The sequence below is a fragment of the Diorhabda sublineata genome, chromosome 1 (assembly GCF_026230105.1).
Source record: "Diorhabda sublineata isolate icDioSubl1.1 chromosome 1, icDioSubl1.1, whole genome shotgun sequence".
In the NCBI taxonomy this organism is placed as follows: Eukaryota; Metazoa; Arthropoda; class Insecta; order Coleoptera; family Chrysomelidae; genus Diorhabda; species Diorhabda sublineata.
In genome coordinates, this window is record NC_079474.1 from 3,762,940 (window position 1) to 3,835,028 (window position 72,089).

Consider the following 72,089-nt stretch of genomic DNA (forward strand, 5'->3'; position numbering starts at 1 on the left):
AACATTATTTTACATTTAATAATTTTGCTTAACACAAACATGACTATATATGGAGGATTGGGTGGAACTTTCATCCCTAATAAGACAGATAACACAAGTATTGCTCTACTCCACCCCACTGCCACAAGTTTTCATCGAGTAGCCATCGATCAGCGAAAGCGCGGCGCCAGTCGATTATAAGATGCAGAACGGCGAAGGTTACGCAGCCAAACACGATTTCCCGCGCTTGTAGACGATTTCTCGTGGTTGTAAAGACGATTTCCCTTATAAACCAGTTTCCATTGAAAGAATTCTACATCAACAAATCTTTTTCCATGTACCCGAAAATGAAAACTGTTCTATTTTAATTTTCGAAACCTATTTACATTTTCTGTAGTAAATACAGGGCCGCATTAAGCTAGTGGCTTGGGGGGGCTATAGCCCCATCATCTGGAAATCTGTATTTTTTGATGAGTTGATACCACAAATCTAACGTATTGATATTATTTTGTGAATTTTTCCTGGTTTTCGAATTCCTTAAGGGGACCCCGTCATTATTTTAGCCCCGGGCCTTATAAATCTTAATCCGGCCCTGAGTAAATATCGTTTCTGAGCTTTTTTTATTGTAAAGGTGAATTTGGTGGGGGTGTCTCATATATTGGGAACTAATATGTAGATTTGGGAAAAAATCTTCCTACTTGAGAATTTATATAAAAAAATATTCAATTGAATAATAAATATCATTTATTCAAATATTGATACCAATTTGCCATAACAATAATCACAATATAATAACGTAATATAGACTTTTTTTACCATATTATACACTATATATATACAACTGAATTTTTTTAATAATTTTACAATAAATCAGTCATTTGATAAACGATAGTTTTTTATTTTATTATAAACGAGGCAAAAAAAAATCAACAACATTTCATAGATTACAATTGAGTATTTCGTATACGGTATGTTTGAAAAAATTGTCAACGTATGGAAAAAATTCTTATTATCAATATGAAATGTAAAAAAAAATCGATTAGAAAGTTATAGTTGCCTATTCATCCCGTACAACTTTTATTTTATTAAAATTTTTCTATATTGCCAAAAATCATCATATTTTTCGACATCACTCGTATACGAATCGAAAAATACTGATTACACGTTCAGGATAATAATAGATCACGTTAGTTTAGCGTTTTTGAGGTCGCAAAATCCATTTATCCAAAGTCGCGGACGTCGGAAATCAGTACTTCCGGTTATAGAAATAATTTGATTGCTAATTTCCGGATTATGGTTTTATGAATTGAACTAAAAGTTTGATTTTAAAGCTCAGTTGAACAGGAGAATGATTTACAATAAGAAAAAATTAAAAAATAATTTTTGTTCACGTTTTTATTGATCCAACTTTTATCATAACACCATTTTCAGGTAAGATGATGCTCACTTTAGCTTAGGTAAGTTTACTTAAGCTTCGATTAGGTTATGTTCACTTCAACTTAGGTTAGGTTAACTTTAGCTTCGAATATATTATGTTTACTCAAGTTTCGATTAGGTCAGGTTTGTTTAGTTTAAGTTTACAGTAATTTCTATTAGATTATGTTTGCTTTAGCTTCGATTAGGTTAGGTTTACTCCAACTTCGAATGTTATCTTAATTGTCTGATACGATACGTTTTACAACAAATTCAATTATTAATACAACCGGATGTACTAATTTTCGACATACGGGAACTCGATAAATGGATTGTACAATCTCGAAAACGCCAAATTAGCGTTTTTTATTATGATTCGAAATCTAGTAGATACGGAATTATTTCCAAAAATAGTTTCTCATATGTAATCGACTTTTTCAAACATACAGAATTCCCACATTTCAAAAATTGAAAAAAATTTTGACAATCGAGTTGTCATATAATTATGACATTTCCTAAACGTCATATAATTCACATAGAAATGTCAAAGAAACAATCGTAAAACGACGATAAAATATAAAGCGTCAACAATACAATCCGAGATTTTTAATAAAATTCATATTTTTAACGAGGTTAGGTTAATCTTCTTTTTTTATTTTAACTCTCCTTTACCTGTACAAATGTGTAGTTCTCGAATATTCTAGAATAGTTTTGTGTCCGTACTATTTATAAACGTAGAAGAGAAGTTGACAGATAAAAGTATGGAAAACGTCAAAATTTAAGCTGAAAGTTTAGAAATCCTCGTTTTCTATTGATAAATAATTAAAAATTATTAGCAAATGTCAAAAATATCAAGATTTACCTCAGCTTTGATAAGGTTAGGTTTAGTTTAGTTTAATTTGGGTCAAGTTTACTTTAGCTTCGATTATGTTAGGTTAGATTACGTTGTAAACAGTCCTAGGTACACAATATATCAACATGTCGAAGTATTAGCGGGGTAAATTCACGGCCTTTACGCCCTAGCTCATCTAATCTAACCTATATCGCTTCGATTAGGTTATATTCACTTTGGCATTAGGTTCGGTTTAACTTAGCTTCGATTGGGTTAAGTTTGCTTTAGCTTCTATTAGATTAAGTTTGCTTTAGCTTCGATTAGGTTAGATTACGCGGTAAACAGTCCGGGGTACACAATAGATCAGTAGTTCAAGCGAGTTAAATTCACGGCCTTTACGCCCTAGCTTATCTAAACTAACCTAATATAGCTTCGGTTAGGTTGTGTTCACTTTGACTCGGTTAGATTTGTGTTACCTAAGCTTCGATTAGGTTAAGTTTACTTTAGCTCCGGTTAGGTTATGTTTACTTCAGTTGAGATTAGGTTTATTTTATCTTCAACTCATTAAAAATTATCGTCAGATATCAAAAATATTGATAAAATCTGTCAACGTTCCCGGATACTTTTCGATCCAATGGAATTTTCTTGAATATTCTACAATTTTTCTACGAGAATATTTGATAAAATCGGAGTAGATGTAAACGTCAAAATTTTTGAAACCTCGGTGCGTTATTTTTTTTTTTCGATACCACATTTTCTCGTTTCCACTTCTTTTTTATTAACCGTTTAAAACGGTAGTAATCTGTCACTTGTCGTTTTGTCATTTGTCAAAATATTCGAGATTGTCTCGAGTGTTTAATGCTTGGAAATTAAAACTAATTTCTCTTACTGATTACATGTCAATAACCGAACGGAAAAGAATATTGAAATTTCAAGTTATACCGTTAACGATATTCACCTGGGACTTCCCTTAAACACATATAATTGATTCATGCTTGGAAATTTAACAAATAATCTTTGAGTTGATTGGGTAAATTGAGTTTGTTGATGTAAAGCCCCGGTTTTCTGTCCAAACAATTGTGTATTTTCACCCTACAGATCTGTTTGAGGGTACGTGGTCTTTTATACAGATCCCTTATGATGGCGGTTAGAGGTTCGGTCGTTTTACCTGGAACTAAACTCAATTGTTGAGTGTGAAGTATCTGGAAAAGAAAAAAAAATCGAAATAATTCTATTCGGATGGAATTTCGAGAATTTTATTTACCTTGAGGCACTCGAATAGAGGCTTGTGCTGCATTACACAATAGAATAACCAAATGATTTTGGAAAAACTGAGATGTGGATCGGTGATTAAATTTTCTTTGCGAGATATCAACATTATGTAATAATACAGAATGTAATTTTTCGTTTTCCATACGCTTTGAGCGTGTAGAGGGTGACTTTTTATAGCTTCCGACATACTCAAACTCAGATCTGGGTTAGCCCCAAATTGTATAAGCGTAAGGGTGAGATCGTATCTAAAAAAAAAATATCGCATAAGTTATTATACGGGATTTTTAATACAAATATCAAGTTTCTAAAACAAAATTGGGAGGGAAAACAAAGATGATTTAGGAAGATCGAGCTTTTAACAATTTCCCCTTGAAATTCTGAAAACTGATCAAATTTATGATTAAATTCCGCTATCTAGTATCAGAGTACATTTCATAGATCATTAATATCGTACAGCGTTGTCTAATTGTCGGTATAATCTGAGAATATAGGGAAATTTATATAGAGGGTTAATTGGAACCAGTCGCCTCTACTGTTAAGTGACTTTATCTAAAATTTTCAAGATGTAATGTCGATGGTTTGCCTGGTGGAAAAAGGAACATCGATAACGTTCGATTTAAATAGCACAAAGTTGTCAAAATTGACGTTTATAATTCTCATTTGTACATTTTCTTCTTTATTTGTCTTATGAGGTGTCTGAGCTACTTTCTGTCCCTATAAAAGGACATTTTCTGGAAGTTTAGAGCCGATATTTCTTCTGGTACGATAAGGAATATTCGAATCAAGTCTGGAACGTTACATTATCAATATAGATAGTAAAATGTTGTCAAAATTGACAGTTTTAATCAATCATGTCTCCTCAATTGTTATTTTTCTTATCTATTGTCTTATGAGACATCCTGACGCCATAATTGAGGAACATCTAGAATGTTTGAATCAAGTCACTTTATCAATATAAATAACAAAAAGTTGTCAAATTTGACAGTTTTTATGATTTTGGTCTCTTTGTGTGGACATTTTCTTTTCTAGGTTCGTGTGAGGCATTTCATCCAGTTTTAAAGTTGTCAAAAATGACATTTTTAATAACTTCAATCTCCTTATTCAGACATTTTCTTCTATATTTTTTAAAATTGTCAAAATTGACATATTTAATAACTTCAGTATCCTCATTTAGACATTTTCTTCTCTATTTGTCTCATGAGGTATTAAAGTCACCCTATAAAGGAAGATTTTCTAGAAGTTTACAGGGACAATACCTCATCTGGAACAATGAGGAACATCTAGAACGTTCGAATCAAGTCTGGAACGTTACTTATATATATATAAATAACAAAAAGTTGTCAAAATTGACAGTTTCAATCACTTCAGTCTCTTTATATGGAAATTTTCTTCTCTAGTTTTATGTTGGGCATTCCAGCCAGTTTTAAAGTTGTCAAACTTGAAGGACATCATAAAGTTAATCTTATCTTATTTCGACATTTTTTATTACTGATCCTAGTATTATCCTTGTTAAAAGAAGTTGATTAGAAAATTCGAAATTTCCACTGAATAAGAAACATCTAGAACGTTTAAAACCGATCTCAAACGTTCCTAAACAAACATAAACACCGCAAAGTTGTCAAAATTGACATATTCATTTATTCCTGCGTTCATATCGGTACTAGCATATCTAGAATGTTATTTTCAAGTCTGGAACTTGTCAAACGAACAATCAATCCCATACTTACACGTAATGTATATCCATACAATCTCTAACATTCAAAACCATATCCATACAACTCTGCAGGATGTGTTCCTTGGTCCTACTGACTCTGACGTTCGGATCTAAATTATGATTTAACAAAAGTATCAACAAATTTTTGATAAATTCGAAATTTCCCCGTTTCTGTATATTGCAATTTATTGTTATGTTTTCGGATACGGTGAAAACTAAAACATGTAGAGGTGTCAGATTAGCCCTGTAGCTACAATTCGAATTGGCACCGTGTTTCAGTAAAATCTTTATACAATTCAAATAACAAACCTAAAAATAAATTATATAACAAATTTATTATCAAATAAATGGATAACTCACTTTCATATTATGCGTAAAGTGATGTAAAGGATCTTTATTTATAAGTGGTACTAAACAAACCATTAAAGGTACCGAACCGTCTCTACCTACCATATTTGGATCGCCTGAAAATAATTAATAATTATTCAATTATAAAATAAATTTTTAACGGTGAATTTTACCTTCTTCGTTGAGTAACATATTGAGCAATTCATAACAGACGTCCCAATCTCTTACGTGTCTTAATACGCAAGCCACTGCGGAATTTCCAGAGTGATTTATTGACTGTCTAGCACCGTTTTGGATGAGGTACCTAACTAGATGTAGTATATCCCATTTGTTCCATTTATCATAACCATATTGGGCTTCTTCTAATGCATATCTATAAAAAAATTTTATTTAATTCGTTGCAAGACATTGGTACATTTGAACTATTTTATTCTGTTAAATAATAAATATAAGATATAGTTTGTTGTGTAGTTCTTCTTCTAAGGCAAATCTATAACAAATTGTTTGTTTAAATGGATACAAGACATTGGTACATTTGAACTACTTCATAAGGTAAAATAATTAATAGAAGAAATAGTTTATAGTGTATTGTTTGTGAATGAACATATCATCCAATTCAATTATTTGATCACAAAGAATGAATTAGTATGAAATTTATGAGCTAGTTTGGTATTTAAGTGAAATTATTAGTTAGCATAATTGTATATGAAATTAGAACTACTACTATCAAAAATTTGATATATAAAAACAATAAAATAACAAAACTTGGAGAAACAATGCATCCAAAGCCACAAAATACTCTGATTAGAGTGTTCCTGATTGATGGGGACTATTTTTGTTTCACTGAATTTTTCCTGCCTCGGTTGACACTATTTCTGCTTTGATTGGATTGTTGCAGCTTGTTTGGGACTATTTTTGTTTCACTGAAGTATATCTGCTTTGATCGAGATTATTTTTGCTTTAACTGGAATAGTTCCAGCATCAATTTCTGTCTTAAATGAAACTATTGCAGCTTTACTGGGACTGTTTTTGTTTCTTCGGAATGTTCCTGTCTTGATTGAAACTATTGCAGCTTTATTAGAACTATTTTTGTCCCATTATAGTGTTCCTGCTTTGATTGAGACCAATTATGTCCTAAATCAACCTGTTTTAGCTTTATTCAAACTGTTATTCCATTGAAATATTCCTGCTTTGATTGAGACTATTTTTACTTGAATGAAACTTTTGCAGCTTTATTGGGACTGATTTTATTTCACTGAAGTATTCCTGCTTCGATTTTGACCATTTCTGATTCAATTGGAACTGTTTCAGCTTCTTTGGAACTGTTGCAGCTTGATTGAGACTGTTTTTGTCCCATTAGAATGTTCCTGCTTTGATTGAGAACATTTCTGCTTTATTTGAACCTCTTCTAATTCGATTTGGACTGTTCTGGGTTTAATTGGAGTATTTCTGCTTTGAGACCATTTCTTTGATTGAAACTATTTTTGCTTTAATGAAACTTCTGCAGCTTTATTGGGACTGTTTTTATGTCGTTGGAGTATTCCTGCTTTGATTTAGACCATTTCTGATTTAATTGGAACTGTTTCAACTTCATTGGGGCAGTCCTTGTCTCATTGGAGTCTTCCTGCTTCGATTGAAACTGTTACAGCTTAATTAGGACTGGTTGTCTAATCGACATTGTTTCTTCTTTGATTGAGACTGCTCTTATATCGACAGATATTCTTCTCCAGTACTACTGTTGTCTTTTGATTATTTAGTCGAGACGAACTTAAAATTAATTGTTCACATTTTTCAACAACTAATTAGCTTACCTTACTATAAGAGCATGTAAAGGAGTATTTCCAAGACTGTCAGGTGTATTGATTAATTCTTTGCACCCGTGGTCGAGCAATAACCTGATGGTCGCTATCGTATCTTCGGCTGATTTATGAGCCACTAGTAATACTACGTGAAGGAGAGTCATCTGTTGGGTACAGGTACGAACTGTTGTATCAGCACCGTGATCTACGAAAATAAATTATTTACATCACTCCTTGAGTTTCTATCCACATAAATTGTGATCTAAACAGAAACGTGTAATATTTATAAATGGAACATACTATATATGTATAATAAAAATCATTTCGCAAGGAAAAATTAATGCTCACCGATTAAGAGTTCAAGAAATTTACTATCATGTAAAACTGCATAATGGATAGGATAATATTCATCCTTCAAAACGTGTATTTCATCAGAACGTTCCTTTATCAGATATTCCGTACATTTCCAAGCGCCCCTTTCACAAGCAGAATGCAACAAAGGTTTCCTGGCACGAAAAATTCCATTCTGAAAACATTTCGTAATTATATACATGAAACTATTAAGTTTTTTGTGTACCCACCCATGGATCTTCTCCCCTTTGGGATAATAAAGTTAGAATGTTAACTTGATCACCATCTAGTGCGTAATAAATAGCAGATTGTAGCTTGCTAACGGGTGCTCTTTCCCTACTGTCTCTTTCAATGCAAGCTTCTTCATGTTGAACAGCGGAAGCTAGAAAAATTTATCAAACGTCGAGCCAATTTTAATCATTATACATGCTCACTCACAATATTTTCCCCTTTCTTCGCAATTACTACTATGAGGACCCGGCCAACACATTCGCATTTCAACATCTGACTTTGCACCGTGTTTTAACAGTAGCTCGACACATTCGTCGTGTCTACAAAAAGATATATGGAATATTTAGTCATAAACAGCTCGCCAGACTTACCCCTTTAAACAGGCTATATGAAGAGGTAAGCTACAAGGGAACCTATTGACGTCTGCAGCGCTATGTCTGGCTAGTAGCCATCTAACAAGTTCTACGTTGTTAGCACCAACGCACTTTTGTAACAAATTATAACCAGTCTCATCGTGAATTGCTAATATATTTTCATTCTACAATTAAATATATCCGAATGTGAGCTTTAACATTAAATTTGCTAAATTGGGTTAAGAATACTAGGATTCTCACAGGAAAGTTTTGATGTAGTCAGCATTTATGTTTTTTGGGACATTGAACAAGAATTGTGGGCAATAATTTGGCCCGAAACATTGTTTTTTGAACACTTTCTTACCAAATTTTGACACTATTTCTAGTTTTTGATCTACATCTTACTACAGAAACGTTTTTTCGACAAGCCCATTCTATAAAAAATTAAAGTAGATAGAATTGGAATTTATATTTTGTTTCTGTACAATTGAACTTTGATTTGAGAGCCCTCACCACAAACTCTCACCTTGCCGTGTAACATGTAAACAAGAAGGACTGAACGGTCAATAAACCATGTGAAGGCAACTTTCAAAATCAAAAAATAGCTACAAACAGTTACAGCTGTACAACACAGTTTTAGTGGGTATCACCAGGTGCAGAAATGGCTGGGGGTTGAGTAAAATGCCGAAGATTGAGATTGAAAATGAGTTTCAAATTGCCTGCAACTCAACTCTACAAGCTTCTGCACCTCCTGAACTACTGTATATAGTGTCATGCAGATGCGTACAGACCTGCACAAAAGCATGTAGCTGCAAAAAATCAAGTCTCAAAAGTCAAGCAAGGACCATTCGAGGTCACAGTTCCAGACGAACTTCTTCACCAGTTGTTGAGACCATCTAAAAGTTTGGTCCAAGAAGATAATGGTAGGTAACATTTCTTTCCTCAAAAATGAACCTCACACACTTGGAACATAAATGTAAAAGATAATCCATACATCAACTAAAAAAATTAATAGTATAGATAAACATAGGGAAAAGGATGAGTCGGTACTTGTAAAAACAAAGGTATGGACAAAAGTATCTTCAACAGTAAACAAGTGCAAATTACTACTCACTTGAGCTATCAATAATTCCATAAAATTACTCGGTATACTCGTTTCAGAAAAGTTTTTTGGAAAATTTTAGTGGCAAAATGGTTAGTCTTTAAAAAAAAACGTTTCAAGAAAGAAATGTAGGAAATTTTGTCTACTTTAATTCTGTACAGGGAAGGCTTATCGAAAAAAAGCTTTCTCTCTGACATATTGGCCAAAACGTGAGTCAAACTTGGTACAACGAATCCAAGCTAATCTTAATGGGACATAAAATAGACTTTTGATTATTTACCCTTGGTATTTGTTGTAGTAATCCCTCTAGTCTTTGTACTCCGATTTTAGGATTAGCTCTCAAAGCATCGAAAATCGTCTGCACTTTCTGCCTTGTAGAATCAGTAACTTTATGTCCGTGCCCATTGGTTAATAGAGCACTACCAGATTGGAACACCTGACTTACTTGTCCACCCATTTTTTTAAAATGAGTACATTTCTGAATTTGTAAACATTAATCACATCTACCTTATTTTAATATTTCAATCCGAATCTCAGGTGCCTCGTATAGGTATAATAGTTTGAATAATTAGGAAACATCTTGTTTCAGCATTGGAAGTGTAGGTGTTATGACAATTATCGAAACATTTATAATACAGCACTAATTATACATTACAAGCGTTATAGAGAATATTCACTTAGTTTTAAACAATAATTAGTAATATTTATTAATTCAACTCTGTTTTTATTTGCGCACAATGAGAATAAATCAATACGCGGTTCTGAACTCTGCTATTTGACGTTTTAAACAATCTCATATGTTTGATGTAAATGCAGTTAGGCAACACGTATTACATAATCGATTACGTCTTTAAAATTGAAAATAATTTATTTTATTGTTGAAATACAATGATAAAAGTTTTATTAACACAAATAAGGGTTTCACGATACATCGGGAGTAATTAATTAAATATTCGATATAGATTCTAAACGTCAAATTCATGTTATAGTTGCGACATCTAGTTTTTTACTTAGAATTAAGTATACATTAATAACATAGTAATCTATGTTATCGATCTCTTTTACAATGTACGTAACTCAGAAAAATATGAAATTTTCTTTCCTCTAGTCATCAATAGATGTCGTTTATGTTGGGAATATATTAAAAACAATTATTCAATAGTATCATCCACCTAAAACAATATATCTGATTCTGATTGCATATTTTTGTAAAAAATTTGTATTTTAAAATAAAAAAAAGATTGATCACTAAATTACAAATTCGTTTGAGCTTAGTTGTAATACACCTAGATGTCAGTACGGATAAAAAATTTATTTTTTTTATGATTCTAATTATTATATTATTATTCATCATGGCATATTTTATCAATTAATTGATATTTTGATATAACCTTCAATATGTATTTCTACAACATGCTCAAACACCTGTTCGATAGGTGCCTATTTATTTCAAACACCGTTGCCAAGTGTATGTTTATAAAATACTTGTTATTAGAAGAAAGGACAACGATTCATTAAATATTGTATATCTCATTAAGGAAATTAATATTTTCAACATATTACTATAAATTAGATTATGTGAAATTAATAAAAGAAAACAAACTAGATTCAGGTGAAAGTGTCAAACATCTAACGTATATTGTGAAAAAAAACCTTGAAACTTAAATATTATGTGTCATATGTAGTTAGCAGGAATGTTTGAGTTTCCGATGTTGCCAAATTGTATTAAAATAAATATCTTTAAGCATTTAGAACATTGAAATGTCTATAATTCTAATAAAGAGTAAGTAATGGATATACTGTGTGTAATAATATTACTTGTAAATAATTAAACACACAGAAAATAATAAATGTTGATGTCAATATTGTATTTCGATTCTTGTTAGTATTTGTAACATATGAATTAAGTCGAATACCGGCAACAGTGTTTAGATTTACCTGTCCCACCTGTGAAATGAATTGACACTGGGCAAAACACGAAAATAGTGTGTCTTGTGACCTGTAGTGCGATGAAAACATAAAAAAATCACTCAAGTTAATAGGTAAATAAGAAATGTTGGAATATATTTGATTCTATTTTTAAACATACTCGAAAATGAGTGACCCAGAAACTTCGAAACCGTCCGATACAGTAACCTCATCAACACAGCCGTCTCCGCAAAACTCCACGAATAACAAAAGTTGGGTAAAATTCGATGAAGAACAGGGAAACGATAATAATCGAGAACCCGATACTCCTGCTGTAATAAATACTGAAAGTGTACAAGTGAATATAGAAAGAAGTCTCAGTAGGTCTGCTGAAGGTAATAACGTACCAGTAGCTGATCCTAAACCATTTAGAAATGTGGAGTTATCAGTTACTAACGTGGAACCAGTCCGACAAGGATTTTGTAAGTTTTTAAAATTTTTAAATTCATTTCGCGTTTTCATTTCTCTTTTTGAGCGTGGCTAATAGTCCAACTAACGATATCGTAGTGAATTAACTTCAATAAAGTTAGTATTGTTTTTATTAAAATCAAATAATCATTCTCGTGTTGCAAAATAGTAAACAACTTTGGTAAACGTTCAAAACTCTATTTTTGATAAATAAAAGGTCGAAAAATGACTTTTTTTGGGGGGAATTTAAGATAAAAACGAGATCTAAGTTTAAAAATCAAAATTTCAACACTTTTTGGTTGATAAAAATCATATAATGAATCGTATTATTACTTCTATTAACAAGAAACAATAATTAAGCCTTTTTGTAATTGAGGCAACGTCACAAAGAAAGTATGAAACACGAAGAAATGGAATCCTAACCTAAAAAATTACAATAATTGTAAAGAAATGTTTAAATTATGATATTCAATAGTTTTTTTTTCAAATTGTTCGTTTTTGTATGTCTTTTCGAAAACAGTTATGGTTTTTGAATTTTTTATTGACCAAAAACCAAAAAAATATAGAAATTTGGGTTTGAGAACTTATTTTTATTTTAAATGCACCCAAAAATAAACAAAATAGAAAATATTAATTTTTCCATTCTTTTAGAAAATATACATAATAAGATAATCGTCACAATTTTCCATAAAAGACATAATTAACCTACAAATTAGGCGTTGCGTCCATTTTGCCTGACCCTGTATACGTTATTCGCGTAGTAACGTCCTTCAACAAAAAAATAAAAAGTTAAATGCATCAAATTTCCTTTCTGTGGAATAATAAAAAATATTTTGATGATTCATATAAGTAATTACGTGTAATTGTAGATGTGTGTATCAAATTGTATTATTCATTTTTTATTTATGCAATAAATATTTGTAAATAAATATTTTCACGTCGTTTAAAAAGTTTATGTTTTTTTATGGTGAATTATAAGAAAAATATATTAATAGTTTCCTTATGCGGTAAAAACGCATTCTGTATTACCGACAGAGTACTTATGAATTAAAAATTCACGATGCGAAATTGCGAGGAGGAGACACGTGTGGGCTTTTAACTACAACAGAGCCGGACTTAACAACTTTTTGTGTATAATTGTAAATTACTACTACAAATGTACACTACCGGTAAACAGTTTTTACCCATGATACATTTTAACAAATTTCTCTTTCATATTATCGAAAAAAGGTTGGAACTGTGTCTTACAAACCAAAAATATGTTTATATTTCGTTAAAACCTGCAAGTATCGGCTGATTTCTTCATCAATCTTTAACTGTGAATTATTTCTTCGGTGTTTATGATTGTAGTTTAGTCCCAGTGGACAAAGAAGTTCTTGTGAAGTTCGTATATGTACGAATTCGTTTGGCCTTGGTGATGGTGACATGGTGATGGATTGGGGATGTTTTGGAGGAAGCGCCACTGGAGACCTGGTGAAACTTGGAGATATTTTAGTATATAAAAAGTATAGGAGTCGTTAGAAAATTAATCTTCAAGCACAACTATTCCAAGCATTCCTCGAAGCTGTGAAAAAGTATTTGAAAGGAAGAATGTACTGAAAGTAACTATTTGGCCGTTAAAGTCGCCCGAGCTGAATCCGATTGAGTTGTTGTGGGACGAATTGAATCAATGGAACCAAATAGACAACGATTATTTTACGAATTTGTTACAGAGAATGCCAAAATTATGCATCCAAATAAAAAAGCAAGAGGGGGTTACATCGATGAATTAAAAATTTAAATATGTAATAATTACAGACTGTAGTTTCATGATTACTATATTCGTATCTATACGAAATGGAAAGAAGTCTCTGCCAGCTAAATTATGAGCGTTTTGGCGTTTAATTTTGCCACAATCCCACAACGAAAACGCTCTATATTCTCTATATTTGTGTTTTTCAAAATTGTATTTGTTGCGAAGTATAGGATGGGCAAAAACTTTTGACCGGTAGTTTAGTCTTGAATGTATTATATGACTTTACTAGTACCAGGTATTTTTTAGCAAATGGTGATATTATAGTGACACTTTTACCCGTTAATACCAAACTTCCGTGGATAACACCAGCACAATTCCGTCCAGAACTAGTGCCCGAGGAACTTATGGCACAAGGTTTAACAGTAAGCGATTTTTATTCATCAACGTTCTCATTTTTACACCTTGTATTTTATTCTTTAGCTGACAGTGGAAGAATACGTCCAGGCTTTGGAATTATTGGTAAACGATGTTAGGTTTTCTTTATACAACGTTTGTTATAAAAGAGTTCTCGTCCTTTGGATAACAATAGCTTTTATCGTACTATTAGGTCTGCTTTTTTCGGGTTTGCAAGGACTCGCGCTTTTCGGATTAGGAATAGGATGGTTGATTTTGAACGCTCTGGCTATTTTTCTATCGATGTATTTGAAGTATAAGTTACAGAGGAATCTCGAAAAATGTTTGGCCAACGTGAATAAACAGTTACTAAGACATAAGGTGAGTACAAATTATACATATTTCGTTTAAATAAATCTTTACTCAACTACACTAATTTGTAACCTATTAAAACGAAATTACAAAAGGAAATTATGAAAAATAAAGAAAATATTCGATCCTCTATATAATAATTACTTGTAAACAATATAATTAGAATGAATAACGTTTCGTGTTTCTTAGTGTATCAATACAGCTTGTTCTTTCAGTGTATCCTACTGCACGTTGCTAATTTTATTTCTTAAGATCCTCCTAGAAGCACAAGCAGAGTCCCTAATCGTCTTTAACTTTTCCAAATCGTTCGTAATGCCCCAGTTTTCCCATTTTCGTCGAGACTGTGTACCGGTTGTATTACTGTCGAATGGATTATAATACATATCTTGGAACAGGAAACATGCTGTTTTCGCATGTTGAAATGTTAATTTAGTTAAAAAAACTCTTTCAAACAACATCAAATTTATAAAAATCGGTTAAGCAGAACCGGACTTACGGGAGTTGTTTCGTAACAAGGTCCCCACTCTCCCCCACATCTTATTTGAAAATTTAGACTAAAATTTTTGTAACTAAAAATGCTCGGAATTTGTTGAAGAATTTGATTATCGTATATAAAATGTCACTTTATTGAGTAAATTTTAAAAAAATTCCAAAATATATATACGAGGAAGGTTCCAGAAGTACCTGACGTGTACAATGTCCATTCGGCGATTTGGTTCGGAGTGTGTTGGGGCATTCTATGATGTTTTCGTCTACAATTTCAGATTGTTTTGGCGTTAGATGACAGGGGTAAAATAAGTTGCCACAAAGTGACGATTTGTTTTATCTATTTGGACTCTGCACCTTGCATAGCTAATCTACAAAGTTCAATAGACCAAATCGAAAGAGACCACACGGGAGGATGGGAACAAAGGATGGACATAAGCGCGCAGGATATCATTATTCAAGGTAGTAGGACAACGAGATTGTCCAGAAAACAGGTGAGTGTTGCATTTTTGATTATATAATACCAAAAAAAAAATGGTAAATTTAAAAACAAAAACCTACTTTTGATCGATAGGGACAAGCCGAACAACTTTTTCTTCGATATTTACAAAAGTGGGGAAAGGACTTTTTGCGCAGGCGATTAGATTGGACGTTGGACGAAAGGTTTGGTAATAGATCCTGTCCGAGACATATTAATACCTGTCTATGTCCATGTCAATACGTTGAAGACATTTTGGAGAACAAACCTCCAAGGGCAGATAATCAAAGAGATTGCTGCCCTTTGTGGTCGAGAATTATGATACGCATGGGCCTTTACTGAGTAATTTTTTACTTATATTAATTATTTCGTTGCATTGGTGATCATATTGGGTTGGGTTGTACTATAGTTTTGGTGTAAATAAATAGATGGAGCAAATAATTTCAATTATAACATATTGTATATAAAATATTCGTTTAAGAAACAAAATGGCGTTTAAACATTCAAACTTAGTCTCAAAGATAAAGTATAAAGTCATTTTTATACAGAAGTATCTCCAATTAATCTAAAAGGGCCTCATATTATAACCATTACAATTAGTCTGTATTGTTTTCGCGTTGGTATAAAGCATTTTTAATGGTTTTTCTGTGTAAAAACGAGTGTGTTTATGTAATTATCAAAATTACCTAATAATTCAACCGAAATTAACCGTTTTAGGTTCAAAAAGTTTGAATTTACTTACAAAAGCGATTTTAAATCGAAATTATTGAGTTCTAAATTCTCGAAAAACGTAATTATTAAGTAGAATTAGAAGTATTAACCAACTAAAAATCCTCGGAAAATGTTTTGATACAATTATTTTGTAAAATGAAAAGTTAGAACGACTAAGAAAATTTTTTTCATAAATTTTTATTGATTCTAGCTTATAACTTTCTTATCTTCAGTTCCACGTATAAATGTGACTATACCAAAGTTGTAGAGAATTTCATTTGTAACAAAAACTGTCATGAAAAGTTTTTTGTGAACCTTATAGTTCATTAGATAAACTCGTTTATTTCAAGATTGCGAAAGTGGGGTAAGGGTTGTAACCCCACAAACTGTTTCAACTTCACGCTACCACCACCTATTAAAATATCTTCACAGACTCATGCTTCATAAAAAAAATCACATATATAATTATTTAATCCATAGTTTTTGTATCTTTAAGGCTTGAGCCGACCCTGTTCTCAAATTCTAGTCAAGGTTTCACTTCTGCACTCCTGTCAGAAGCCTTATAAGTCTAAACCACGAAATTTTGTCTCCGCGATATCAGCACCCCAAGTGTAGAATTTCGATTGACCATCTGAAAGGTCAAAAATAAACATAAAAAACATTCTCGAATTATGCGCGATCGAGAAATATTCGCTAATAATTGGTCAGCTCAAGAATTAAATAAGTTTTCAGCTTAAAATTGGTGTTCAGTACCCTTTTGTTCATAATTATGAATCAGACATCAGCTTAAATACTCATACATTCATCCTCCTATCGAAATTCAAAGTATTTTCACTCAAACTCGCTTTTTAAAAAAATTAAACTTTATATTAAAAATAATTTATTCCACTGTTTGTGTCTCGAGCCGTCCCTGTCCTCAAATTCTAGTATGGAAGGCTCCACCTACTGCACTGCTGTTATAAACATAGAGTTAATATTAAAGATAGAGAGAGTTAGATACGGCAGCTTGTTCATGCGGGCCCGAACTTCTGATGGAGAGATAAAGAACATTGATATATTACTCTCATCTCTTTCTACTCTATTCTTATTGGATCCTCATGACGTTGAAGTTTCGAAAACCAATCGGATCGGCATTAATGAGTTTTGATTTTAATGGCGATTAAAGAGAAAGCTCTGTCTATCTTTGATATGAACTCTATGGTTAAAAGTCTAAATCAGGAAACTTTTAGGTTAAAATTGATTTTCAGTACACTTTCTTTTTTATAATTCTGAATCTGTTAAATATTTATATCGTTTGCTTATGCAACAACTTTAATAATAAATTAATTTCGTACCATAAAAGTGACTGGTTTTGTTGATGTATTGATAAGAATGTGATTTAAATAGAACGTTATGTTTATACGAACTAAAAATAAAACAACAATACATTGTTGGCATGAAACAACACTATATAATGATTTACGAGAAGTATACAGGGTCATTCTTTAGCATTCTGTTAAAAATACAAAACTAATGTTAATATTTTTCGTATACGAATCTCATTTTTTAATAAATAGTTTTATACTGCGTTTTCACCACCTACGATAGATTTAAAATATACAGGTGGGAACAAAAACAAAAATGTCATCAAATCGACGTTACATTGGCCAATTATAATTTTTTTCCGTTCCATGATTTATAATTTACGGAAAAGAAAGTTTTTTTTTTCTGTTTGGAGTACGTTCCTCGGATTTCGACCACGTTTTCGTTATTAAAAGCTCCCACCGAACATACACTAAGAAAAAATGCAAACTTAGTTGTTATTCAGTGGAAACAACATGGCGGATTCTATTTGCCAGTGCCCTCGACGGTACGTGGCAGAACTATGTATTCTCGCGAGTTAAATAACTCAACTCACAACTTGTAAAAAAACATTTTATTATACAACTTGCGAATAAAAAGTTTCAATAATTTGACTAGCGCATTCGGCGAATATGAAACTATCAAAAAACCAGTATCAGTGTACAAACTGCCTTAAATACTAAATCTTATCCTATGATAACTATAAATAATCATAAAATCAGTATATAAGGATATTTATGGTCGTTTACAGTCACATTAATATAAGATAAAAATAAATAATCGAAAATGGGCTTAAAGTTGACAATCTAACTAAATTTGTGTTGCCGAAATGTACATGAAAGTCGACCTTCTATTGGGTATGTTTTGTGAAAGCGCCCAAGGGAATACAGAGTCGTGCTTAGTCGTTCAACATCGTTTTTGTCTTGTAATTGGCCTGATATTGATTAGATATTTGCTTCTTTTATTATTTTACACCAATTATTTGCCAATAATGATTCATTTATATCATTACGTGACTAACAATCGTCAAATAACCAAACGGTGCTTGTTTATCAATTCATATCGATTAATTTTGATTGATAAAAAATAAATAATAAATAAAATAAGTCTTCCATAAATCGTATCAATAATATCACTCAATAGAGTACGAGATTATTGTAATTTTTTTATCATTTAATTACAAAAAACTGTTAATTTCGATAAAAACTACATTTAAAATGGCTTAGCACCCTCCTTGTAAATATTTAACGGCTAACTGACAAAAAACGTTATCAACATCATATTCCCGTCGGCCTACAGGCCCGACCTTGCTCTTACAGACTTTTTTTTCAAATTCGCATTGGAAAGCGAATTTGTCGCGCCTTTTTTTCGGTTATTTTTCGAAGTAACTACCTTGGTGTGTCAGAGAAACAAACCGCCTCCACGGTTGTCTTTAATTCCTCAAAGTTAATCAAAAGAATAACCTCCTAAAGTCCTAAAGTATTGTAGCCATCACATCTTTAATGATTTTCGAAACCTTTGGTTTTTTTGGCACGGGATCTCCTTCTGAAGCCACTCGATCGAATCTCTTCTGGACGTCGGATTATAGTAGAAGACGTTAGTGCTTAGACTTTCTTGGTGCTCGCGGTAAAGCTCTAAAAATCGCTCGCAGCAGTCTACTCGACGCTGTCGTATTCAAATTTTCATGTAGGAACCTTACAGAACCTTTTTCGTTTTCGTCTAACTTTTAATTGTTGAAAATGATGGATACAATCAGCCTCCATTCTGTTTATCATTTCTGTTGGTGTTAATAATATCATAAACTCAATTTGACACACTTTTGGGTGGTAGTTCTAGATCTACCATAATGAATTGGATCCAAGCAGCAAGTTCAAACTTTGTTTAAAGATTTAAAGTTCTAACCATATGAGGCTAAGAATAAGTCTCGTACTCATTAAAGCTTCATACTCCAAGTCCAATCTAATCATAACGAATTCCTCAAATATGTAAATACAAATATAGATTGTAACGGAAAGGTATGTAATAACAATCGGCGACAGAGAATAGACAAGTGATGAGGTAGCACCAAACAAAACAATATACACAAAATCATATACAAGTCGAAAAATTGAACTAAGTCACGCGTGATAAATCCCTAGAAGCAGCGTAGTTCCGAGGAGATGTAAGCGTTGAAAGACTACTCGCTGCGCAGTCCCGAGACAGGATGAGTTTCTCTTCAATTCAAACGTCTCATCTGGGTTCGTGTAAGTGTGTTGGTTTTTCCTAAAACGTGTACCAGGTATATCGGAGAGGATTGAGTTAATTGCACGCCTTGGAACTCCCAAAAAAAGGTAGGTTGGAATTCCCGGGGTCGATTGTTTTATGGAGAGAGATGTATTTTCAAATGCCATGGCCCATGGCTCGGTCGCTACAAATCAAACGGATAAGATTCACCACAAGTTATATTTTTCTATTGGGATACTGTAGTTCAAACCACAGATCAGTCAAATTTTCAGCTAAATCGTTCCAATAGTTCGTTGGTTAGAATTTCTCAATCTGAACGTCCTATGGATTTTTAAAAACCATAGAGAAACAAAAAGAATGTTTACTTAATCGCAAAAAATACCACTCTGTGCTTATTTATTGACGTAATGGCGACATCTAGTGAGTTTTCTCATTATTAGAGACTAATTTAAATATTTGTGGTGACTGATGCAGACGATGTCTGTGCTTACTGGAAATAAGTTCATTGTTTGAGACTTGGGGACATCCAAATTTATAAATAAAGGCAAAATTTGTGCTCAATCCACCGTTTCTGAGATATCGGCTTCGAAATGAAAATCAAAATGAATTACTACGAAATACGCAGTTTTTTAAATTTTTTCCAAAAACAATCAGTTAAATCGAAAAAATCTTCAAAGGAAAATTGTAGACTATAAAATGTTCTACAACATTTGTCAATCACTTTTTTTTATACAACTCACCGTTTCTGAGATATCGGAATAGAAATGAGAACCAAATATATTACTACCAAATACGCAGTTTTTTAAATTTTTTCCAAAAACATCCAGTTAAATCGAAAAAATCTTCAAATAAAAATTGTAGATCATAAAATTTTCAACAAAATTTGTTTTATCATTTTTTTCACTACAACTCACCGTTTCTGAGATATCGGCTTAGAAATGAAAACCAAAATAAATTACTACAAATTACGCGGTTTTTTAGATTTTTTCCAAAAATATTCAGTTAAATCGAAAAAATCTCCAAATAAAAATTGTAGATCATTAAATTTTCAACAAAATTTGTTTTATCATTTTTTTCACTACAACTCACCGTTTCTGAGATATCGGCTTAGAAATGAAAACCAAAATAAATTACTACAAAATACGCGGTTTTTTAGATTTTTTCCAAAAATATTCAGTTAAATCGAAAAAATCTTCAAATAAAAATTGTAGGTTATAAAATTTTCTACAAAATTTGTCTCACTACTTTTTTCAATACAACTCACCGTTTCTGAGATATCGGCTCAGAAATGAAAACCAAAATAAATTACTACAAAATACGCGGTTTTTTAGATTTTTTCCAAAAACATTCAGTTAAATCGAAAAAATCTTCAAATAAAAATTGTAGATCTTAAAATTTTCAACAAAATTTGTTTTATCATTTTTTTCAATACAACTCACCGTTTCTGAGATATCGGCTTAGAAATGAAAATCAAAATAAATTACTACAAAATACGCGGTTTTTTAGATTTTTTCCAAAAACAGTCAGTTAAATCGAAAAAATCTTCAAATAAAAATTGTAGATTATAAAATTTTCTACAAAATTTGTCTCAATACTTTTTTCAATACAACTCACCGTTTCTGAGATATCGGCTTACAAATGAAAACCAAAATATATTACTACAAAATACACAGTTTTTTAGATTTTTTCTAAAAACAATTAGTTAATTCGAAAAAATCTTCAAATAAAAATTGTAGATCATAAAATTTTCAACAAAATTTGTTTTATCATTTTTTTCAATACAACTCACCGTTTCTGAGATATCGGCTTAGAAATGAAAATCAAAATAAATTACTACAAAATACGCGGTTTTTTAGATTTTTTCCAAAAACATTCAGTTAAATCGAAAAAATCTTCAAATAAAAATTGTAGATTATAAAATTTTCTACAAAATTTGTCTCACTACTTTTTTCAATACAACTCACCGTTTCTGAGATATTGGCTTAGAAATCAAAACTAAAATAAATTACTACAAAATACGCGGTTTCATGGAATCAACATCGATTTTTTGATAATGTGTGGACAGGAATAGTGGCTAATAACTTAGTAGGTCCATATTTTTTGCTTTTTCGAGTTCAAAGAAAAATCTTCCGTTGACTCTAGAAGTACAAGGTCTTTGAATATTTATTATAGTTATCTTTTTGATAAATTGTAAGCTAACCAACTAAATTTTCCTAGATTTCAATTTTTTCTTTATGTAACACGATAATTAGAAATGTTTTATTGTATTTTAATACCTCCTGTAAGTAATTTCAATAAATAATTACAATTTATGATAATTTTCTTCAGAATGTTTCTTTATCGCAAACGGTTTCCTTAATGTGCACGATCTAAGCCATAAATTTTATCGAGTTAAACAAAGAATACCTTTTTGTTAAAAAATCAATTGTGAAATTAATTCTTGCTTTCTTCGAATAGTACAGGTTGTCCCTGGAAAAGTTACGGATTGTTAACCATTGGGTATGAGCCGCCCCTGGCTTTCAGATAGTAGTGTAGGGCCTATAACTCGGTAACAAGGAGTCGTACGAGAATTTTTTTTATCTCGTCACCTACTCATTACCGAATTTTTTGCATATCAAGTCTCTAAACACCCTGTATACAAACTTTTACGACTTCCAACAACGAATTTATTCATCAGAGAATTGTTTATAGCTTCCTAGACAAACTAGAAAGAATAATGATGCTTTTTCTTTGTATCCCTGATCAGTAACTTATTGATCGATGTTTAAATGAAAAAATTAATATTTATTTCCAAAAAGTTTATACCAAAAGTTTGATGCTGCTTTATAAATATCAAAACTATTTAGGCGCCAAAAAAATGATCTACCTTTTTGTTTCACCCTATATAAAGCTATGAATCACTGGTGGGATGAATCCGTATCATGAGTTATAAAAACATGTGGGTAACGGTGGAGGTATTATACGAGGTGTGGTTATTTAATAACAAGACTAGAGCTGTTAAATTTTGCTTCAATGCTGCTTTAGTACGTATTTCACTTTATTTTCGCAGCCTTAACAGCTTAAAAACCTTCCTTATTTCATTCATTTTCAATAAATTGTGAGTTTAAGTTGATATTTTTTTAAATTTTCACAATATTTTGATGGTTTACTATTCTACGAATTGAGGCTAAGGCTATACTGATTTGTTTACAGTAAAAGTACGTTTACAGTAGCAGCTCTAGGGGACTGGTATTAGTATTAATGTACTATCTCGTTTATTTTATAAAGAAACCTCGTATGAGGTTAATTTACGTCAATTTTAGATCACAAAATGTCAGGTACAACTTTCAATGCACTATGACACATTTTTGTATCTCTCTATTAAAAATTAATTTTGTTTTCATCATAGAGTTAATATTAAGTACAGAGTGGGCCAGAACTGCTATTAGAGAGGGAAAAAAACATCAGTATACCACCCTCTATCTCTCTCTACTCTATTAGAATTGGATCGAAGTTTCAAGTGGTGGGCACTGTAAAGGAGTCATAAGCGAGTAGAGACAGTGGTACACCGATGTTTTTTCTCTCTCTTCCAACAGTACCATTACACTGACAAGCCGTTGGTATATTTTTTATTGGGGAAAAATAGATACGAGGTTAATTTTTTTTAGCTTACTTCCCTTATTATATTATTACGCCGACCCAAGTTATTTTTATGTAACCTCGTATATATTTTATCTTGCTTTCTATAAAGTTATTCATATTTTTTTATCCATTTATCTATGTTTTTAGACCTATTTCATAATTAAAATTTCTTTCTTATCTACTTTATATAATTTCGAGTGATTTTACAAATTATTTAAAAAAAAAATCAGTGTCATTTTTGTATATATACAGTTGACATATTCTCTTAAAGTTGAATTTTCTTTTTAATAAACTAATATTATTGGAAATTTTCTTTTCAGGAAAGAGCAACTTTATTATATTTACGTTATATAGCTAGATGGGGCAGTCATAGGGCTAGGGGTGTTCTAAACACTCCTCCGTCCACCGGGGGACGTCACTGCTCTTTAGTTATGTGCCCATGTCAATACATCCAAGAACATCTATTCTGTAAACCACCAGGCAAGTTAACTATCAAGTCCTTTTTTTCACTTCCTGATCAAGTAGAATCGAATAGAGCTCGAAATCCTTCATAAATATGATCATATATACCTAATTTTAATTTTTTTGTTTAATTATCAACGTTTATACTATTTGCGTGACGTGTCCTATATCCTAATTTAATTTGCTCAATTTAATTTATGACAAGGAATTCAGTTAAATCGTATCAAATTTCATCCTATGTCAACAAATTTCAATACTACTAAACAGTAAATCAAAGAGCAATCGTCAAATGTAGAATCGGTTTTAAAACAGAGCAGTGTTGCCAATTTGAATATTTGAATATATCTCCCCAATTCGGTCCTGATATTCCCAGGTTATCCGCCATTTTTTCCTTTCTACTTCTATTCCTCTTTGTATGATATTTGTTTGTTTTGATTTATTTAAAAAAATTAGCAGTTACAAAAAATAATACTGAGGATTTTGAAATTTTATATATATGACACCTCGTATATTAATAAAATTATTCTCGTCCACAAATCTTATAAATTAAACAATTATTATAATGTTTTGTTGTTGAACTTCAAATTTTCAACAATCTAAATATGAAATTCAAGGTCATACCGTATTGGAAAATTACTATGATGGTATAAATTAAATCGATTCTACTGATAATTTCACGATTGCTAAATGATATGTCGTATAGTGTGACCGTGGCTTTAGATCAGTATTTGATATATTAATTTGAAAACAAAATTTATTTACACTTTGTACAAAATTTTTCCACTAAAACTTTCGGTTTTTGAAATGTTATAATCAGCAAATAATTCTATTAGTATATAACCTTGAAACCAAATAATTATAATTTTAATATATGCACGCTAATGTCACAAACGGTTGTCAATGCAAAAAATCACTAAACTGATTCATTAATATTGTATTTATGTGTACTCATTTTCCCAATTTAGAAGCTGGTATTTATTTGATTGTAACAAAATTCCAAGCACTAATTATTCATATTACTTTCATTTCTCTTACTCAACATTTTGATAAATACGAATGGAAATACCGTTCTCGACAATATTAAGACGTGGAGACGAACTCCGTCGAAGTTTGCCGAAGTATTTAATTAAAATTACGAGCTTTGTTTCAGAGTTAATTTAGAATCGATTCCGAATCAGTCGATTACCTATTTGGGATCGATGTTCGATTACGAGCCTATTCTGATTGTTGTTTTATTGATGTGATCAGTGCGAACAGTCCCTACACTGATTCGGAATCAGGCACGTGAACAAAGCTACTGTTATGTTGTATTTTCATGGTATTTAAATTCAAATAATTATTTCTAGAATTCATAGGTTAAACTAAAAATTTTAATAGATGGCGTTAAGTGTTAAAATTGAATCAAAATATCGATTATTTCTAAATAAAATAGTGTACGGGGGTTGCCTGATAAGTTTGACTACCTGACAGCAATTTAATTTCTATCAATTTGTATACGAGGGTTGCCTAAAAAGCTTTCTTAAAAATAAATATTTCATAAAATTCAGTCAAAAAGTTTTTATGCATAAGAAACTCTTATTCGATGGTTATACGTTGGGCCATATACACACGTACGGTTTACGTGAGAATAAGGCGTTTTTAAAGAAATCTAGACTGAAACAGATAGAAATTTTCATACTTTCCTCGTATTCATAGTGTGCATAAATAAATTTAATCTATGAATTTTCGAAATTTCTTATTAGGTTTATGGCTTCTTGTGGGATTTTTTATTGGCGCTAATTTAACTCCGGGGCGTATGCTTAGCACTTAATTTTGCATATAAAAAGACTGTTCGAAAGTAAATAATGTTTAAAAGATATATATTTATCATTCAACATCATATCAATATTATAAAATACTTTGAAGCAATATTATAGTATATAATAATATTTGAATGAATGTTTATTTACATTATTGATAACATTTCTGTTATATCTGATTTGAATTTTGAAGTTTCAATAGCAAAAACAACAATTATTAAAATTTTATAAGCATTAGTAAGAAATATTTGTTTATCAATCAAAATGATAGAAATAGCTTAATTTTTGGATGAATAAAATATTGAATAGTTTATATGAACAACAAACAAAGCTCGTCTTGAGGGCATAATCTACTCATTTAGCGTTTTTAGTTATATTTTGAACCTAATAGGTGGTAGTAATGATACACTAGGTACTGAAAAGAAACTAAGCACAAATACCAACTTAATACTAATTGATCATTATAAACCGAATTAACTAAATAAAAATGCCAACTTGACACTAATTGTTACTATTACGTCATCAACTAGACGAATATTTCAAACTAATAATCTCAAACACGCCAAATTAATAAAAAAATAAAGCATTGTGATAATTGTTGTTTGTCTATTTGGAATTATTCAAATCATATTAAAAAAACTTTCATATCACTATATTGTTATCGAATATTTTTTTCGAATATAAAATGATCTGTTTTGTATTGGTATTAATAACAAAAAACGCGAACTTATATGTTTATACAAAATTTATATACAATTTATTGATACAGGCTCTCGTTTCTAATGAGGATGCTTGAAAAACTAAAAGTTTTAATTATTTTTCTTTTTCTTATTTGAATTTTTCATTTGATTTCAACTCGAGATGTTTAATGCTAGCGCATGAAACTTGGCAACGCCGTACTTGATTCTAGCAGTGATAAACAGTCAGTTTTTTATAGGTTAAGATAATATTAGCGGGGATAACAAGATTTATATCGTTTTAGTTATTTATTTAGTTATATAGTATTGATTCATCATAGTTAATAAACATTCATTTGCACTATTTATTAAAAAATATATATACCTGGTTAATCACTGTATTTCATTTTATGTTGCTTACTCGTTCACCAATCTTGAACATTTTCATATCGGAAGCTTTCAAACACTTATTTGAAGGTATATTTTGTGTTGAAGATTAATTAATTAACTTCCAATAGTGCAATTGATTTGTTCCTCCAGACTCATCTTAACACTAGATGAGTATTGATTAGGAATGATCAATTTACGTATTGGTTTAATAAGTAGACTGGATTCTTTTCATGTAAAATTATTAAACGATGCTAATATTTTAACACACCATTTATTTTTCACTAGAAAAATCATTTCACATCACTAAAAACTATTTTAACATTTTGTTTAATAACGAACGAACACAGATCGCGGGAAAGACTAACGTGTATTGTCACAATACGCGCCAATATGGCTACCAAAGAATCAAACAATAAGCGCTATTGCCAAGTTTAACTTTCACTTTATTATTATAAAATAAATCACATATTTATGTACAAAAAATGAAGGAAAAATTATTGGTCCATTAACAATTATATTTTTTTTTTCGAATTTTTGAAAAAAATTTTAATTTATTTAAAAGTACAATTCTGTTTATTGAAATAGCATACAAAGCATATTTTTAGCTGTGTAAATTGGTTGACTGTAAACGCGGATATGTCCTTCAAAGCACGACTCGAATGTTTTTCATCTGGGAAGACAATTCGTTCTCAAAAGTCCAGATCACGATACACATAATTAAATGCAAACACAATTTTGGATTCATTTGAAAGCGATGCTTTCCCAGCTCGAGATCCTGGAAAATATGTTGCATATGCAGCACTAGGAGCCGATTCAAAGGGACGATCTTTCAAAAAATTTATCAATGCAACATCTTGTGTGTTATTGCAAATTTTCCTTCCTCCAGACCTAACCTTTCGCTTCTTCACTCTGCCAATCGCCAATCTTGTGGTAAACCAGCCATCTTGTGATAGTCCAGCCATCTTGTGATAGACCAGCCATCTTCCAATTTGGCAATAATGGAAGTTTTCTGAATATGAGTTAACTGAAGAAGCATTAATTACACTTTTACTTCAATTGAACTAAAATTAATTATTGAATTATTTGTCACTGACAATGACAGTGACATTAGGTAGGAACTGTGATTTACGCAGATAAATGTTGAATGTTTTTTCAGTGAACAGAATTATTCATCACTTCAAACACTTATACTGAAAATCCGTATAGCATGTAAATTAATATTACAGTAATTACAACTTTTGAACCCTCTCATAAGAAAAGAAAGACTGTATTAAAAAAAGTTTCACCCCCAAATTACTTCTCATTGACTACGTGATGAATGTTTGTTTTAATCAAATATGCAGAGGTCGGTATGAGTCAGGTACAACATTTGCATTAAAATGAATTTATTAAAAGACATTACAAAAGGGATTCGAAAAAGGGTCCAGCGAAGCATGTCAAGCGTAGAGTTTCAAATTTTTCTTCAATTGCATTTCGGAGATCGGGAAGGGTGCGTGATTCTTTTGCACAAACTAAGTCTTTAAGAAGACCCCACAGGGTGTCAGATCTCACGACGGTGCTTGTCTCCAAAATGAACACTTAACCCGTAGTGCGGCGAAGCTCCAACCTGTATGAAACGACGACGAAATATTCGAGCATTTCCAAATAACTGGAAATCGTCAAAAAATACGGTTTCACCAGACCTCACGCATGGATACCTGCCGATTTTTCGAAAGCGTTGCCTGGCAAAAGGTCGAAACTCACAAGCAACACGCCACGCCACCCCACGCCATACGACGTCGGTTCACGAGGTACGTAGCTGTTTTTAGAGTTTTTAGAAGAATCAATATAAACACAACGCGATAAAACTTTTCCATAGAATGGCATAAAAAGAGAGGGGGAGGTTACATCTGAGAATTTTGATTCGTCCCGCGTAGGGTGGAGTGGCGTGGCGTGTTGCTAGTGGCTTTTATGCCGACCTCTCTATCACTTATAGAAACCAACCGTTTTTAGTCGCCGTTGATTGTTATACATTTTTAAATATAAATAAAAATCTTCTAGAATGTTCATTCAAAGAAGTTGTTATGTATACTAAATTCGATTTACAAAAAACCATGATAAAGCGTTTGTTGTTGTTTTAATTGGTTTGTAAATTGAGTTTTAAGTATAGTTATATATTTACTAAACACATTCCGTCCACATTTGTGAATAAAAATGTACTTATTTTTATTATTAAACGGTTTAACATATATTTTCTACATTTTTTAACTTATCCTCTTCTCACTTATCTAACTCTTCTTGGGCTTTTCTATAAATTCATTTCGGGAAACAAAAAATTGTTTCTCGAATCGTAGGTTTCGGTAGACAAGCTTTAAAATCACATCCTGCATTTTCGTTGGACACAGAAATGGTAAACGCTTTGATTAGTAGAGACAAATCAAAACAACGGGAAGACAAGATGGCGTCCAACTGTTGTTTTTGCACTAAAAGATACTACTTGAATCAAAATCAGTAAAACTAAACACACTGATCACACCGCCACTACACCAACACTCATAATTACACTGAAGGTAAACGCAGTCTCAGACGATGATAAATTGATTATCGAAACGTTTATCCGACAGTGTAATTGTGTGTTGGTGTGGTACATATAAAGTTTCAACCATTTTATATTTGTTTCTACAAATTAAGCTTTCAAAACCTTTCTACATGTGCTGGTTGCCTAACTGGTCTTTTAATCAAATTACTATTCTACTAATTATTCCATGGTGAGAGGATCAAGATACTTAACTAACTCTAAGAAGCAGTTCACGTACATGATCATTCAGGTTGGTAGTTTAGTTTAAGTACTTACATTCAATAATAAAATCTACAATTATGCAAACGATATATCAATATAGCGAATATAGTATGGCAAATGTGTAAATAGGCATATTTTTACGATGTTATTTGTTTTTATATTAATTTTATTACAAGACTTTGACGTTTATGACATCAATATGGCCGCTGTGTGACAAACATAACCTTTGCAATGCTGTATCACCCTGTATTGATATATACTTAATAACACACTGTTATCACGTGTATTATCTTTCGAACTTTACATTAAAAAAATGCAACATCTAATTAATATTTTTAAATAAAGAAAAATCTATGTTATTTTAACTTTTTTCAAGTACCCTATAACTTAATCAATTATACTGCGTTCGGCTATGTTCATCTGATGACTCTGACTGTTCGGTATCGTTCGGCAACCTACATGCTCGGTTCTTGTTCTGTTATATACATTTTTGATCACTTTGCACCGAATCTTGAAAGGTTAGCTCCCAGATTCGTTTTGACTTTTGACGTTTCGTTTGACATTTTAATACCTATCGATTAGCAATTGTTTGTAATTATGTATTGTGGGTTGTTTTTGTATATATAAAATAAATAGTTCAATACGAACTTTTTATCCTTTGCTATACTACAGCAAATAAGGATTAAAAAAGTCAATTTGTGTAATTTCATACTACTGCGCACGGCTTTGTTCATCTGATGACTGACTGTTCGGAATCGTTCGGCAAGCTACACTTTTTCGATCTGAATGCTCGGTTCTTTTTCGGTTATATATATTTTTGAACACTTTGCAACAAATCTTGAAAGGTTAGCTCTCAAATTTGTTTTGACTTCTGACGTTTCGTTTGACATTTTAATACTTATCAATTAGTAATTGTTTGTACTTATGTATTGTGGGTTGTTTTTGTATATATAAAATAAATAGTTCAATACGAACTTTTTATCCTTTGCTATACTACAGCAAATAAGGATTTAAATAGTCAATTTGTGTAATTTCATACTACTGCGCTCGGCTTTGTTCATCTGTTGACTGACTGTTCGGAATCGTTCGGGAAGCTACACTTTTTCGATCTGAATGCTCGGTTCTTGTTCGGTTATATACATTTTTGAACACTCTGCACCGAATCTTGAAAGGTTAGCTCTCAGATTTGTTTTGACTTTTGACGTTTCATTTGACATTTTAATACCTATCGATTAGCAATTGTTTGTAATTATGTATTGTGGGTTGTTTTTGTATATATAAAATAAATCGTTCAATACGAATTTTTTATCCCTTGCTACACTACAGCAAATAAGGATTTAAATAGTCAATTTGTGTAATTTCATACTACTGCGCACGGCTTTGTTCATCTGATGACTGACTGTTCGGAATCGTTCGGCAAGCTACACTTTTTTGATCTGAATGCTCGGTTCTTGTTCTGTTATATACATTTTTGAACACTTTGCACCGAATCTTGAAAGGTTAGCTCTCAGATTTGTTTTGACTTTTGACGTTTCATTTGACATTTTAATACCTATCGATTAGCAATTGTTTGTAATTATGTATTGTGGGTTGTTTTTGTATATATAAAATAAATCGTTCAATACGAATTTTTTATCCCTTGCTACACTACAGCAAATAAGGATTTAAATAGTCAATTTGTGTAATTTCATACTACTGCGCTCGGCTTTGTTCATCTGATGACTGACTGTTCGGAATCGTTCGGCAAGCTACACTTTTTTGATCTGAATGCTCGGTTCTTGTTCTGTTATATACATTTTTGAACACTTTGCACCGAATCTTGAAAGGTTAGCTCTCAGATTTGTTTTGACTTTTGACGTTTCGTTTGACATTTTAATACTCAATTAGTAATTGTTTGTACTTATGTATTGTGGGTTGTTTTTGTATATATAAAATAAATAGTTCAATACGAATTTGCTATCCTTTGCTACACTACAGCAAATAAGGATTAAAAAAGTCAATTTGTGTAATTTCATAAGATTTTATACTAATTACCAGCTGACTTTAATTATTTTAGGTTAAGTTTTTTTCGTTATTTGTTCATTATTCGCAATTACCATGATCAATATAAACAACTTATGATCACGTGATACGAATCGCTCTCTGATCGTTATGTTCCGCGAACGACGTTACCGAACGCAGCTATCATCAAATGTATTGGTTGCCAACATTGAAATTTAAATTATAAAATGTTACCATAATATTATATTACTGATTTGTTTGATTTTTTTTTCAATTTTAGATCACTATCCATGTCGTTTTTGTATTTATCCAGCTGATAGGAGTGACCGGTCAGATCCTTACCTCATGCAAGGCCCCATCTTTACTTAATTCTATTACTTTTTATATACCAAAGTATAGTTATTCGTCCATATTTTATTAAAAACGTAAAATTTCTTTGTGACACCTCATATAACACATTTCACTTCTCAAAATTTACGCACCAATTTTTTGAGGTTAAGTTTAATTTGGCCGTCTTTTGATTCAATATGGATACAAAGATAAACGACGAATTTCTTCTCTAGAAACACCACTTCACATTATTTGAAATCAAAATGAATTATGACAATAGGGTCCTTGCCTACTTTTTTTTTAATTTTTTTTAAACGGTACATTAGTTCATAAGAAAAATAATAAAAAAAATTAAATACCTAAATGATGCGCCAAAACGCACTTGCTGTCACATGATTGATTGTGACGTTGTGTGACGTAGAAAGTAAGTAAACAGATAATTGCATGTGGACTAGTAAACCTACAAGGACCTTTCATAAAATGAAAAAGTGTAGGAATTATTAAAGTAGATGTTTCCTTTTTTATAAATGTGGTTTTGTTTAACATTAGCTTGTTTTATGTGAAAATAACTTTTTAAAAGATGTTTTTTAGTTTTAATTTGTTTTTATATGACATATTTTTAAAAATTTCATTCATAATTTATAGCAATAAATAGAAAGTAATTTCATTTTGTGAGAAATACCTATAAAGCTGAATTACCTACAAATATATTAGTTATTTTATTTAATATTTATGATAGATAGTAAAAAATGTTTTCATCAATATTAATATTAAATAAAAGTTGTATATTGACAGCTGAAATAATTTTATTCTAATAGTTATTTATTTAATGTTGTCCGTAACGTTTTATGTTACATAACCTTCAAATCTATCATCTTTATGACACTACATTTTCATAAATTAGTGAGTAAGAAGTAAATAATTGATTATTAGCAAAGAACGTAGCAACCATGAATGCATCTACCTTAGATTGTCCGATCTTGCTTCGATAAATTCAACATCGGCCATCATTTCAATTAGAATAGTGTTTGAAACTCTAACAAAAACACAAATCGCACTAAACAATCAATTACCTTCACTTCCAACAACAGAATAGCGTTTGAAGGGCTACACGCGGCGACCGCGTTTTAGTATTTACTTACTTTCTACGTCACAACCGCAGTAACATGATATATACATTTTTAAATATGTTAAATTTCCAAATTACTGCAAGGACTCTATTCGACTTTAGCTTTGAATTACCTTGCATTAGGAATCTACCCTCAGGCTGTTTTTATTTTGAGAACAACAAATGATAATAATACAAGGTGTCACAAAGAAATCCAAGCTACTTAATAATATAGTTTGTTATATAATTCTAAGAATTTATTAATATAAATTACAGTTACTTCTATTCTCCATGTTATAAAGATATTTTTAAAATAAAGTTTTACTTTTGTGTACATTTTAAATTCATTTCATATTTTTTCTCCATTCCACTAAATCATTATGGGATGTCGTCACAACGAGCCGCCATATTGTTTTGGCGAACAAATATTGCGTTTTTATCAAGTTGGCACTTGTGACATTTATAATTTATGCTGAACTGTCAAAAAATAAATCGGTATTGAAATATACTTATTACATTTTAATATTTTATATCACCTACATTTTCTAAATAATATAAATACTGAAAATCCTAATTTTGAAAGTGACTTTTTGTTGACGATGTCAAAAAGCGCGGCCCAAAATGTTGAAAGCAGTGATTATAGTAATTTAAATTACGTTTTGATATTAAATTGAAATTGAAAAAATAATATTTAATTTAAAGAAATTATTAAACCCATGGGAAAGGATAAAATAACAAGATTTTTTGATTCCTAATTTTAGAAGTTCATTCTTCAACAGAGGGAGAAGAAGTAATTGAGAATGAGAATTTACAAAACAGCACCTTCAAAGAAGGATTCAGAGAACACACAGAAGTGGAACTTATATTCAGAAAATTCGTAAAATTAAGCGGAATTCAGGGAAAAGTTACGATACACAATCGGGAAAAATTATTCCTGCCAACGTATTTTCGAAATGTTTTGGAATTTAGGAGACTTTGATAAGAAAAATATGTATATTGAAAGAAAAAGTCAGAGAAACGGTTCATGTACAAGGTGTCCAAAAAGAGTATCGGGTATTTGTTTCCGCGCCACATTCGAAACGGAGCGACGAAAGGGAGCGGGGAGGGGTTCATGGCGTCCGCCATTTTGTGGAGTTTTAGTCAAGATGGAACAGTACTCGGGGACCATAGCGCATTTTGCGTACGAGCGTATTATCGTAACGGTGATTCAATAGTGACTGCTCAACGTCTGTATCGTGCGGAATATCGTACACGCCACGCCACGCCAAGTGACGATAGCATTAAGAGATGGAACAGGATGTTCGAGAATACAGGTCAAAACTCTGGTCGCCCTCGTTCAGTTCGCGATGAAGAAACAATTGAAGAAGTTGAGGCGTCGGTTCGTCGAAATCCATCTTTATCCATCCGAAAGCGTTAAACATCATAATATCGTCCTTGCATTTGATTTTAAAGGAAGATTTGATTGACATTAAATATCAATTTATAAAAGACTTATGTTTTTGAAATAGAGTATATTTGTTCTTCTGAAAATTGTGCTGACATGTTCACAAAATCATTGTCAAAAGAAAAATTTAGTTTTCGTAAATTAACTAGCTGACCCGGCGAACTCTGTTCTGCCTTAAAGGCAATAAATAAGCCAATTTTCGAATTTATTAAGTTAATTTTTTTATTTTATCCGCTCCTAGCTCCTCTCCAACTCAACCGATTTAAGTGATCAAAAACTAAAAACAAAGAAGGTGTTTCAGCGAGTGTTCTTAAACCAAAACGAACTCTGTAGCTATATTAGAACCTGAGATATAGATCTTTGAATGTAGAAAAATTGCCAAGAACCTACAAAAATCCATAACTCCACATTGAATGTCCGCGCCTAGCTCCTCTCCAACTCAACCGATTTGAGTGTTCAAAAACTCAAAACAAAGAAGGTGTTTTGGCGAGTGTTCTTCAACCAAAACGAACTCTGTAGCTATATTAAAACCTGAGATATAGATCTTTGAATTTAGAAAAATTGCCAAAACCCTACAAAAATCCATAACTCCACATTGAATGTCCGCGCCTAGCTTCTCTCCAACTCAACAGATTTAAGTGTTCAAAAACTCAAAAAAAAAGAAGGTGTTTCAGCGAGTGTTCTTAAATCCAAACAAAGTCTCTATCTTGAATAAAACCTGAGATATAGATCTTTGAATGTAGAAAAATTGCCAAAAACCTACAAAAATCCATAACTCCACATTGAATGTCCGCGCCTAGCTCCTCTTTAACTCAACCGATTTAAGTGCTCAAAAACTCAAAAGAAAGAAGGTGTTTCAGCGAGTGCTCTCAAATCCAAACAAAGTCTCTATCTTGAATAGAACCTGAGATATAGATCTTTGAATGTAGAAAAATTGCCAAAAACCTACAAAAATCCATAACTCCACATTGAATGTCCGCGCCTAGCTCCTCTTCAACCTAACCGATTTAAATGGTAAATAGCTCAAAAGAAAGAGAATGTTTTAGCGAGTGTTCTAAATCAAAACCAACTCTGTAGCTATATTAGAACCTGAGATATAGATCTTTGAATGTAGAAAAATTGCCAAAAACCTACAAAAATCCATAACTCCACATTGAATGTCCGCGCCTAGCTCCTCTTCAACTTAACCGATTTAAATGGTAAATAGCTCAAAAGAAAGAGAATGTTTCAGCGAGTGCTCTCAAATCCAAACAAAGTCTCTATCTTGAATAGAACCTGAGATATAGATCTTTGAATGTAGAAAAATTGCCAAAAACCTACAAAAATCCATAACTCCACATTGAATGTCCGCGCCTAGCTCCTCTTCAACTTAACCGATTTAAATGGTAAATAGCTCAAAAGAAAGAGAATGTTTCAGCGAGTGCTCTCAAATCCAAACAAAGTCTCTATCTTGAATAGAACCTGAGATATAGATCTTTGAATGTAGAAAAATTGCCAAAAACCTACAAAAATCCATAACTCCACATTGAATGTCCGCGCCTAGCTCCTCTTCAACTTAACCGATTTAAATGGTAAATAGCTCAAAAGAAAGAGAATGTTTTAGCGAGTGTTCTAAATCGAAACCAACTCTGTAGCTATATTAGAACCTGAGATATAGATCTTTGAATGTAGAAAAATTGCCAAAAACCTACAAAAATCCATAACTCCACATTGAATGTCCGCGCCTAGCTCCTCTTCAACTTAACCGATTTAAATGGTAAATAGCTCAAAAGAAAGAGAATGTTTCAGCGAGTGCTCTCAAATCCAAACAAAGTCTCTATCTTGAATAGAACCTGAGATATAGATCTTTGAATGTAGAAAAATTGCCAAAAACCTACAAAAATCCATAACTCCACATTGAATGTCCGCGCCTAGCTCCTCTTCAACTTAACCGATTTAAATGGTAAATAGCTCAAAAGAAAGAGAATGTTTCAGCGAGTGCTCTCAAATCCAAACAAAGTCTCTATCTTGAATAGAACCTGAGATATAGATCTTTGAATGTAGAAAAATTGCCAAAAACCTACAAAAATCCATAACTCCACATTGAATGTCCGCGCCTAGCTCCTCTTCAACTTAACCGATTTAAATGGTAAATAGCTCAAAAGAAAGAGAATGTTTCAGCGAGTGCTCTCAAATCCAAACAAAGTCTCTATCTTGAATAGAACCTGAGATATAGATCTTTGAATGTAGAAAAATTGCCAAAAACCTACAAAAATCCATAACTCCACATTGAATGTCCGCGCCTAGCTCCTCTTCAACTTAACCGATTTAAATGGTAAATAGCTCAAAAGAAAGAGAATGTTTCAGCGAGTGCTCTCAAATCCAAACAAAGTCTCTATCTTGAATAGAACCTGAGATATAGATCTTTGAATGTAGAAAAATTGCCAAAAACCTACAAAAATCCATAACTCCACATTGAATGTCCGCGCCTAGCTCCTCTTCAACTTAACCGATTTAAATGGTAAATAGCTCAAAAGAAAGAGAATGTTTTAGCGAGTGTTCTAAATCGAAACCAACTCTGTAGCTATATTAGAACCTGAGATATAGATCTTTGAATGTAGAAAAATTGCCAAAAACCTACAAAAATCCATAACTCCACATTGAATGTCCGCGCCTAGCTCCTCTCCAACTCAACCGATTTAAATGGTAAATAGCTCAAAAGAAAGAGAATGTTTTAGCGAGTGTTCTAAATCAAAACCAACTCTGTAGCTATATTAGAACCTGAGATATAGATCTTTGAATGTAGAAAAATTGCCAAAAACCTACAAAAATCCATAACTCCACATTGAATGTCCGCGCCTAGCTCCTCTCCAACTCAACCGATTTAAGTGTTCAAAAACTCAAAAGAAAGAAGATGTTTCAGCGAGTGTTCTTAAACCAAAACGAAGTCTCTATCTTGATTAGCACCTTAGATATTGAGGATAGAACGTGTGTATGCCAAAAACCTACTAAAATCCATAACTCCACATTGAATGTCCGCGCCTAGCTCCTCTTCAACTTAACCGATTTAAATGGTAAATAGCTCAAAAGAAAGAGAATGTTTTAGCGAGTGTTCTAAATCAAAACCAACTCTGTAGCTATATTAGAACCTGAGATATAGATCTTTGAATGTAGAAAAATTGCCAAAAACCATAACTCCACATTGAACGCCCGCGCCTAGCTCCTCTCTAACTCAACCGATTCAAGTGTTCAAAAACTCAAAAGAAAGAAGGTATTTCAGCGAGTGTTTTTAAACCAAAACGAACTCTGTAGCTATATTAGAACCTGAGATATAGATCTTTGAATGTAGAAAAATTGCCAAAAACCTACAAAAATCCATAATTCCACATTGAATGTCCGCGCCTAGCTCCTCTTTAACTCAACCGATTTAAGTGCTCAAAAACTCAAAAGAAAGAAGGTGTTTCAGCGAGTGTTCTCAAATCCAAACAAAGTCTCTATCTTGAATAAAACCTGAGATATAGATCTTTGAATGTAGAAAAATTGCCAAAAACCTACAAAAATCCATAATTCCACACTGAATGTCCGCGCCTAGCTCCTCTTCAACTTAACCGATTTAAATGGTAAATAGCTCAAAAGAAAGAGAATGTTTTAGCGAGTGTTCCAAATCAAAACCAACTCTGTAGCTATATTAGAACCTGAGATATAGATCTTTGAATGTAGAAAAATTGCCAAAAACCATAACTCCACATTGAACGCCCGCGCCTAGCTCCTCTCTAACTCAACCGATTCAAGTGTTCAAAAACTCAAAAGAAAGAAGGTGTTTCAGCGAGTGTTCTTAAACCAAAACGAAGTCTCTATCTTGAATAGAACCTGAGATATTGAGGATAGAACGTGTGTATGTGAAAAACTCCCATAAGTAATGAAAAGGGGGAAATCGCATTTGAGTATAACTCGAGAATGGTGAAAATTAGATGAAATCCGATGGTTGATGGTTAATCTGTGTATCAATACCTTTCATTGAAAGAAAAAATTAAGCAAATCGGTTGGGTAGAACGCCTGAACGGACTCGGAATGGAAATCATCAATTTTTTTTAATATATAAGATTTTGGCAAATTAACAAATGTTATAAGTTGTTATTTTAAAACTTTTTTGGCAATATAAATGTTTAGATTGTTAGTACATTTAAATTGAGGAGGTGTATTAGATATAGATATTGGTATGTATTAGATAGTGCCCGTCTGTGTTCAGTTGTTGACAATTAATTTAAAAAAAATATAGAGTAGACGTCTTTGAGTTGTAAGAAAACAGCCGGCGTTTTATTACCAACATTGACCAACAACGCCAACAAATTCCTCGAGCATTTACACCAGATTTACTTCTTCGACCAGCATTCCAGTATGAGCCTGATTCAGAATATTAGGCTCCTTTTAAAGTGGTTATTGGACAACTATATATATGGCATATTCTCGCCCAATTAATAGTAAAAAATTATAATTTATATGGCAGAACAACGTTTGCCGGGTCAACTAGTTTGCACCAAATCCGAAAAGATTTCAAAAACGTGACAGCTTTCTGAGCACCGCTTGGAAAGGTAACCGAATACCCATAAATAAAAGATTATAAAAGTATAATTATATAAAGCTTTATTCAATTTATCACTACATAAAATCAACAAATATTTGGGTAACTATAAAATGCTTTAATTAATTATTAAATAAATAGAAAGTATTAACATAAACATCCTATTTGTTCTACCGCTTCCTGAATGTTTATTTTCCACGTGTTTCGACACGAAAGGCTCCAAATTTTTCTTATTATAATTTTCAAAATACCAATCGCTGTTAATTTTGTCGTTTTCTTCAGTCGACGTTACAATAACTTCTTCCGATAATTGAGAACTACCCTCTAGGTGAAAATTCGGATTCCTCGTCTCCGCTATTTCTATCGAAGAAATTAAAGGACTAGTACCACCGTTTTCTCGAGGTGACGCTACTTTCGTTATTGTTGATCTAGATGTTGGTTTGAAATAGGGCTGTTGACCACCAGGAATCAATAAAGTCGATAGAAAAGATCCTACAATAAATAAATGAGGAAAATAATTGAGTATAGGTCAAGTTAAACTGGGTATATACCTAATGAAGAGTTGTTACTGGTTTCCTTTTTGTTTATTTCCGTTGTCGCCGGTAATACATCTTCGGTTTCTTCGATCTGTGTCTCCATACCTGATAATTCAGATTCTTTTACATTATCTTCTGTTACAATATCAGTTACTGTATGAGTATCCTCAGATATATTGGTTTTATTTGGTTTCTCCATTGGTGATAATAGATGTGGTGTTGTTGATTCTACTTTTGGTTCAACTGTTGTTGAAACTGTAGATTCTGAAGAATAAGTAGCTTCAGTAGTAGTTGGAGTGCTAGCGGTTGATGTTGACTCAACATTTTCAACAATCGGAGTAGTTTCAAGTGGGTATCTAAAAGTTAATATAACGTATATATTAAAATGAGTTTTAAAATTCTAATGTGAATCCGTCCGGCCATTTTATCCTTCATTTTTTCACTACACGGTATTTATGACTTGATTTGTCATCAAGCATTCAAAGTCATTCAACCCACGCCCTCTTTAAGTTATAATTATTACATCAATCAATAAATCGTGTGACTGACTCACAGATGGCGCTGTTATTGTCAAATCCATATGACGTTTAGGAAGTACCAACTTTCTAAATGAACTAAACGAACTATGAGAAAAAAATACTGTACAAGCTCAGCAATGGCTTCAAAATGATGGTGAACGTTCTGGTCGTCCAATTGAGGTTGTTATTCCAGTTATTATCAAAAAAACTTCACGAATTAGTTATATCTAATCGTAAATTGGAATTGTGTGAAATAGCTGATGGCATAAAGATATGGCAGATAAACATTTGATCATGAGAAAGCTTCTTTTAAAGTGGGTGCCGCGTTTACTCACAGTCGATCAAAAACATCAACATGTTGATGATTCAGAGCAATGTTTACATGTAATAAATCAGATTTTTGCATCGATATGTGACAATGGATCCATTACTTCACTCCGCAATCGAAACGATCATCATCTGAGTGAACTGCAGCCGGTGAACTAGATCCGAAGCGTCCAGAGGTACAACAGTCATCTGGGAAGGTTATCGCTTCAGTATTTTGTTTATCGACTATCTCCAAAAGGGAGAAACAATCAATACCGAAAACTACATGGGTTGTTAGATCGTTAAAATGAAAAAATCAAGGATGTCGAACTGTTTCACTAATACAATGAACCGATTCACAAACCGATGGTGGTTATATTAAACGAATTACATTTCGAATTGCTTCCTCATCCACCGTATAGGTCAGATTTGGTTCCCAATGAGTATTCTTAGCGTTCACAGCGCCTGAAATACTCACGCCAAGAGGTGAGTCGATGTGAGCGTTGAGAGAATTGTCAAAACTCAAAGCGACAAAGATTAGAACTATGAGAATCCATCTCATTATTTGATGTAACAGAACCTCTTAAATCATTTGCTTTATTCTTGCCACTTACTATTCACCAAAATGCTCAAAACGCTTCATAATCCATTACACTTTACGATTAAAGCGTCTTGGATATAGTGGAACGGGAAAGACCGTGGTAATGACCATGAGTGTCGTGAGTGTTTAGTGTGAATAGTCAGGAGCGGCACGGGTATTCTCGTAAATACTAAAAAAATGGTATTATCTTAATACTTACTCTTTAAAGAAAGTGTGAGTTTCGCTTTTGTTGAATATTCGCACATTAGCTATAGTTTCTGAATTAGTTATGTTCATTTTGTCCCCTGCTACTCTATCATTATTTTTATTATTAGAAATTGAGGTAATATTTGATGAGATAACCAAAGAACTTCTGTTGGTAGTTAATTCTGACTCAAAATTTGTCTTTGGGTGATAGTTTTCTTGAAGAGATACGTCAGGTAAGTGGGAACTGGAAAATCGTTTAGAATATTTAGCAAATCGTAATAAAACAAGTTTTGGAAGAAACTGAAAAGTGTTGAGAAGTTATATTAATGAATAATGGAAATTCGAGGGCGGCTACTTAAGTTTTAAGATGAACGATGAACGAATTACCATCGATTGCTGCTTGGAATCTGGTGATGATGGTTTGCGGGAAATAAATCAAAAGCATTAAAGTGATTACAAGGAAATTATAACTTTAACTTTGGTTATTTAATCCGAATATCTCGAATTTACTCACTAAATTTGTTTTTATATGTTAACTGTCTATGTTTATGTTTTTGATTGAACTTTTCGAACACCTCTGGTAAACAAAAAATACTGAGAATTGACTGATCTCCGGTGCATACACTAGATTGTTGTTTTTTAGTGCATAGATCTATGATTCGTCGCCTGTCACGATCTTACAGGCGTCTTTTGGAGCACTGCTTGAAGTTTGGAGCGAACATTTTTTATTGACAGCCAAATATTCACGAAATATTGAATGTACGCGAGTGAAACTAATGCCCAAGCCTACTACCACGTCTGATGGTTTTTCTAGGCTGTAAACAAAATGTCAAACTTCATTATGACAATGTCAGAATTGACATATTCATATCAGTGTTGCCATATTTCAAAACTTGAGTAGCATCCCTGGTAAACATCTAATTTAAAGGAAATTTGATGAATGTTTTACCTGGCATTCTTCTCTGCTATTGATACTTCAAAATGCTTATTATTATCAATTTGTGGTTGTTTTATATTAGTAGTAGTTGGTACTGTATCAGTAAACGTTAATCTAGGATCAGGTATGGGTTTAAACCCTCCAGATCCGGGTAAAATAGGAAGGAAACCTCCTTGAAGTTGAGGTCCAGGTTTTGGAAATTGTTGTAAAATACCCGGAGATTTTTTTACTAGTTTCGGCATAGGTTGTCTCTTCTCTTTTCTAGTGTTATTAAGGATTGCGGTTTTTCTTTGAGCCGGTCGATTTTTATCGTCTTTTTTCCCGAAAATATTCTTCAAAGCGGGAAGAGGTATACCGAAAAAGGTAAATCCACTGGTGCTCGGGGAATCTGGGACTTTTAAGGGTATATCTGGCTTTTGTTTCGATTTGGAAGGAGCTGCATAAAGTACGGGGATGTTACCTACAAACAAAAATTGTCTACAGTTTACTATTCTTACATTAAATGAGAAAGTACCTGTCGTGTTTTTATTAGATTGCTTTTCTGTTAAAGGGACTTTCTGTATTATTGTTGGGTTGTTATCTTTGAGCTTGTCGTTTATGTAATCACTTGAATTGAGAGGATAATCGATATAATCATCGTAGAAATATTCGGATTCTTCTGGGCTGGGTGCTAGGTGATTTTTACCGTTTGGCGATGCAGCTAAAAATTAAACGATAGCTTAAAGAAGAATTCTCCAATAGAAGCTTTTAGGACAGTAGTTTTGGCTTGATTAAATGGAGTTTTAATAACAAATAGCGAAAATTTCGAATGATTTTTGATTTTTCCAAATTTTCATATGATTTTGTCTATTATCTGTAGTTTTTTTGTTAATTCTGACTATATATTAATAAAAATTGAGTGATTTATAGTATATTTCAAATTATTTTCCTATATTTTTCACTTTTTAATAATTTCCATTGATTTTCCTCTCGGCTTTTTCTGTTGACACCCAAATTTAGTTATTAAGCATCAACAGTACAAGTTTTTTAGAACAAGTTTTGGTAACAAATAGCGAAAATTTCGACTGATTTTTGATTTGTCCAAATTTTCATATGATTTTGTCTATTATCTGTAGTTTTTTTGTTAATTCTGACTATATATTAATAAAAATTGAGTGATTTATAGTAAATTTTAAATTATTTCCTTTTATTTTTCACCTTTTAATAATTTCCATTGATTTTCCTCTCGGTTTTTTCTGTTGACACCCAAATTTAGTTATTAAGCATCAACAGTACAAGTTTTTTAGAACAAGTTTTGATAACAAATAGCGAAAATTTCGAATGATTTTTGATTTTTCCAAATTTTCATATGATTTTGTCTATTATCTGTAGTTTTTTTGTTAATTCTGACTATATATTAATAAAAATTGAGTGATTTATAGTAAATTTTAAATTATTTCCTTTTATTTTTCACCTTTTAATAATTTCCATTGATTTTCCTCTCGGTTTTTTCTGTTGACACCCAAATTTAGTTATTAAGCATCAACAGTACAAGTTTTTTAGAACAAGTTTTGATAACAAATAGCGAAAATTTCGACTGATTTTTGATTTTTCCAAATTTTCATATGATTTTGTCTATTATCTGTAGTTTTTTTGTTAATTCTGACTATATATTAATAAAAATTGAGTGATTTATAGTAAATTTTAAATTATTTCCTTTTATTTTTCACCTTTTAATAATTTCCATTGATTTTCCTCTCGGTTTTTTCTGTTGACACCCAAATTTAGTTATTAAGCATCAACAGTACAAGTTTTTTAGAACAAGTTTTGATAACAAATAGCGAAAATTTCGAATGATTTTTGATTTTTCCAAATTTTCATATGATTTTGTCTATTATCTGTAGTTTTTTTGTTAATTCTGACTATATATTAATAAAAATTGAGTGATTTATAGTAAATTTTAAATTATTTCCTTTTATTTTTCACCTTTTAATAATTTCCATTGATTTTCCTCTCGGTTTTTTCTGTTGACACCCAAATTTAGTTATTAAGCATCAACAGTACAAGTTTTTTAGAACAAGTTTTGATAACAAATAGCGAAAATTTCGACTGATTTTTGATTTTTCCAAATTTTCATATGATTTTGTCTATTATCTGTAGTTTTTTTGTTAATTCTGACTATATATTAATAAAAATTGAGTGATTTATAGTAAATTTTAAATTATTTCCTTTTATTTTTCACCTTTTAATAATTTCCATTGATTTTCCTCTCGGTTTTTTCTGTTGACACCCAAATTTAGTTATTAAGCATCAACAGTACAAGTTTTTTAGAACAAGTTTTGATAACAAATAGCGAAAATTTCGACTGATTTTTGATTTTTCCAAATTTTCATATGATTTTGTCTATTATCTGTAGTTTTTTTGTTAATTCTGACTATATATTAATAAAAATTGAGTGATTTATAGTATATTTCAAATTATTTTCCTATATTTTTCACTTTTTAATAATTTCCATTGATTTTCCTCTCGGCTTTTTCTGTTGACACCCAAATTTAGTTATTAAGCATCAACAGTACAAGTTTTTTAGAACAAGTTTTGATAACAAATAGCGAAAATTTTGACTGATTTTTGATTTTTCCAAATTTTCATATGATTTTGTCTATTATCTGTAGTTTTTTTGTTAATTCTGACTATATATTAATAAAAATTGAGTGATTTATAGTAAATTTTAAATTATTTCCTTTTATTTTTCACCTTTTAATAATTTCCATTGATTTTCCTCTCGGTTTTTTCTGTTGACCACCCAAATTTAGTTATTAAGCATCAACAGTACAAGTTTTTTAGAACAAGTTTTGATAACAAATAGCGAAAATTTCGACTGATTTTTGATTTTTCCAAATTTTCATATGATTTTGTCTATTATCTGTAGTTTTTTTGTTAATTCTGACTATATATTAATAAAAATTGAGTGATTTATAGTAAATTTTAAATTATTTCCTTTTATTTTTCACCTTTTAATAATTTCCATTGATTTTCCTCTCGGTTTTTTCTGTTGACACCCAAATTTAGTTGCATCAACAGTACAAGTTTTTTAGAACAAGTTTTGATAACAAATAGCGAAAATTTCGAATGATTTTTGATTTTTTCCAAAATTTTCATATGATTTTGTCTATTATCTGTAGTTTTTTTGTTAATTCTGACTATATATTAATAAAAATTGAGTGATTTATAGTAAATTTTAAATTATTTCCTTTTATTTTTCACCTTTTAATAATTTCCATTGATTTTCCTCTCGGTTTTTCTGTTGACACCCAAATTTAGTTATTAAGCATCAACAGTACAAGTTTTTTAGAACAAGTTTTGATAACAAATAGCGAAAATTTCGAATGATTTTTGATTTTTCCAAATTTTCATATGATTTTGTCTATTATCTGTAGTTTTTTTGTTAATTCTGACTATATATTAATAAAAATTGAGTGATTTATAGTAAATTTTAAATTATTTCCTTTTATTTTTCACCTTTTAATAATTTTCCATTGATTTTCCTCTCGGTTTTTTCTGTTGACACACCCAAATTTAGTTATTAAGCATCAACAGTACAAGTTTTTTAGAACAAGTTTTGATAACAAATAGTGAAAATTTCGAATGATTTTTGATTTTTTCCAAATTTTCATATGATTTTGTCTATTATCTGTAGTTTTTTTGTTAATTCTGACTATATATTAATAAAAATTGAGTGATTTATAGTAAATTTCAAATTATTTTCCTATATTTTTCACTTTCTAATAATTTCCATTGATTTTCCTCTCGGTTTTTTCTGTTGACACCCAAATTTAGTTATTAAGCATCAACAGTACAAGTTTTTTTAGAACTAGTTTTGATAACAAATAGCGAAAATTTCGACTGATTTTTGATTTTTCCAAATTTTCATATGATTTTGTCTATTATCTGTAGTTTTTTTTGTTAATTCTGACTATATATTAATAAAAATTGAGTGATTTATAGTAAATTTTAAATTATTTCCTTTTATTTTTCACCTTTTAATAATTTCCATTGATTTTCCTCTCGGTTTTTTCTGTTGACACCCAAATTTAGTTATTAAGCATCAACATTACAAGTTTTTTAGAACAAGTTTTGATAACAAATAGCGAAAATTTCGAATGATTTTTGATTTTTCCAAATTTTCATATGATTTTGTCTATTATCTGTAGTTTTTTTGTTAATTCTGACTATATATTAATAAAAATTGAGTGATTTATAGTAAATTTCAAATTATTTTCCTATATTTTTCACTTTCTAATAATTTCCATTGATTTTCCTCTCGGTTTTTTCTGTTGACACCCAAATTTAGTTATTAAGCATCAACAGTACAAGTTTTTTAGAACAAGTTTTGATAACAAATAGTGAAAATTTCGAATGATTTTTGATTTTTCCAAATTTTCATATGATTTTGTCTATTATCTGTAGTTTTTTTGTTAATTCTGACTATATATTAATAAAAATTGAGTGATTTATAGTAAATTTTAAATTATTTCCTTTTATTTTTCACCTTTTAATAATTTCCATTGATTTTCCTCTCGGTTTTTTCTGTTGACACCCAAATTTAGTTATTAAGCATCAACAGTACAAGTTTTTTAGAACAAGTTTTGATAACAAATAGCGAAAATTTCGACTGATTTTTGATTTTTCCAAATTTTCATATGATTTTGTCTATTATCTGTAGTTTTTTTGTTAATTCTGACTATATATTAATAAAAATTGAGTGATTTATAGTAAATTTTAAATTATTTCCTTTTATTTTTCACCTTTTAATAATTTCCATTGATTTTCCTCTCGGTTTTTTCTGTTGACACCCAAATTTAGTTATTAAGCATCAACAGTACAAGTTTTTTAGAACAAGTTTTGATAACAAATAGCGAAAATTTCGACTGATTTTTGATTTTTCCAAATTTTCATATGATTTTGTCTATTATCTGTAGTTTTTTTGTTAATTCTGACTATATATTAATAAAAATTGAGTGATTTATAGTATATTTCAAATTATTTTCCTATATTTTTCACTTTTTAATAATTTCCATTGATTTTCCTCTCGGTTTTTTCTGTTGACACCCAAATTTAGTTATTAAGCATCAACAGTACAAGTTTTTTAGAACAAGTTTTGATAACAAATAGCGAAAATTTCGAATGATTTTTGATTTTTCCAAATTTTCATATGATTTTGTCTATTATCTGTAGTTTTTTTGTTAATTCTGACTATATATTAATAAAAATTGAGTGATTTATAGTAAATTTTAAATTATTTCCTTTTATTTTTCACCTTTTAATAATTTCCATTGATTTTCCTCTCGGTTTTTTCTGTTGACACCCAAATTTAGTTATTAAGCATCAACAGTACAAGTTTTTTAGAACAAGTTTTGATAACAAATAGCGAAAATTTCGAATGATTTTTGATTTTTCCAAATTTTCATATGATTTTGTCTATTATCTGTAGTTTTTTTGTTAATTCTGACTATATATTAATAAAAATTGAGTGATTTATAGTAAATTTTAAATTATTTCCTTTTATTTTTCACCTTTTAATAATTTCCATTGATTTTCCTCTCGGTTTTTTCTGTTGACACCCAAATTTAGTTATTAAGCATCAACAGTACAAGTTTTTTAGAACAAGTTTTGATAACAAATAGTGAAAATTTCGAATGATTTTTGATTTTTCCAAATTTTCATATGATTTTGTCTATTATCTGTAGTTTTTTTGTTAATTCTGACTATATATTAATAAAAATTGAGTGATTTATAGTAAATTTCAAATTATTTTCCTATATTTTTCACTTTCTAATAATTTCCATTGATTTTCCTCTCGGTTTTTTCTGTTGACACCCAAATTTAGTTATTAAGCATCAACAGTACAAGTTTTTTAGAACTAGTTTTGATAACAAATAGCGAAAATTTCGACTGATTTTTGATTTTTCCAAATTTTCATATGATTTTGTCTATTATCTGTAGTTTTTTTGTTAATTCTGACTATATATTAATAAAAATTGAGTGATTTATAGTAAATTTTAAATTATTTCCTTTTATTTTTCACCTTTTAATAATTTCCATTGATTTTCCTCTCGGTTTTTTCTGTTGACACCCAAATTTAGTTATTAAGCATCAACAGTACAAGTTTTTTAGAACAAGTTTTGATAACAAATAGCGAAAATTTCGAATGATTTTTGATTTTTCCAAATTTTCATATGATTTTGTCTATTATCTGTAGTTTTTTTGTTAATTCTGACTATATATTAATAAAAATTGAGTGATTTATAGTAAATTTTAAATTATTTCCTTTTATTTTTCACCTTTTAATAATTTCCATTGATTTTCCTCTCGGTTTTTTCTGTTGACACCCAAATTTAGTTATTAAGCATCAACAGTACAAGTTTTTTAGAACAAGTTTTGATAACAAATAGTGAAAATTTCGAATGATTTTTGATTTTTCCAAATTTTCATATGATTTTGTCTATTATCTGTAGTTTTTTTGTTAATTCTGACTATATATTAATAAAAATTGAGTGATTTATAGTAAATTTCAAATTATTTTCCTATATTTTTCACTTTCTAATAATTTCCATTGATTTTCCTCTCGGTTTTTTCTGTTGACACCCAAATTTAGTTATTAAGCATCAACAGTACAAGTTTTTTAGAACTAGTTTTGATAACAAATAGCGAAAATTTCGAATGATTTTTGATTTTTCCAAATTTTCATATGATTTTGTCTATTATCTGTAGTTTTTTTGTTAATTCTGACTATATATTAATAAAAATTGAGTGATTTATAGTAAATTTTAAATTATTTCCTTTTATTTTTCACCTTTTAATAATTTCCATTGATTTTCCTCTCGGTTTTTTCTGTTGACACCCAAATTTAGTTATTAAGCATCAACAGTACAAGTTTTTTAGAACAAGTTTTGATAACAAATAGTGAAAATTTCGAATGATTTTTGATTTTTCCAAATTTTCATATGATTTTGTCTATTATCTGTAGTTTTTTTGTTAATTCTGACTATATATTAATAAAAATTGAGTGATTTATAGTAAATTTCAAATTATTTTCCTATATTTTTCACTTTCTAATAATTTCCATTGATTTTCCTCTCGGTTTTTTCTGTTGACACCCAAATTTAGTTATTAAGCATCAACAGTACAAGTTTTTTAGAACTAGTTTTGATAACAAATAGCGAAAATTTCGACTGATTTTTGATTTTTCCAAATTTTCATATGATTTTGTCTATTATCTGTAGTTTTTTTGTTAATTCTGACTATATATTAATAAAAATTGAGTGATTTATAGTAAATTTTAAATTATTTCCTTTTATTTTTCACCTTTTAATAATTTCCATTGATTTTCCTCTCGGTTTTTTCTGTTGACACCCAAATTTAGTTATTAAGCATCAACAGTACAAGTTTTTTAGAACAAGTTTTGATAACAAATAGCGAAAATTTCGACTGATTTTTGATTTTTCCAAATTTTCATATGATTTTGTCTATTATCTGTAGTTTTTTTGTTAATTCTGACTATATATTAATAAAAATTGAGTGATTTATAGTAAATTTTAAATTATTTCCTTTTATTTTTCACCTTTTAATAATTTCCATTGATTTTCCTCTCGGTTTTTTCTGTTGACACCCAAATTTAGTTATTAAGCATCAACAGTACAAGTTTTTTAGAACAAGTTTTGATAACAAATAGCGAAAATTTCGAATGATTTTTGATTTTTCCAAATTTTCATATGATTTTGTCTATTATCTGTAGTTTTTTTGTTAATTCTGACTATATATTAATAAAAATTGAGTGATTTATAGTATATTTCAAATTATTTTCCTATATTTTTCACTTTCTAATAATTTCCATTGATTTTCCTCTCGGTTTTTTCTGTTGACACCCAAATTTAGTTATTAAGCATCAACAGTACAAGTTTTTTAGAACAAGTTTTGATAACAAATAGTGAAAATTTCGAATGATTTTTGATTTTTCCAAATTTTCATATGATTTTGTCTATTATCTGTAGTTTTTTTGTTAATTCTGACTATATATTAATAAAAATTGAGTGATTTATAGTATATTTCAAATTATTTTCCTATATTTTTCACTTTTTAATAATTTCCATTGATTTTCCTCTCGGCTTTTTCTGTTGACACCCAAATTTAGTTATTAAGCATCAACAGTACAAGTTTTTTAGAACAAGTTTTGATAACAAATAGCGAAAATTTCGAATGATTTTTGATTTTTCCAAATTTTCATATGATTTTGTTTATTATCTGTAGTTTTTTTGTTAATTCTGACTATATATTAATAAAAATTGAGTGATTTATAGTAAATTTTAAATTATTTCCTTTTATTTTTCACCTTTTAATAATTTCCATTGATTTTCCTCTCGGTTTTTTCTGTTGACACCCAAATTTAGTTATTAAGCATCAACAGTACAAGTTTTTTAGAACAAGTTTTGATAACAAATAGCGAAAATTTCGAATGATTTTTGATTTTTCCAAATTTTCATATGATTTTGTCTATTATCTGTAGTTTTTTTGTTAATTCTGACTATATATTAATAAAAATTGAGTGATTTATAGTATATTTCAAATTATTTTCCTATATTTTTCACTTTTTAATAATTTCCATTGATTTTCCTCTCGGCTTTTTCTGTTGACACCCAAATTTAGTTATTAAGCATCAACAGTACAAGTTTTTTAGAACAAGTTTTGATAACAAATAGCGAAAATTTCGAATGATTTTTGATTTTTCCAAATTTTCATATGATTTTGTCTATTATCTGTAGTTTTTTTGTTAATTCTGACTATATATTAATAAAAATTGAGTGATTTATAGTAAATTTCAAATTATTTCCTTTTATTTTTCACCTTTTAATAATTTCCATTGATTTTCCTCTCGGTTTTTTCTGTTGACACCCAAATTTAGTTATTAAGCATCAACAGTACAAGTTTTTTAGAACAAGTTTTGATAACAAATAGCGAAAATTTCGAATGATTTTTGATTTTTCCAAATTTTCATATGATTTTGTCTATTATCTGTAGTTTTTTTGTTAATTCTGACTATATATTAATAAAAATTGAGTGATTTATAGTATATTTCAAATTATTTCCTTTTATTTTTCACCTTTTAATAATTTCCATTGATTTTCCTCTCGGTTTTTTCTGTTGACACCCAAATTTAGTTATTAAGCATCAACAGTACAAGTTTTTTAGAACAAGTTTTGATAACAAATAGCGAAAATTTCGAATGATTTTTGATTTTTCCAAATTTTCATATGATTTTGTCTATTATCTGTAGTTTTTTTGTTAATTCTGACTATATATTAATAAAAATTGAGTGATTTATAGTATATTTCAAATTATTTTCCTATATTTTTCACTTTTTAATAATTTCCATTGATTTTCCTCTCGGCTTTTTCTGTTGACACCCAAATTTAGTTATTAAGCATCAACAGTACAAGTTTTTTAGAACAAGTTTTGATAACAAATAGCGAAAATTTCGAATGATTTTTGATTTTTCCAAATTTTCATATGATTTTGTTTATTATCTGTAGTTTTTTTGTTAATTCTGACTATATATTAATAAAAATTGAGTGATTTATAGTAAATTTTAAATTATTTCCTTTTATTTTTCACCTTTTAATAATTTCCATTGATTTTCCTCTCGGTTTTTTCTGTTGACACCCAAATTTAGTTATTAAGCATCAACAGTACAAGTTTTTTAGAACAAGTTTTGATAACAAATAGCGAAAATTTCGAATGATTTTTGATTTTTCCAAATTTTCATATGATTTTGTCTATTATCTGTAGTTTTTTTGTTAATTCTGACTATATATTAATAAAAATTGAGTGATTTATAGTATATTTCAAATTATTTTCCTATATTTTTCACTTTTTAATAATTTCCATTGATTTTCCTCTCGGCTTTTTCTGTTGACACCCAAATTTAGTTATTAAGCATCAACAGTACAAGTTTTTTAGAACAAGTTTTGATAACAAATAGCGAAAATTTCGAATGATTTTTGATTTTTCCAAATTTTCATATGATTTTGTCTATTATCTGTAGTTTTTTTGTTAATTCTGACTATATATTAATAAAAATTGAGTGATTTATAGTAAATTTCAAATTATTTCCTTTTATTTTTCACCTTTTAATAATTTCCATTGATTTTCCTCTCGGTTTTTTCTGTTGACACCCAAATTTAGTTATTAAGCATCAACAGTACAAGTTTTTTAGAACAAGTTTTGATAACAAATAGCGAAAATTTCGAATGATTTTTGATTTTTCCAAATTTTCATATGATTTTGTCTATTATCTGTAGTTTTTTTGTTAATTCTGACTATATATTAATAAAAATTGAGTGATTTATAGTATATTTCAAATTATTTTCCTATATTTTTCACTTTTTAATAATTTCCATTGATTTTCCTCTCGGCTTTTTCTGTTGACACCCAAATTTAGTTATTAAGCATCAACAGTACAAGTTTTTTAGAACAAGTTTTGATAACAAATAGCGAAAATTTCGAATGATTTTTGATTTTTCCAAATTTTCATATGATTTTGTCTATTATCTGTAGTTTTTTTGTTAATTCTGACTATATATTAATAAAAATTGAGTGATTTATAGTAAATTTCAAATTATTTTCCTATATTTTTCACTTTCTAATAATTTCCATTGATTTTCCTCTCGGTTTTTTCTGTTGACACCCAAATTTAGTTATTAAGCATCAACAGTACAAGTTTTTTAGAACAAGTTTTGATAACAAATAGCGAAAATTTCGAATGATTTTTGATTTTTCCAAATTTTCATATGATTTTGTCTATTATCTGTAGTTTTTTTGTTAATTCTGACTATATATTAATAAAAATTGAGTGATTTATAGTAAATTTTAAATTATTTCCTTTTATTTTTCACCTTTTAATAATTTCCATTGATTTTCCTCTCGGTTTTTTCTGTTGACACCCAAATTTAGTTATTAAGCATCAACAGTACAAGTTTTTTAGAACAAGTTTTGATAACAAATAGCGAAAATTTCGAATGATTTTTGATTTTTCCAAATTTTCATATGATTTTGTCTATTATCTGTAGTTTTTTTGTTAATTCTGACTATATATTAATAAAAATTGAGTGATTTATAGTAAATTTCAAATTATTTTCCTATATTTTTCACTTTCTAATAATTTCCATTGATTTTCCTCTCGGTTTTTTCTGTTGACACCCAAATTTAGTTATTAAGCATCAACAGTACAAGTTTTTTAGAACAAGTTTTGATAACAAATAGCGAAAATTTCGACTGATTTTTGATTTTTCCAAATTTTCATATGATTTTGTCTATTATCTGTAGTTTTTTTGTTAATTCTGACTATATATTAATAAAAATTGAGTGATTTATAGTAAATTTTAAATTATTTCCTTTTATTTTTCACCTTTTAATAATTTCCATTGATTTTCCTCTCGGTTTTTTCTGTTGACACCCAAATTTAGTTATTAAGCATCAACAGTACAAGTTTTTTAGAACAAGTTTTGATAACAAATAGCGAAAATTTCGAATGATTTTTGATTTTTCCAAATATTCATATGATTTTATCTATTTTCTGTAGTTTTTTTGTTAATTCTAACTATATATTAGTAAAATTGAGTGATTTATAGTAAATTTTAAATTATTTCCTTTTATTTTTCACCTTTTAATAATTTCCATTGATTTTCCTCTCGGTTTTTTCTGTTGACACCCAAATTTAGTTATTAAGCATCAACGGTACAAGTTTTTTAGAACAAGTTTTGATAACAAATAGTGAAAATTTCGAATGATTTTTGATTTTTCCAAATTTTCATATGATTTTGTCCATTTTCTGTAGTTTTTTTGTTAATTCTGACTATATATTAGTAAAAACTGAGTGATTTGTAGTATATTTCTAATTATTTTCCTATAATTTTCACCTTTTAATAATTGTACAAGTTTTTTAGAACAAGTTTTGATAACAAATAGCGAAAATTACGAATGATTTTTGATTTTTCCAAATTTTCATATGATTTTGTATATTTTCTGTAGTATTTTTCATAATTCTGACTATATATTAGTAAATTAGTGATTTATAGTATATTTGAAATTATTTTTCTATATTTTTCACCTTTTAATAATTTCCATTGATTTTCCTGTCGGTTTTTTCAGTACAATTTTTTTAGAACAAGTTTTAATAACAAATAGCGAAAATTTTCAATGATTTTCCTCTTTCTTTTCTTCATTTTAACCTCAAATTTAGTTGTATGAGGTATTTCCAAATTTTCATATGTACCTTTGTGATTATCAGTTTTTTTTTCCAAAATAAACTTTATTTAAGTACATTCTTTTCTTTCCACTCGACTTTCCTCAGCTTTCGAATTATTTCTTTCAGATCCAATTATTTCAAATCACGTTAATTAATCATTTTGTAATAATAAATATTCGGTTTTTTTAATTACCTCAAAAAAAGTACCATAACCAACAACCTACCACCTTTAAAGTATAATTACCTGAAAAATTACGCAGACTGGCATATTTAGAATACAATTCCATATTTCCGAAAGCGGGTGCATTCAATAGTTCAGTTTCGCAACCCGAAAAAAAGGTTTCCCTTTGATCTAAAGGACATTCATTTATTGAAAGAGGCATATCCTTCAATAGGGTACCATCAGCACATCTAGGACTATTTTGGAAGGATTCTCTAAGCCACGCTTTCAACCACAACATATCGCATGTACAGGACAAAGGATTATCTAAAATATATCATTAAAAAGGAGGGCTTCGGACTTCAATTTAAATTGCTCCTGCGATGTTTTTTTTCTTAAATTTTAGGACGTAACGTCCAAATCACTTATAAGGAATCTTATCACCTTCTAATGGGGATGCGACCCCCCCAAAATACGCGTCAAATTTGTCTTTTGAGGTAAATTAAGAACATCTCAGAAAATCATTGTATTATCAAAAATAAACTGTAGATTCAGAAAGGGCACGACATTTTAACAAAAAAGGTCCTTACAACAATTTCGCCAAATGGTATCGCATTCCGGAAAAAAATTATTGAAGGTAAGCGTTTTCGCGATCTGCATGGCGCGCAGGGAATAAAAATCCATAACTCCCTATAGAAATGTCCGATTTTGACGAATCGTACGTCATTTTGAAGATAAACATTTCAGCTTTTTATTGGCATATTTTTATATCTCATACGCAAAGTGAACAGCAGCAAAATTGCACCTTAAGCTCTCTTTACACGACTATTTCTAACTGCGTGAAATAATGCTCGAAATCACTGAAATCTTGTCTCTATCTTTTTAGCGAGTAAAATTAAGAATTGAGGAGTATTTAATTGTCAAATTCCATAGCATTTAGTCGGTACCAGTAATGCTGGTTTCAAATACGATTATTTTCGAAAATTCGCTTTTTTTGGGGTTATAAAATATTGATAACTTCAAATGTTGATATTTCAAGAATAAGCGCACGTATTAACATGAATCAAAGTGGAATCTGAAGGGGAATATCTACTCTTTTCGAGAGGATTTATAAAAATGCGCTTACTTGCAGAGATTTTAAATAAAACTCAATCTTGTAGTACGTTTACTCGCATTGCATCTTTTCCGAGGGAAAATAAAATCAGTCCTTGGAGGAATAACGGCATTCAAGAACTCCAAAGAACTATTCAGCCTGGGAGGAACACATTCAAATTCTTATACATGTACATTGTCGGCCGGGGACCTAGTCCGAGCGGCAGGTGACGAGTTGCTGTATGTGTCGTGTCTGTGTGCGCGTTTGATTTATACAAGTTTATCTGAATTTATTAGTGAAAACGATTCACGTAACTGGACTTTCAAAACTCAATAACGACATTTCTCGAGTTTTCATTGGTATTTATATCTCTGAAACTAATATTTTAATCAATTTGGGGAGGGAGGATATGTCACACCAAGGGGTTGACATCGTTGCAAGGAATTGCAGTCATACGTATAGTCCAAAACTGATAAATTGCACTTTTTAGAGAATACCCCATAAAAATACGTTTTTTCCCTTTTTAGGAGGAGTAGCACCCCCCTAAGATGGTGATGAGATTGTTGGTAAAGGGGTTAACGTCGATGCAAGGAATTTCGTTCGATTTTTCACATTCATTTTCATTCATTTGTACAGTCCAAAACTGATAAATTGCACTATTTTTAGAGAATACCCCATAAAAATACGTTTTTTCCCTTTTTAGGAGAAGTAGCACCCCCCTAAGATGGTGATAAGATTGTTAGTAAAGGGGTTAACATCGTTGCGAGGAATTTCGTTCGATTTTTCACATTCATTTTCATTCATTTGTACAGTCCAAAACTGATAAATTGCACTATTTTTAGAGAATACCCCATAAAAATACGTTTTTTCCCTTTTTAGGAGAAGTAGCACCCCCCTAAGATGGTGATAAGATTGTTAGTAAAGGGGTTAACATCGTTGCGAGGAATTTCGTTCGATTTTTCACATTCATTTTCATTCATTTGTACAGTCCAAAACTGATAAATTGCACTTTTTTAGGGAATACCCCCCAAAGATACATTTTTTCCATTTTAGGAGGAGAAACACCCCCCTAAAATGGTGATAAGATTGTTGGTAAAGGGGTTAACATCGTTGCGAGGAATTTCGTTCGATTTTTCACATTCATTTTCATTCATTTGTACAGTCCAAAACTGATAAATTGCACTATTTTTAGAGAATACCCCATAAAAATACGTTTTTTCCCTTTTTAGGGGGAGTAGCACCCCCCTAAGATGGTGATAAGATTGTTAGTAAAGGGGTTAACATCGTTGCGAGGAATTTCGTTCGATTTTTCACATTCATTTTCATTCATTTGTACAGTCCAAAACTGATAAATTGCACTTTTTTAGAGAATACCCCATAAAAATACGTTTTTTCCCTTTTTAGGAGAAGTAGCACCCCCCTAAGATGGTGATAAGATTGTTAGTAAAGGGGTTAACATCGTTGCGAGGAATTTCGTTCGATTTTTCACATTCATTTTCATTCATTTGTACAGTCCAAAACTGATAAATTGCACTATTTTTAGAGAATACCCCATAAAAATACGTTTTTTCCCTTTTTAGGAGGAGTAGCACCCCCCTAAGATGGTGATAAGATTGTTAGTAAAGGGGTTAACATCGTTGCGAGGAATTTCGTTCGATTTTTCACATTCATTTTCATTCATTTGTACAGTCCAAAACTGATAAATTGCACTATTTTTAGAGAATACCCCATAAAAATACGTTTTTTCCTTTTTTAGGAGGAGTAGCACCCCCCTAAGATGGTGATAAGATTGTTAGTAAAGGGGTTAACATCGTTGCGAGGAATTTCGTTCGATTTTTCACATTCATTTTCATTCATTTGTACAGTCCAAAACTGATAAATTGCACTATTTTTAGAGAATACCCCATAAAAATACGTTTTTTCCCTTTTTAGGAGGAGTAGCACCCCCCTAAGATGGTGATAAGATTGTTAGTAAAGGGGTTAACATCGTTGCGAGGAATTTCGTTCGATTTTTCACATTCATTTTCATTCATTTGTACAGTCCAAAACTGATAAATTGCACTATTTTTAGAGAATACCCCATAAAAATACGTTTTTTCCCTTTTTAGGAGGAGTAGCACCCCCCTAAGATGGTGATAAGATTGTTAGTAAAGGGGTTAACATCGTTGCGAGGAATTTCGTTCGATTTTTCACATTCATTTTCATTCATTTGTACAGTCCAAAACTGATAAATTGCACTATTTTTAGAGAATACCCCATAAAAATACGTTTTTTTCCCTTTTTAGGAGAAGTAGCACCCCCCTAAGATGGTGATAAGATTGTTAGTAAAGGGGTTAACATCGTTGCGAGGAATTTCGTTCGATTTTTCACATTCATTTTCATTCATTTGTACAGTCCAAAACTGATAAATTGCACTTTTTTAGAGAATACCCCATAAAAATACGTTTTTTCCTTTTCAGGGGTGGTAGTACCCCCCTAAAATGGTGATAAGATTGTTGATAATGATTCAACACAATGTGACGACCACAAAGCAAATAAAAAATCGTAGTAGCAATTTAAGTTGAACTTGCTCAGTTTACTGGTCTATATTAAGAGTTAAAAGTTTTTGCCCACCCAATGTTGGGATTCTCTGTAACTTCGACAAATAATCCTCGCGTCTATTTTGTTCCATTCGTGTTTGAGGATATTCCAAATTGTCCTTCAACAACTTGGGATCATTGTCGTGCTGGAAGATAAATTTTCTGCCGATGGCGCTGATACTTATTAAATGTTCTTTTAAAATTTTTTCTATCCTTCAATTTTTTCCATGCCTCCAGTCGTCTTTTCCTCCAAAACATCCCCAAATCATCACTGAGTCTCTACCGTGTTTACAGTCGAGATTACACATGGATCTAACAATAGGTCTTCCTTTAAACTACGCACAAACACTCTTAGACTCAAAAACTTCGACTTATCATTCCATAAAACTCTTTCCCACTTTTCATTATTCCAATTTTCATGCTCTTCAGGCAACTGCAACGTCTTCACTGCCACTTTTCCAAGAAACTTTTCTCAATCTCGTTTCAAATGTAGTAGTACTCAAAGGCAGATCATTAGATTCATTTCTGATCCATACAGTATGTTTATCTTTCGTGCCTAGACTATAAAGACTAGTTAACGCACCAGTTTCAACCGGTAGTGTCTTGGCTTCATCCGAATTTGCGAGAACAAAATAAACTTGACAAAAATATGTCTTGACCCAAAAAAGTATAAATCACAGCAAGTTGTTGCGTCTCACAGGACTAAACTACAATCATAAACAGCAATATAAATATAAAAGAGTGGAAACTCACCTTCAACGTTTAATTGTGCAGTATTTTCCCTCAATCTCTCTACAGCTACTTCCGGGAAAACGACCAGCTTATTATTTCTAAGATCTAAAAGTTTGAGCCTTGGCATATTACCAAAAACGTCTTCTTCCACTTCGCATATATGATTATTCTGTAACCTCAACTCGACTAGCCATTCCAGTTGACTCAAACTCGAACTCATCCTTGTTATTTTATTGAAACTCAAGTCTAACAGCTCCAATGATCTCACGCTTCGCAAACCAACATCTTCGATGTTCTCTATCCTATTTCGACTCAAATTTAAGGTAAGCAGCTGAGGTACGACATGAAAAGCGTGATCGTCGATTAATGTTATACTATTTTCTTGCAATTCCACAGTTTGTAAACTCAACAACGTATTAAAAGTATATCTAGGAACTTCTTCTATATTATTCATTTGTAGTTTCACCAATTTCAATACCGGTAACATCTTCATGAAATTCGGCTCAATTAATACGACATCGTTTTGGTCTAAAAACACGGTTTTTAGATGTTTCAAGTTCACGAAAGAATTTCCTTCTAAAATTTGAATGAAATTTTTCGTTAATTTCATTTCTTTTATATGCTTCAAACTAGAAACAATCGTAGAATTGATAGTTTTCAATCTGTTGTTACTCAAATCTAGCTTCTTGAGTTTTTCTAGTCCAAATAATGCTTGAGGGAATTGAACAAGCAGATTATTGGACAGATCCAGGTCTTCTAGATCCAACGTCGCTGGAAAATAACAAATTTTTATTCAACACCAGGAACCAAAAATGATAAAAGATGATAAAATACGAAGGAGGTTGTTTGGAATTCCGATCCAAGCACATGCTAGGTGTCATCAGTTTGGCTAAAGAAAACAAAATGAAAATCGAGTTTTGACCATGAGGAAATCCACAAAATAATGTGCTTATAGAGAGAATTCACGAAAAAAGGATGCCCGAAGTTTCAGGGGGGCAGATGCAAATTCTAATCCTGCTCTGGTTGCTCTAAAATGAAGCAGGAGATGCCAAACATTAAAAAACCAAAGAGTAAGGCGATGAAGAAGTGAAAAGTGAAGTAAGAGGAAGGGATACGGAAAACGGTAACAACGAAGCTAAATGGGAAATTGAAACGAATATAATTACTGATAGAGACCATGCCAGAATGTCTAGGAAAGGCGGAAAGAACAAATAATGTATATTGGTGGTAGAAAAGATAAACCAGACAAGCCTCAGATTAATAAAGTTAGATGATGCGAGCAAAAGCAGAATGCTGAAGCAAATGAAGGAGAAACTAGAAGCAACAGAAGAGAATTATCGAGGAAAGAAACAAGAAATCTTTAACTGGAGGTAAGAAGAGGCCGAGGTAAAAACCAGAGAGCAGTAGGACACTGTAGAGATAAAGAGGGAGCAATCATAGGAGACCAGTACTAGAGATTAAAGGATAAATCCGCGGATGGTTAAGAAGAAAGACATTCCATCATCCCCTGTCATTTTGATAGGTCCTCAGCCTGGGAAATTCTGGAGGTTTTATGTTTTTGTTAAGGTTAGGCTGTTGGCTATACACTATTGTCTTGTCTTCCTGGTCTTAATGTTTTCGCTGCTTCGGGTAAAGCCTTTCCAGCCTCATTCGGCAAGAAAAGATCTAATCCGAGTGGTCCTTCCTCTTCTTTACATCTGCCCACGATGTATAACCGTGTCGGGGGTGTCCTCTTGGTATAGGATCTATGTTTTTGGTTTTTTTTTGGAGGAATTTTTTTCTGTTTTGTGTTTTACGTATTAGTCATCACCATACTGCACTTGGAGTATCCATTTTCTTCACTGACGCTGCTCAGAGTTAGTGAAGCATACCATGATAAAAAACTGATGACCGATGTAATCCGTTACCTGAGTTTTGGCGTCAAACCGTCACGTAGAGACGAAAGAACGATACGGAAGGAATAGAAAATATTGAAGTAATAACAGAAGAAGGTAATAAAAAGAATAATTATACTTATTTACCTTGTAAACTTTCTCGAAATATTTCAGCTAAATGATTATAACTCGCATTCAATTTTTTCAAAAGTCTAGTTTTACTAAATAAACCAGGTCCAATCATAGTTAATTGGTTATTAGATATATCCAAAATTTTCAATTCTTGAGTCGATTGTAAAGCTCGGGGATGTATTTCTGAAATCCTATTACCACTCAAATCTAATATTTCTAATTGATTCAATCCGACCAACGAATTTTCATCCAAGTTTATTAAAAAGTTGTACCCTAATGAACAAAAACGAATTATTTTGTAATTTCTTGTTTAAATACAATAACTTTTCATAAAATGACAATTTTCATCACTATCCATTAACCAGATAAATCCATTCGAAATCTTTAATCCTTCAACTCAATTCAGATTAACGATTATTTCGATATTATCATTGATTCACGTGGAGGGGCGTGATTATTCTAGAACGTCTTGTAAATGTTTAAACGATTCAAATATACATCTACTATTATGAACTTTTTCAAAAAAAAAAAACGACTCAGAGGTGAATAAAGATTTGTTTACAATAACGGGAGATACTGCATTCGTAACAGCCTATTGCTGGCTTCGTTTCGTTATTTTATAACCATACCTCGTACATTAAACGTAGCACAAGATATTCAAGTTCGAAGCTTTGATAACAAAATGATTTAATCAAATGAAATTCAAAATATTTTCGTCGCAAATCAATGAATTTTGTTTAGTTATAGTCCCAGAGCTGGCTACAAAAAACAAACGCCGCTTCTTAAGGTCAGCATAACTCGGATATGAAACTGCCAGTCGGTTTTCCCGAACGAAAAAATTGGCTGGAAAACCTCGTAACGGTCGCGCGTGAAACCTTTGGTAACGTGGGGTTTAAACCTCAAATAAGAGCGGTGTAATAACGCAAGAAGTTTTGCAGGCCGGAAAACTCTCGTATGAAGAGATCGAAAGTGCCGGAAAACTCATAACGGGCGCGCGCGAAACCTTTGGTAACATGGGGCTTAAGCCTCAAATAAGAGCGGCGTAATAACGCAAGAAGTTTTGCAGGTCGGAAAACCCTCGTAAGAAGAGATCGAAAGTGCCGGAAAACTCATAACGGGCGCGCACGAAACCTTTGGTAACGTGGGGTTCAAACCTCAAACAAGAGCAGTGTAATAGTGCAAGAAGTTTTGCAGGCCGGAAAACCCTCGTAAGAAGAGATCGAAAGTGCCGGAAAACTCATAACGGGCGCGCACGAAACCTTTGGTAACGTGGGGTTCAAACCTCAAACAAGAGCAGTGTAATAGTGCAAGAAGTTTTGCAGGCCGGAAAACCCTCGTAAGAAGAGATCGAAAGTGCCGGAAAACTCATAACGGGCGCGCGCGAAACCTTTGGTAACGTGAGGTTCAAACCTCAAACAATAGCGGTGTAATAGTGCAAGAAGTTTTGCAGGCCGGAAAACTCTCGTAAGAAGAGATCGAAAGTGCCGGAAAACTCATAACGGGGGCGCGCGAAACCTTTGGTAACGTGAGGTTCAAACCTCAAACAAGAGCGGTGTAATAGTGCAAGAAGTTTTGCAGGCCGGAAAACTCTCGTAAGAAGAGATCGAAAGTGTCGGAAAACTCATAACGGGCGCGCGCGAAACTTATCTATTACGTTTTTGGGATCTCAACTAAGAGCAGTGTTATAACGCAAGAAGTTTTGCTTAATGGAAAAGCCGCCGCCAACAACGCAAAAAAAAATTCATTTACTGCGCCAATTATCAATTGATTTTGATCAAATTTTTCTTAAAACTTCTCGGAATAGTTATACTTTTTGATAAAGTTGCTCAGTATTGAGTAACAGCTCGTGGTTCCCCAAGAAACTGCTCTTAGTTGAGGCCTCAAAAACCTAATAAAAAAGTTTCACGCGCGCACGTTGTGAGGTTTTTCAGCCAATTTTTTCGTTCGGGAAAACCGGCTGGCATTTTCATATCCGACCTGTGCTGACCTTAAGAAGTGACGTTTGGTGATGTACTAAGTTGGGGCCGCCAGTTTACAACCTTATCGACCCTGTTTTTTGTAACCAGCTCTCCATCTGTTATATCCAACGCATTTATGTTCGAAGTGCATAAAAAATTAGGCAATTACGCCGTATCAATCCAAAATTGCTAATAAAAATTTGAGTTTTCTCCAGATGCGGTTGGTTTTAAAGCAAAATTCACCTACTGGGTCAAATTTCCTTCCTGTGTTAATTAAAGTGGAGGAAATAATGCAGCATCATAGCTTCCTATTTTTCGAAAAATTACCAAGGTGCAATTTGAGTTTTGCAATGTTTTCTTGAAGAAATCATGTAGTTGATGTCCTCTATTTTCGATACATTGGATACACTGATTTCGAGTGGTGTCCATGACTCTTCAAAACATTTTGTTACATCATGTTGACATCACGAGATGTCAAAGAACCCCATAGAAAAAGATAATTATGGGATAAATCGGAAGATCCACCAATTCCAACTCATCAAACCGTGGGAAAAAGAAATCCTGTAGGATGTTTACGTACCAAACAGATAAAAACTAATCAAAAATCGCACGCTATAATGTAACTTTAGGTGAATGAAACGCTTTTCATATAATTCGATCAGTGTCAACTGCGTCCTCATTAACTACATCCAGATGAACCACACGCGCGCTCTTTCAAGGATCGTAGTCACGTTTCACAGTTTCTACATAATCGCCATTTATCGTGGATGGAAATTTGTGTTTTCATAAGAAATTTTCTTCACAGAACAATTGGGGAATCCAAGAACGGACATATCCTTGCTTGCGCAACCTTGCATAACCTCAGGTGATTAAATGGATCGGTGGACTTAAGTTGTTAGTTGTCTAAACGTTGTAAACAATTGATTTCCTTTCTAAAACATGTGCCAACGCTGTTAAATCGAAGCGCTGGATTGAAAACAGACCTCAATCGTCAGCAAAAGTTATCCACCTTTAACTATTTAATTTTATATACGAGGGCTATTCAGAAATAATGAACGTCTTCATCTATGGCTCAAATTTTTTCGTAACTACGTAAAAAAGTTGAATCTCCGTTGTATTTTAGAAACTTTCTAAATACCCCTCGTATCAATAGGACGTGAACTTACTCAAATGGAGCTTCTTCAACCGTACGAGTGCTTTGAACCGATCATCTCCAAGTGTCTGTATCTTATTTCCGCTCAACTCCAATAACCTCAACGACGGTAATTGTAAATCTTCAAAAGAAATTTCGGAAATTTCGTTTTCCTCCAAATATAGCTTTTCGATATTCCTAGGCAAACCATGTACTAATACTTTTAAATTATTTCGACTAACGTCCAATTCGTATAACTGAGTCAAATGCCTAAATGTTACAGGATGAAGAATCTTCAAGTAGTTGTAAGAAATATTAACGTGTTCTAATAAAGGTGTAGATAAAAACGCTTCCGGATCTACGAAGTTTAAACCGTTTCTACTTAAATCCGCTCTTCTCAAAGACCCTATTTTCGTAAGAAACCTAGGATCTAATGTTCTCAAATGATTACTACACAATTGTAAACTTTTCAAAGCAGGTAAATTCCAAAATGGTGCTCTACTATTATCAATAAGAGAATTATTGGTTAATACAAGATCCCTTAGAGCCGGCATGCCGATGAAAGCTTCTTTATCCACCGAACGTAACCTATTGTAACCCAAATTGAACTGTTCTAAAGTCGTATGCCCCATTAATGACCCGAAAGGTATTACATCTAATTTATTATAACTCGCATCCAAGTAGATAAGCTTCGGAAGATCTTCTAAAATAGTACGAAGCTGTATCACGTCATTGATATCGTTATATTGAAGGTTAATTTCTTCTACAAAGTTCGGTTGGTAAAAACTTTGACGTTGAACTCTTTGCAACATATTTTTACTTATATCTAACGTGCGTAAAGATGGTAATCTATGAAAAGCACCTTTCCTAATTTCTCTTATAACATTATTAGATAAATAAATACTTTTCAAAGATTTAATATCCACGAATGTAGCTTCGTCTAATACGTTAAAATTGTTATAATCTAATCTAATAATTTCCAAATTCGTTAATTCTCTGCTACTTCTGCCTATCATACCTGCGTCGTTAAATTTATTACCTACAAGTGACAGTTCTTTCAAACTTGGTAATCTACTAAACGCTCTAGGATGTATCCAGTTCAAGCCGCAAAAAGTTATATTAACAACATCCAATTTTGGTAAATTTTCAAATAAATTCGCTTCTAATCTAGTCAATTTAGGACTAAATTGCAAATGAAATTTTTCTAAAGCTCGATTATCTTTAAAATTAGAAGGCGATAAATCCGTTAACGAAATAGATTCTATCTGTATATACTTCAGTTGTGGTAATCCTGAAAATATCGGTAATCTTTTCAACAGCTTCGATCTTATCGTTACAGCTTTCAGATTCTTTAAATGAGCCAAACACATCTGGGGTAAGCTACTGAGCTTCGGTTCGACTATGAACAGTTCCATTAGATTGGATTCTAAATCCGCCAACCAATCGGTTGGGACCCGTTCCAACGCGTTATGACGTAACATCAGACGTAATATTTTTAAGGGGGAGAAAGTACGACCCGGTAACGAAGGCAAATAATTGTTTTCTAATATTAGTTCGTCTATCGGCGTGATTATGTAGGTCGCTATAGCTTTTAGGCTTTCTAAGACGTTGGGTAAACTGCTGTGTGAGCACCTGAAAAATTACAAAACTTATAACTCATATTAATAGCAACTACGACCCTTGTCTTAGTGAATAAAGATATTAATAGCAACTACGAGCCTTGTCTTAGTAAATCCATGGCATAAACAGCAACTGCGAACCTTGTCTTAGTGAATAAAGGCATTAATAGCAATTACGAGCCTTGTCTTAGTAAACCCAAGGCATTAATAGCAACTACGAGCCTTGTCTTAGTGAATAAAGGCATCAATAGCAACTGCGAGCCTTGTCTTAGTAAATCCATGGTATAAATAGCAACTACGACCCTTGTCTTAGCGAATAAAGACATTCATAGCAACTACGAGCCTTGTATTAGTAAATCCAAGGCATTAATAGCCACTGCGAGCCTTGTCTTAGTAAATCCAAGGCATTAATAGCAACTGCGAGTCTTGTATTAGTAAATCCAAAGCATTAATAGCCACTGCGAGCCTTGTCTTAGTAAATCCAAGGCATTAATAGCAACTGCGAGCCTTGTCTTAGTAAATCCAAGGCATTAATAGCAACAGCGAGCCTTGTCTTAGTAAACCCAAGGCATTAATAGCAACTACGAGCCTTATCTTAGTGAATAAAGGCATCAATAGCAACTGCGAGCCTTGTCTTAGTAAATCCATGGCATAAATAGCAACTACGACCCTTGTCTTAGTCAATAAAGACATTAATAGCAACTACGAGCCTTGTATTAGTAAATCCAAGGCATTAATAGCAACAGCGAGCCTTGTCTTAGTAAATCCATGGCATAAATAGCAACTACGACCCTTGTCTTAGTCAATAAAGACATTAATAGCAACTACGAGCCTTGTATTAGTAAATCCAAGGCATTAGTAGCAACAGCGAGCCTTGTATTAGTGAATCCAAGGCATTAATAGCAACAGCGAGTCTTGTATTAGTAAATCCAATGCATTAATAGTAACAGCAAGCCTTGTCTTAGTAAATCCAAGGCATTAATAGCAACTGCCAGCCTTGTCTTAGTAAATCCAAGGCATTAATAGCAACTGCCAGCCTTGTATTAGTAAATCCAAGGCATCAATAGCAACTGCGAGCCTTGTATTAGTGAATCCAAGGCATTAATAGCAACAGCGAGTCTTGTATTAGTAAATCCAATGCATTAATAGTAACAGCAAGCCTTGTCTTAGTAAATCCAAGGCATTAATAGCAACTGCCAGCCTTGTATTAGTAAATCCAAGGCATCAATAGCAACTGCGAGCCTTGTATTAGTAAATCCAAGGCATTAATAGGAACAGCGAACTTTGCCTCAGTGAGTTAATGCATCAATAGTAATTTTTTATCAGTTTTTCGACACTAATTTTCCGTGAAAAGTCATCTGAAATCAAGACGATTTATGAAAAAAAATATATACGGCCGAAAGAAGGTATATCAACTTGTTAACCGAGTTTTAATGCCATTTCCATATGATACAATGAAATTTGTGTTTCATTTACCAAATTTGGTATTTCCTCCCTTTGATAAGACATCGGCAAGGTAAGATATCTTCCTGCGGAGGACACTGTATTTCTACTGCACATATTTCTCGTACTATAAATATAATGAACGATGCTTTAACTATTAGTCCAAACTGCATATTGAAAACATTATAAACAGAATCTTGAACTTCCAATTAATCAACTGAACAGCTGATGAACATAATGTTTCGGGCATGTTTTGTCTAACAATTTGGAACCAATACACCTGAAAACAAGAAAATATTACAATTATTGCTTCGCAGAAATCTTGCGGGAAACTTTTAACCAAAGTCATAGAAGTGAAGGCTGGTATTGAAACAAAAAATGGAGCTTTTAAGGTAGTAACTACCTTCAAGTACCTTGGGAATTCCATAAACAACAATGAAAGGTAATGGTTTGGACATCTTCAACATTTGGAAGACTCCAGACTCCATACGGGATAGAGATAGAACTAATATAAAAGTTGAAGGAAAAATCTTCATTAAATATAATCTCTGAGGTAGCTTGGGTGCTCTCCTTGAGGTCGTTCTTCTTAGGTTGCTGGAATTTGGAGCCCTAGACGAACAAAGTTGATTAATGTATCGCTTCAGCCGACGTCCAGCATCCAGTTTCACCATGTAATGCGTGAACCAAGGCACTCAGTTACAACGCCAAATTGCCAAGTCTCTTTATTATTCATCCAGAATCCTTCCTAGGTAGGATTCGGCTGGAGAAACTCCAGACGCAGTAGACGTGGATCTATAACGGAACACAACATTCCTGACCTTCTCGTAAGCAACAGTTTTTCTTCAGACATCGCCTTCAGCTTTTACTTGATCGTTTCTGTTCATCTTCAGTCCTTGAAGACGATAACTTGGTTATCGAAACGCGCGTCAGACAGTGTAATTGTGAGTGTTGGTGTAGTGGTGGTCTAAACAGTGTATTCAACAGATTGCTTGATTAGGAGTGCCATAATAACTTAAATTTCACTTTTCTCTGTGAATGAAGTTTTTCTTCAAACATTTTGAATATTTTAGTAAATTAGTGATGATTTTATTCTTTATATTCGCTGTCAGGTTGGGAGTTTAAGCAAAGTATCCAATCACCAGACTACTAATTCAATTCCCAACAACCCGGATTTCCATATATAAGTCCCAGTTTTATCTTTAATATATAAATAATTTTTTTTAATTTAAAACTGCTATTCGTTAATGCGAATTTATTATTTTTTCAATAAATTTATTTGTTTCTGAAACTTTTTTTTATTGTTCTAGCAATAAATATTCATTTGGATGAACCTGTCCGGGGATAGTTTTAGATTGTTTAATTTTTATTTTTAATTTAATTCGCACGCCAACTTCTTGTCTATTAAGGTACAGGTTACTAATTACTATTAATTAACTAATTAATTAGTAGGTTTTTTAGTTTTTTTTTTTCAAATCAATAGTAAGTTAAGTTATTAAAGTCAAAATATTTACGTAAAGTTGTAAAATATGTACAAAACAACATGGTGAAACTAAGATTTCCAAACTCACCCTCACATCCTTTCCTATTTCCAAAAAACCTCACTAATGAAAATTATAATTTCTCACTGGTTTCACTTAGAAAATGTACAAAGGAAATCAGATGACACGCACTACAAAGACAATGGTTTTAAATAACAATAACAAATAAGAGAGAGTAAAATGAACTACTGAAAGTTTCTAGCAACAAGAATTATTTTGAGAGATGGAGTCACACTCTGGTAAGCACTTATGGTACGTATCTTTACCGGAAAACACTTAAGATGGCGCAATTCATGTCCCTTTATAGATAATGGGAAAGTTAATCTGCACTTATTAATGTAATTTTTTAATCTGGGTAATTATTTATCTGTAAATTCTTGAGAATTGAATATTTTGCGTCTTAAAGGCTTTGCCTAGTACCAAAACGTGATTCTGAGTCTCATGAAACTGTCTTCCAATATATCTAAAGAGGATTGCATGCCAGTGGTTCCCAATTAATTGTTCAGTGAACCATTTGCAACCATTCATTCGATACCTGGCAGTGGTGATTGATGCCACAACAAGTTTCAAAAACTACTGAGATAAAACATCGTTCAATAAGTCATGCGACTAACACACAGATGGCACTGCCATTGTCAAATCCTTATGACGTTTATGAAGTACCAACTTTCAAAAAACAATCAATAGCGAATACTTCATAGAGTGTTGGATTGTTTGAATGCAAATATCAAAGAAAAACGGCCTCATATGTCGAAGATAAAACCACTTTTTAACCAAGACAATGCAATGATGGTTAAATTAAACGAATTACACTTCGAATTGCTTCCTCAACCACCTTATAGTCCAGATCTGGCACCCAGTAACTACTGGCTATTCGCTGAAGAAGCAATTGATGAAACTGAAGCTTATTTTGAGCTAAAAGACAAATTCTTCAACAAGCACGGCATCAAGAAGTTAGAGAAGCGTTGGAATGATTGTATTGCTCTTGAAGAAGATTACATTGATAAATAAAATGAATTTTCGGCAAAAAAATGTGTTTTTATTAATTAGTCACCCGACTATTGGGTAATATGGTATGGGTAATATGCAGATCGCCATACAAGAATCCTCCTGAAATCCGAGCTCAGCTTACCAATGGCCTGAAGACTAACCTCAAAAATCTCTTCCAAGAAGAAGATATCGTCAGAAATTCGTCCTGTCCGCGAAAGTTGTGACGTTCCTGTGTCTGTTGAGCACATCCTCACTGACTGCAGAGAATACTCTGAAAACTAGCTTCAAGCAGACACTTAACTACCTATCAGAAATCCTAAAGCTACCAAGCTGAGATGGGGTGGAAGCTAACGCCTTCCTCACAGCGGGCTGTGCAATAATACAAGTTTTGTGTGGGACTTCCACCTCTCTAAACCACCCTCCTCCTTTATCCATCCTTGGGAGTTGTGTACGCCGGGAAGACAACAAAATGTCCTATCATCGACGCAACCTAACCTAACCTAACCTAATTCTAACCTAACCTAACCTAACATGTATCTGTTGATTGTTTTTGTGTGCCAATGACCGGCGCTGTCCAGACACGTTAAATTAAAATTAAAAAAATAAGTTCTTTGTAATCTAGTGCAATTTTTCTTTCGGTCAATTTTTGTAAAACAATAAACTTACGGTATCTTGAATCTGGGTGAATGAATAAATTCGTATTTTGCAAGCTTATGTAACAACAGTCTGTTTTACAAAGGATTTTAGGTATTTTGATTATTTAGTAAGATTCATTGTTAAATTCCAATGCGTTACCTCTTATTACAAAACATACAACACATTGTCATTCGATTTCAAATTAAATTATCGAAAGTATGGTGTACCAGAGGTATAATAAATTATTTTTGTCGGTATAAATACGTTTGCAGGGACGAAACATCATAAATAAGTGTGCAGGAAGAGGATAATTACATTAAATATAACATGTGACCACTAAAACGTATGATTCCACACAACAAATTAGAGGCTTACCCAAAATTGATATAATAATGATTTATAAATTTCTGTAATTTCTTATTTCTTAGACTTTTTGATATTTTTATGTTTCTAAATCTTCTTGATTTCAGGTATCTTCTATTTCTAAATTATTTTCTGAAAAACTTAGATAAAATTGACGTTTCGACTTTTCTTTATCAAAATATGATATTGACACTCACAATTTGCGTATTTATATTAATCAATAAATCATCTATATCATGAACATCAAAATAGAAAATGTTCTAATGAGAAAAAAATTAATTTATCCTTAGTCCTCAACTCTTAAATATATAGCGGTGCTTAATCAATCAAATTATTTAGTCTTTTTGACCATTCATAGCTTTTCCGTTCTTATTAATGTGAACCATTTCAAAAAATTCTCTTTTTCGTGTATTAGATTCCGTTTCAAGAATTTTTGAATCTTTATATCTCATGGTTCGTTAATGCAGTTCTATTTTTTCATCGTATTGATGATCTTTTAATCTATTTTCTAAATACTGAGATGTTTGTCCTATGTAAACAGCATCACAAGTAGTACAAAGCACTTAATACATAATATTACTTCTCTTGTTTTTTGGCATTTTATATTTTAATTTAGTAAAATATTTGGAAAATATCATATTTATTGAAATAATTCGATAATTGTTGGGAAAGTCCTTGTACGTATGGTAAGGACAAATGTTTTACGTTTTAATGTTTTGTTTTTTAATTGATTGTGTACAAAAAAAAGTTCCTACTACCAATCACCTCCCATCTCATCCTGTAGGGCCCTTACCACTCATTATCCATATTAATTTCAAGGATTTAATTTCCCTTTTCTTTCTTCAGTTTTGACAGTCTTGTTGGGCGTTTTTCGCGGTTTCTTAATCGACTTTATACGTTTAAAAACGACCTTGAAACTAGCTAATGCTGTTCCTTCCCCAATTAGATGATCCCTATTGTTTAGGTCTTCACTTCTGGTCATAGTCCAGTTTTTTTAACTATTTTAGATAGCTATCGTAATCTTGGATGGTTTAGTTCATCATTCTCCTCAGCTTGATCTCAAGGTAATTCCTCAGCTCTTGAAATCATCTTCTGTTAGCATCCTCCATGATTTCTCTTAATTTCTTTTGGTTCAATTCTGTTTGATTCTGATGAACAAGAACGTTTTTTCTTTGCTTTAAAGCCGTATGCTGGTTTGGAGCATCTTTCGAGTTTTCTTGATAATGTATCACCATTATTGGTATAAGAATGGGTATAATAAGCTTGGAACTTGGTCTTCTATTTCACCTCTACCGTACCAATCGTCTTCTTCTCGACGTGATCTTTAAATATCAGTTCTTGGTTTAGAATTAACCCTTGATTTTAATCTCTGGCCGCATTCTTCTTCCACGTTGATTTTTGGTATGGTCTGGTCGATGGTTTGCAGATTTTTTAGTTTTGTGGTAGGTTATATTTTCCTGGTGGCTACGACAGGTAGTAGACGTGGTGCTTGCTACAGAATGAACTCCAGGTGTTTCGCTTTGATGGTTCAGTTGATTTCCTCTCCAGTGATATCTATCTACGATGTATCGTGGCATTGGAAAGCACCGCATTGAATTTTTCTTCGTTGATGCTGTTTGGACTATGTTGGGTTTATCTGGTAGCTATGGCGGTGTTGTCTGCGTCAAGAGCCGTCTGGAACTTGGTCTTGTATTGCACCTCTACCGTACCAATCGTCTTCTTCTCGACGTGATCTTTAAATATCAGTTCTTGGTTTAGAATTAACCCTTGATTTTAATCGCTGGCCGCATTCTTC

The 72,089-nt window shown here is 31.6% G+C and overlaps 3 protein-coding genes across 6 annotated transcripts; 1 reads left to right on the top strand and 2 right to left on the bottom strand.

The window, feature by feature from the left end:
- Positions 1-705: 705 nt before the first annotated feature.
- LOC130447426 (ankyrin-3) lies at positions 706-10,381 on the bottom strand. Of its 2 annotated transcripts, none has more exons than XM_056784244.1 (11): positions 9,675-10,381; positions 8,311-8,477; positions 8,147-8,259; positions 7,939-8,090; positions 7,706-7,883; positions 7,370-7,562; positions 5,732-5,931; positions 5,571-5,674; positions 5,224-5,519; positions 3,489-3,741; positions 706-3,426 (listed from the first exon to the last, which is right to left on the bottom strand). In XM_056784244.1, the coding sequence occupies exons 1-11, from the start codon at positions 9,849-9,851 to the stop codon at positions 3,214-3,216; spliced, it is 2,046 nt and encodes a 681-aa protein (XP_056640222.1). In that variant the 5' UTR covers positions 9,852-10,381; the 3' UTR covers positions 706-3,213. The 2 variants fall into 2 exon arrangements, with proteins under 2 accessions (XP_056640222.1, XP_056640228.1); XM_056784250.1 differs by having other exon boundaries at positions 712-3,426; positions 5,661-5,674; positions 9,675-10,314.
- A 938-nt stretch (positions 10,382-11,319) lies between these two features.
- LOC130442645 (transmembrane protein 268) lies at positions 11,320-33,019 on the top strand. Of its 3 annotated transcripts, none has more exons than XM_056776949.1 (6): positions 11,320-11,784; positions 13,812-13,927; positions 13,986-14,279; positions 15,035-15,250; positions 23,451-23,610; positions 31,519-33,019. In XM_056776949.1, the coding sequence occupies exons 1-6, from the start codon at positions 11,490-11,492 to the stop codon at positions 31,605-31,607; spliced, it is 1,170 nt and encodes a 389-aa protein (XP_056632927.1). In that variant the 5' UTR covers positions 11,320-11,489; the 3' UTR covers positions 31,608-33,019. The 3 variants fall into 3 exon arrangements, with proteins under 3 accessions (XP_056632927.1, XP_056632944.1, XP_056632935.1); XM_056776966.1 differs by lacking the exon at positions 31,519-33,019 and adding an exon at positions 15,331-15,419 and having other exon boundaries at positions 11,336-11,784; positions 23,451-28,688; XM_056776957.1 differs by lacking the exon at positions 31,519-33,019 and adding an exon at positions 15,331-15,576 and having other exon boundaries at positions 11,336-11,784; positions 23,451-23,590.
- A 5,780-nt stretch (positions 33,020-38,799) lies between these two features.
- LOC130450718 (protein artichoke) lies at positions 38,800-66,940 on the bottom strand. Its single transcript, XM_056789304.1, has 10 exons — positions 66,801-66,940; positions 63,740-65,337; positions 60,631-60,888; positions 58,631-59,380; positions 54,290-54,532; positions 42,373-42,465; positions 41,778-42,279; positions 40,842-41,072; positions 39,233-39,573; positions 38,800-39,173 (listed from the first exon to the last, which is right to left on the bottom strand). The coding sequence occupies exons 1-10, from the start codon at positions 66,938-66,940 to the stop codon at positions 38,800-38,802; spliced, it is 4,530 nt and encodes a 1,509-aa protein (XP_056645282.1).
- Between the last annotated feature and the right edge of the window lie 5,149 nt (positions 66,941-72,089).

Coding starts and splice junctions, on each gene's coding strand:
- LOC130450718 (XM_056789304.1), bottom strand. CDS start 66,940: ATGCAGTTTGGACTAATAGTTAAAGCATCGTTCATTATATTTATAGTA. Junction 59,381..60,630: donor ATTTCGAGAAAGTTTACAAG/GTAAATAAGTAT, acceptor GTTATTTTCCAG/CGACGTTGGATCTAGAAGAC. Junction 39,574..40,841: donor ACTCACACTTTCTTTAAAGA/GTAAGTATTAAG, acceptor ATTAACTTTTAG/ATACCCACTTGAAACTACTC.
- LOC130442645 (XM_056776949.1), top strand. CDS start 11,490: ATGAGTGACCCAGAAACTTCGAAACCGTCCGATACAGTAACCTCATCA. Junction 13,928..13,985: donor TTATGGCACAAGGTTTAACA/GTAAGCGATTTT, acceptor TTTATTCTTTAG/CTGACAGTGGAAGAATACGT. Junction 15,251..23,450: donor CGAGATTGTCCAGAAAACAG/GTGAGTGTTGCA, acceptor TTTTCTTTTCAG/GAAAGAGCAACTTTATTATA.
- LOC130447426 (XM_056784244.1), bottom strand. CDS start 9,851: ATGGGTGGACAAGTAAGTCAGGTGTTCCAATCTGGTAGTGCTCTATTA. Junction 8,478..9,674: donor TACTACAACAAATACCAAGG/GTAAATAATCAA, acceptor ATTTAATTGTAG/AATGAAAATATATTAGCAAT. Junction 7,563..7,705: donor ATTTCTTGAACTCTTAATCG/GTGAGCATTAAT, acceptor TTATTTTCGTAG/ATCACGGTGCTGATACAACA.